The 51,889-nt window shown below is 45.3% G+C and overlaps 1 protein-coding gene across 1 annotated transcript; it reads left to right on the top strand.

The window, feature by feature from the left end:
* Positions 1–28,591: 28,591 nt before the first annotated feature.
* Positions 28,592–47,857, top strand: LOC124018151 (ATP-binding cassette subfamily G member 4-like). Its single transcript, XM_046333419.1, is given in 17 exon segments — positions 28,592–28,776; positions 28,925–29,207; positions 39,418–39,447; positions 39,450–39,534; positions 40,225–40,357; positions 40,729–40,779; positions 40,918–40,987; positions 40,990–41,062; positions 41,776–41,899; positions 42,553–42,667; positions 42,884–43,029; positions 43,161–43,259; positions 43,524–43,692; positions 44,162–44,262; positions 44,436–44,594; positions 44,837–44,955; positions 46,878–47,857. Coding segments are annotated over 17 exon segments (1,995 nt in total). The 5' UTR covers positions 28,592–28,764; the 3' UTR covers positions 47,104–47,857.
* The last annotated feature ends 4,032 nt before the right edge of the window (positions 47,858–51,889 follow it).

Genomic DNA, 51,889 nt, shown 5'->3' with positions numbered 1-51,889 from the left:
TGAAGCTCCCGACAAAATAGCTATTCTACTGATGTTGCTTCCAGATGCCGTTTTGGAACTCTGTAGTGAGTGTTGCAAACGACGATAGACAATATCTACGCGCAACAGGTACATTTTTCATGTTGTTGGACCCAGCATGAATCGAGCCCATGATCCATGGCGGTGCAATTAAGCGCTGTGCTCTACCGACTGATCCACACAGGGCTACAAGTAGCCAACCATACCGAAGCATCGTGATGACATTCAAATGGGAATTCATGTTAAAATAGTGACTATAGTGTAGCCTTCATTCCACTGGATGTCATAAGGTGAATGCACCGATTTGTAAGTCGCTCTGGATAAGAGCGTCTGCTAAATGACTTAAATGTAAATGTAAATGTACCTACCAGGCAGCAGTACCAGCAAGAATGTGGATATGAGAGCCACCAAGGGTCAACAAAGCCCTCTCACATTTCTATAATCAGATTTTGCATCAGTGTTTGCAACTTTTGTGATTCCACCTCTGAGGCCCGCATCATCTTTTTTTCCAGCTTGATACATTCATCAATAGCCAAAAGTTGCAGCTAGCAAGCTAGTTATTTGCTTGCCAGCCATAGTTAACGTTGTCAGTTCTGGTCAGTGATATGGTATCATCACAAATAGCGAAGTAACTAGCTGACAACAAACTTATCAGTTATAGAAAGGGCAAGTGATGATAAACAAAAAGCTTGCTAGCTCGCTACCTTCCATGGTATTGCAGCTGCATGACTGCAAGACGTCCCCTGCAACATAAGAACACACTAACTCAACACCATCACCCCCATGGCAGACTGAAGACAGCTGCGCAGAACGCCTCAAGATACAAATGTAATATTCAACATCTGTAAGTTTGAGTAAATATTAGCACTTCCCTCCACATACCTTCAATCTGGATGACAACACAAAACACATTATGAGGCTAGAGAAATGTGTCGACCAATACAAACAACACCAAAACATGTCAGAGCGTAAGCATGGCGAACCAATCCCCAAAAGAAAAGGAGACTCCTTGACCGACACAGACGTCACCTTCAAATACTTTTTTTTTTTGTTGCCGAAGATCGTATCTCCGCCGAGCTGGGCAACCTTAGCTTTTGCTATCTACATTCATTAATTGTGTGTCTAATTAAATATATTTTATTTTATTCATAGTTCTTCATTCATCATTTGTTTAACAGTCTTCAAAGAGGTGTTTTCATTTTCTTCGTCCTCATCTTCAATCTTCATTCTTCTTGGTCAAACAATTAGATAATTATTTCATAACCATGTTTAAAACAAACAAAAAAAGTACATACATTGTAGCACAAACTGTGGCACGTTTTCAAATCACAATACAGCATTGATCAGAAGCTACTGTCTGTTCCAACATGATCACACAAAATAACTTTTACACGGGTTGAAAATCACTGTCACAGAAGCCAGCCAATATTTATCTGCCGATTAAGACGTGTTAAGCGAGTGAACCTCCCTGCTAAGGATTTAGGTGTTAGTAAGTGACATAAGGTTGAGTATGGGGTTAGTTAGTGACTTAGGGTTGAGTATGGGGTTAGTTAGTGACTTAGGGTTGAGTATGGGGTTAGTAAGTGACTTAGGGTTGAGTATGGGGTTAGTAAGTGACTTAGGGTTGAGTATGGGGTTAGAAAGTGACTTAAGGTTGAGTATGGGGTTAGTTAGTGACTTAGGGTTGAGTATGGGGTTAGTAAGTGACTTAGGGTTGAGTATGGGGTTAGTAAGTGACTTAGGGTTGAGTATGGGGTTAGTAAGTGACTTAGGGTTGAGTATGGGGTTAGTAAGTGACTTAGGGTTGAGTATGGGGTTAGTAAGTGACTTAGGGTTGAGTATGGGGTTAGTTAGTGGCTTAGGGTTGAGTATGGGGTTAGTTAGTGACTTAGGGTTGAGTATGGGGTTAGTAAGTGACTTAGGGTTGAGTATGGGGTTAGTAAGTGACTTAGGGTTCAGTATGGAGTTAGTAAGTGACTTAGGGTTGAGTATGGGGTTAGTTAGTGAATTAGGGTGTGGTATGGTAGTGACTAAGGTTCCGGCATGGGGTTAGTGTTTTAGGGTTATGCATGGTAGGGACTGAGGCAAGGCTTAGATTAGAAAACAAAAAAACGAACACATCAGAAACAACAACACGCCCGGATTCGTACCTCTGCCACTCGCGGATTGCAAGCTTGGGGTGTACATTGTAATTTTCTGGACAATGCAGTAATTTTGTTCTGGGATGTAACAACCAATACTTGCAGAAATAATGTCCAAATAGGTCATGGTGTGAGTAGTTATACAGCATGTACAAAATGTTTGTGACAGCTGATATATTTAATGAATGACTGAGGAATGACTGGAAAATAAGTCATCCATGCTTTTTTCCCTTACTGTATTTTCCTTACTGTATTTTCCTTACTGTATATGTATAGCTTTACAGAGAGAGAAATATGCAAACAGACAGATGGTCCAACTGATTGTATTAACCGACCGAAAAAACATTCCACCATTACTCACCCACATTAGATCTGAGTGTAGCTCCCCCAAGTCTGAACAAGGAGCTCCCAGAAAGCTTTCTCAGTTTTGTTCCCAGCCACACCATTCACACTCACCAGGAAGGGACCGTAGTTTGGTGTCCTCTGTGTAGGTGAAACTGCAAAAACAACTGTGTTCAAAAATGACATCTGACATACAATACAATCACTGACACATCAACTGCTAAGAATCTAACAATATACAGCACCTAACAATGAGACAATGTAACCTAGTAATCTACTAACTTGAATCCTGCATTGGTCTCCTGTTAGTCTTCTCATGGCACCGCTAAGGATCCCTCTGAATGCGACATCAGTACTGTAGGTCCCATTGGGTGTGTTTGAGATGCTGTTGACTACGACCAGCTCAACGGAAGACTGTTGAAATGGTCATTTACAAACTCAACTATACTGTAGTGTATAGGTTATAGAAAATGACTTTACTAAGCGGTAGTAAGTAAATATATTTGCCATTACTGTCAGTCAGGATCCCAGGAACGAGCAACAGCAGAGCTGTGGAGAGAACAGGTGCAACGGTCCTCATACTCATCATGTATTCCGGTCCGGTTGGAAGTGTACAGTACTACATTTTTCTGTTGAACCAGTAGCTACTCCGTATCTGTAGAATGGCAAGGACAGAAAATAATAAGATGTACTTCCTCTTCCCTTTGTCTGATGCTATTGTGCAATGTATGTGGAGGTTCCGGTTGGAGCGAGTGGTCGCATCTGCACTTCGCTCCCGCGGGTAGTATAACTTTTTCATTATATTTCATTATATCACAACGGTTTGATTTGTCTAATCTTAGCAATTTCTTCTCAGCTAGCTACATAGCCGTCTTTGTATCAAAGATAATTGCGTAATTATCGTATTTCGCCGTCCTAACGTAGTCTTCACTAGCCAGCTAGCTAACGTCCACTGATTAGCTGCACTGGAGAAACTATTACACTCAACTGAACGACTTGATTAGTGTAGTGTTAGCTAGCTACATAGCTGTCTTTGCTGTCTTCGTATCATCGTATCCAAGATAATTGTGTTGTTTAGGTTTAGAGTGTGTAGTCTTAGAGTGTTTATCTTAATTTACCGAGGTTAGCTAGCCAGCTATTTGTCGTCCTTAATGTAGGTGACTCTGCTAGCTAGCCAACGCTAGCCAACGTCTTCTGTATAGAACTCAACTACCCGGTCGCATTCACAGGTAGTATCACATTTTCACTTCATTTCATTACAGTACAACGGTTTGATTTGTTTGATCGTAGCTAGCTACTTAGCTAGCTACATAGCCGTCTTTGTATCAAAGATAATTGTGTAGTCTAGAGCGATTTTCTAGGTTCGCTAGCCAGCTATTGTCGTTCTTTTAACGCAACATAACGTAAACAACACTGCTAGCTAGCCAGCTAGCCCCGAATAGCAACACTGCAGAAACTATTACACTCAACGGAACGACTTGATTAGTGTAGTGTCAACAACGCACCCACTGCCAGCTGGCCTACTTCAGCAGTACTGTATCATTTTAATCATTTTAGTCAATAAGATTCTTGCTACGTAGCTTAACTTTCTGAACATTCGAGACGTGTAGTCCACTTGTCATTCCAATCTCCTTTGCATTAGCGTAGCCTCTTCTGTAGCCTGTCAACTATGTGTCTGTTTATCCCTGTTCTCTCCTCTCTGCACAGACCATACAAACGCTCCTCACCGCATGGCCGCGGCCACCCTACTCTGGTGGTCCCAGCGCGCACGACCCACGTGGAGTTCCAGGTCTCCGGTAGCCTCTGGAACTGCCAATCTGCGGTCAACAAGGCAGAGTTCATCTCAGCCTATGCCTCCCTCCAGTCCCTCGACTTCTTGGCACTGACGGAAACATGGATCACCACAGACAACACTGCTACTCCTACTGCTCTCTCTTCGTCCGCCCACGTGTTCTCGCACACCCCGAGAGCGTCTGGTCAGCGGGGTGGTGGCACCGGGATCCTCATCTCTCCCAAGTGGTCATTTCTCTTTCTCCCCTTACCCATCTGTCTATCGCCTCCTTTGAATTCCATGCTGTCACAGTTACTAGCCCTTTCAAGCTTAACATCCTTATCATTTATCGCCCTCCAGGTTCCCTCGGAGAGTTCATCAATGAGCTTGATGCCTTGATAAGCTCCTTTCCTGAGGACGGCTCACCTCTCACAGTTCTGGGCGACTTTAACCTCCCCACGTCTACCTTTGACTCTTTCCTCTCTGTGTCATGTTTGTCATTTATTATCATGTCTTGTCCCTGTGCTCCCCATGCTATTCGTTTCCCTCTGCTGGTCTTATTTGGTTCTTTCCCTCCTTCTATCCCTCTCTCTCCCCCTCCCTCTCTCACTCTCTCGCTCTCTCTTCTCTCTATCGTTCCGTTCCTGCTCCCAGCTGTTCCTATTCCCCCTAATCATCATTTAGTCTTCCCACACCTGTTCCCGATCCTTTCCCCTGATTAGAGTCCCTATTTATTCCTTTGTGATCCGTTCCTGTCCCGTCGGTTCCTTGTATTGTATTCACCATGCTGTGATTGCGTTTCGCCCTGTCCTGTCGTGTTTTTGCTGTGATTGTGTATCGCCCTGTCCTGTCGTGTTTTTTGCCTTCATCAGATGCTGCGTGTGAGCAGGTGGCTCTATCAACTACGGCCTGCGCCTACCCGAAGCGACCTGCAGTCTGTGGCCGCTTCTCTAGTTATTCCCTCTACAGACTAGAGGATTTTGTTATTCCCTGTTTGGATTTAAATAAACTCTGTTTCTGTTAAGTCGCTTTTGGGTCCTCTTTCACCTGCATGACAGAAGGAACCGACCAAGGAATGGACCCAGCGACTTCAGACGCTCGTTACACTGCCGTCGAGATCCAAGGAGCCATGCTCGGCAGACACGAGCAGGAATTGTCTGCTGCTCGCCATGCCGTGGAGAACCTGGCCGCTCAGGTTTCCGACCTCTCTGGACAGTTCCAGAGTCTACGTCTCGTGCCACCTGTTACTTCCTGGCCTGCCGAGCCTCCAGAACCTAGGGTTAATAACCCACCTTGCTACTCCGGGCAGCCCACTGAGTGCCGCTCCTTTCTCACGCAGTGTGAGATTGTGTTCTCTCTCCAACCCAACACATACTCTAGAGAGAGAGCTCGGGTTGCTTACGTCATTTCACTCCTTACTGGCCGGGCTCGAGAATGGGGCACAGCTATCTGGGAGGCAAGGGCTGATTGCTCTAACAAATTCCAGAACTTTAAAGAGGAGATGATTCGGGTTTTTGACCGTTCAGTTTTTGGTGGGGAGGCTTCTAGGGCCCTGGCTTCCTTATGCCAAGGTGAACGGTCCATAACGGATTATTCCATTGAGTTTCGCACTCTTGCTGCCTCTAGTGAGTGGAACGAGCCGGCGCTGCTCGCTCGTTTTCTGGAGGGACTCACGCAGTGGTTAAGGATGAGATTCTCTCCCGGGAGGTTCCTTCAGATGTGGACTCTTTGATTGCTCTCGCCATCCGCATAGAACGACGGGTAGATCTTCGTCACCGGGCTCGTGGAAGAGAGCTCGCATCAACGGTGTTTCCCTGCTCCGCATCGCAACCATCTCCCTCCTCTGGCTTTGAGACTGAGCCCATGCAGCTGGGAGGGATTCGCATCTCGAATAAGGAGAGGGAACGGAGGATCACCAACCGCCTGTGCCTCTATTGCGGAGTTGCTGGACATTTTGTTAATTCATGTCCAGTAAAAGCCAGAGCTCATCTGTAAGCGGAGGGCTACAGGTGAGCGCAACTACTCAAGTCTCTCCATCAAAGTCCTGTACTACTTTGTCGGTCCACCTACGCTGGACCGGTTCGGTGCTACATGTAGTGCCTTGATAGACTCTGGGGCTGAGGGTTGTTTCATGGACGAAGCATGGGTTCGGAAACATGACATTCCTTTCAGAGAGTTAGATAAGCCTACGCCCATGTTCGCCTTAGATGGTAGTCATCTTCCCAGTATCAGATTTGAGACACTACCTTTAACCCTCACAGTATCTGGTAACCACAGTGAGACTATTTCTTTTTGATTTTCCGTTCACCGTTTACACCTGTTGTTTTGGGTCATCCCTGGCTAGTATGTCATAATCCTTCTATTAATTGGTCTAGTAATTCTATCCTATCCTGGAACGTTTCTTGTCATGTGAAGTGTTTAATGTCTGCCATCCCTCCCGTTTCTTCTGTCCCTACTTCTCAGGAGGAACCTGGCGATTTGACAGGAGTGCCGGAGGAATATCATGATCTGCGCACGGTCTTCAGTCGGTCCCGAGCCAACTCCCTTCCTCCTCACCGGTCGTATGATTGTAGTATTGATCTCCTTCCGGGGACCACTCCTCCTCGAGGTAGACTATACTCTCTGTCGGCTCCCGAACGTAAGGCTCTCGAGGATTATTTGTCTGTGTCTCTTGACGCCGGTACCATAGTGCCTTCTTCTTCTCCGGCCGGGGCGGGGTTCTTTTTGTTAAGAAGAAGGACGGTACTCTGCGCCCTGCGTGGATTATCGAGGGCTGAATGACATAACGGTTAAGAATCGTTATCCGCTTCCCCTTATGTCATCAGCCTTCGAGATTCTGCAGGGAGCCAGGTGCTTTACTAAGTTGGACCTTCGTAACGCTTACCATCTCGTGCGCATCAGAGAGGGGGACGAGTGGAAAACGGCGTTTAACACTCCGTTAGGGCATTTTGAGTACCGGGTTCTGCCGTTCGGTCTCGCCAATGCGCCAGCTGTTTTTCAGGCATTAGTTAATGATGTTCTGAGAGACATGCTGAACATTTTTGTTTTTGTCTATCTTGACGATATCCTGATTTTTTTTCTCCGTCACTCGAGATTCATGTTCAGCACGTTCGACGTGTTCTACAGCGCCTTTTAGAGAATTGTCTCTACGTAAAGGCTGAGAAGTGCTCTTTTCATGTCTCCTCCGTTACTTTTCTCGGTTCCGTTATTTCCGCTGAAGGCATTCAGATGGATTCCGCTAAGGTCCAAGCTGTCAGTGATTGGCCCGTTCCAAGGTCACGTGTCGAGTTGCAGCGCTTTTTAGGTTTCGCTAATTTCTATCGGCGTTTCATTCGTAATTTCGGTCAAGTTGCTGCCCCTCTCACAGCTCTTACTTCTGTCAAGACGTGTTTTAAGTGGTCCGGTTCCGCCCAGGGAGCTTTTGATCTTCTAAAAGAACGTTTTACGTCCGCTCCTATCCTCGTTACTCCTGACGTCACTAGACAATTCATTGTCGAGGTTGACGCTTCAGAGGTAGGCGTGGGAGCCATTCTATCCCAGCGCTTCCAGTCTGACGATAAGGTTCATCCTTGCGCTTATTTTTCTCATCGCCTGTCGCCATCTGAGCGCAACTATGATGTGGGTAACCGTGAACTGCTCGCCATCCGCTTAGCCCTAGGCGAATGGCGACAGTGGTTGGAGGGGGCGACCGTTCCTTTTGTCGTTTGGACAGACCATAAGAACCTTGAGTACATCCGTTCTGCCAAACGACTTAATGCCCGTCAAGCTCGTTGGGCGTTGTTTTTCGCTCGTTTCGAGTTTGTGATTTCTTACCGTCCGGGTAGCAAGAACACCAAGCCTGATGCCTTATCCCGTCTGTTTAGTTCTTCTGTGGCTTCTACTGATCCCGAGGGGATTCTTCCTTATGGGCGTGTTGTCGGGTTAACAGTCTGGGGAATTGAAAGACAGGTTAAGCAAGCACTCACGCACACTGCGTCGCCGCGCGCTTGTCCTAGTAACCTCCTTTCGTTCCTGTTTCCACTCGTCTGGCTGTTCTTCAGTGGGCTCACTCTGCCAAGTTAGCTGGTCATCCCGGTGTTCGAGGCACTCTTGCGTCTATTCGCCAGCGCTTTTGGTGGCCGACTCAGGAGCGTGACACGCGCCGTTTCGTGGCTGCTTGTTCGGACTGCGCGCAGACTAAGTCGGGTAACTCTCCTCCTGCCGGTCGTCTCAGACCGCTCCCCATTCCTTCTCGACCATGGTCTCACATTGCCTTAGACTTCATTACCGGTCTGCCTTTGTCTGCGGGGAAGACTGTGATTCTGACGGTTGTCGATAGGTTCTCTAAGGCGGCACATTTCATTCCCCTCGCTAAACTTCCTTCCGCTAAGGAGACGGCACAAATCATTATTGAGAATGTATTCAGAATTCATGGCCTCCCGTTAGACGCCGTTTCAGACAGAGGCCCGCAATTCACGTCACAGTTTTGGAGGGAGTTCTGTCGTTTGATTGGTGCGTCCGTCAGTCTCTCTTCCGGGTTTCATCCCCAGTCTAACGGTCAAGCAGAGAGGGCCAATCAGACGATTGGTCGCATACTACGCAGCCTTTCTTTCAGAAACCCTGCGTCTTGGGCAGAACAGCTCCCCTGGGCAGAATACGCTCACAATTCGCTTCCTTCGTCTGCTACCGGGTTATCTCCGTTTCAGAGTAGTCTGGGTTACCAGCCTCCTCTGTTCTCATCCCAGCTTGCCGAGTCCAGCGTTCCCTCCGCTCAAGCGTTTGTCCAACGTTGTGAGCGCACCTGGAGGAGGGTGAGGTCTGCACTTTGCCGTTACAGGGCACAGACGGTGAGAGCCGCCAATAAACGCAGGATTAAGAGTCCAAGGTATTGTTGCGGCCAGAGAGTGTGGCTTTCCACTCGCAACCTTCCTCTTACGACAGCTTCTCGTAAGTTGACTCCGCGGTTCATTGGTCCGTTCCGTGTCTCCCAGGTCGTCAATCCTGTCGCTGTGCGACTGCTTCTTCCGCGACATCTTCGTCGCGTCCATCCTGTCTTCCATGTCTCCTGTGTTAAGCCCTTTCTTCGCACCCCGTTCGTCTTCCTCCCCCCTCCCGTCCTTGTCGAGAGCGCACCTATTTACAAGGTACATAAGATCATGGACATGCGTTCTCGGGACGGGGTCACCAATACCTAGTGGATTGGGAGGGTTACGGTCCTGAGGAGAGGAGTTGGGTTCCGTCTCGGGACGTGCTGGACCGTTCACTCATCGATGATTTCCTCCGTTGCCGCCAGGATTCCTCCTCGAGTGCGCCAGGAGGCGCTCGGTGAGTGGGGGGTACTGTCATGTTTGTCATTTATTATCATGTCTTGTCCCTGTGCTCCCCATGCTATTCGTTTCCCTCTGCTGGTCTTATTTGGTTCTTTCCCTCCTTCTATCCCTCTCTCTCCCCCTCCCTCTCTCACTCTCTCGCTCTCTCTTCTCTCTATCGTTCGCCTCCTGCTCCCAGCTGTTCCTATTCCCCTAATCATCATTTAGTCTTCCCACACCTGTTCCCGATCCTTTCCCCTGATTAGAGTCCCTATTTATTCCTTTGTGATCCGTTCCTGTCCCGTCGGTTCCTTGTATTGTATTCACCATGCTGTGATTGCGTTTCGCCCTGTCCTGTCGTGTTTTTGCTGTGATTGTGTATCGCCCTGTCCTGTCGTGTTTTTTTGCCTTCATCAGATGCTGCGTGTGAGCAGGTGGCTCTATCAACTACGGCCTGCGCCTACCCGAAGCGACCTGCAGTCTGTGGCCGCTTCTCTAGTTATTCCCCTCTACAGACTAGAGGATTTTTGTTATTCCCTGTTTGGATTTAAATAAACTCTGTTTCTGTTAAGTCGCTTTTGGGTCCTCTTTCACCTGCATGACACTCTGCCTCCTTCTTTCCACTCCTCTCCTCTTTTGACCTCACCCTCTCACCTTCCCCCCCTACTCACAAGGCAGGCAATACGCTCGACCTCATCTTTACTAGATGCTGTTCTTCCACTAACCTCATTGCAACTCCCCTCCAAGTCTCAGACCACTGCCTTGTATCCTTTTCCCTCTCGCTCTCATCCAACACCTCCCACACTGCCCCTACTCGGATGGTATCGCGCCGTCCCAACCTTCGCTCTCTCTCCCCCGCTACTCTCTCCTCTTCCATCCTATCATCTCTTCCCTCCGCTCAAACCTTCTCCCACCTATCTCCTGATTCTGCCTCCTCAACCCTCCTCTCCTCCCTCTCTGCATCCCTTGACTCTCTATGTCCCCTATCCTCCAGGCCGGCTCGGTCCTCCCCTCCCGCTCCGTGGCTCGATGACCCATTGCGAGCTCACAGAACAGGGCTCCGGGCAGCCGAGCGGAAATGGAGGAAAACTCGCCTCCCTGCGGACCTGGCATCCTTTCACTCCCTCCTCTCTACATTTTCCTCCTCTGTCTCTGCTGCTAAAGCCACTTTCTACCACGCTAAATTCCAAGCATCTGCCTCTAACCCTAGGAAGCTCTTTGCCACCTTCTCCTCCCTCCTGAATCCTCCGCCCCTCCCCCTCCTCCCTCTCTGCAGATGACTTCGTCAACCATTTTGAAAAGAAGGTCGACGACATCCGATCCTCGTTTGCTAAGTCAAACGACACCGCTGGTTCTGCTCACACTGCCCTACCCTGTGCTCTGACCTCTTTCTCCCTCTCTCTCCAGATGAAATCTCGCGTCTTGTGACGGCCGGCCGCCCAACAACCTGCCCGCTTGACCCTATCCCCTCCTCTCTTCTCCAGACCATTTCCGGAGACCTTCTCCCTTACCTCACCTCGCTCATCAACTCATCCCTGACCGCTGGCTACGTCCCTTCCGTCTTCAAGAGAGCGAGAGTTGCACCCTTCTGAAAAACCTACACTCGATCCCTCCGATGTCAACAATTACAGACCAGTATCCCTTCTTTCTTTTCTCTCCAAAACTCTTGAACGTGCCGTCCTTGGCCAGCTCTCCCGCTATCTCTCTCTGAATGACCTTCTTGATCCAAATCAGTCAGGTTTCAAGACTAGTCATTCAACTGAGACTGCTCTCCTCTGTATCACGGAGGCGCTCCGCACTGCTAAAGCTAACTCTCTCTCCTCTGCTCTCATCCTTCTAGATCTATCGGCTGCCTTCGATACTGTGAACCATCAGATCCTCCTCTCCACCCTCTCCGAGTTGGGCATCTCCGGCGCGGCCCACGCTTGGATTGCGTCCTACCTGACAGGTCGCTCCTACCAGGTGGCGTGGCGAGAATCTGTCTCCTCACCACGCGCTCTCACCACTGGTGTCCCCCAGGGCTCTGTTCTTGGCCCTCTCCTATTCTCGCTATACACCAAGTCACTTGGCTCTGTCATAACCTCACATGGTCTCTCTTATCATTGCTATGCAGACGACACACAATTAATCTTCTCCTTTCCCCTTCTGATGACCAGGTGGCGAATCGCATCTCTGCATGTCTGGCAGACATATCAGTGTGGATGACGGATCACCACCTCAAGCTGAACCTCGGCAAGACGGAGCTGCTCTTCCTCCCGGGGAAGGACTGCCCGCTCCATGATCTCGCCATCACGGTTGACAACTCCATTGTGTCCTCCTCCCAGAGCGCCAAGAACCTTGGCGTGATCCTGACAACACCCTGTCGTTCTCAACCAACATCAAGGCGGTGGCCCGTTCCTGTAGGTTCATGCTCTACAACATCCGCAGAGTACGACCCTGCCTCACACAGGAAGCGGCGCAGGTCCTAATCCAGGCACTTGTCATCTCCCGTCTGGATTACTGCAACTCGCTGTTGGCTGGGCTCCCTGCCTGTGCCATTAAACCCCTTCAACTCATCCAGAACGCCGCAGCCCGTCTGGTGTTCAACCTTCCCAAGTTCTCTCACATCACCCCGCTCCTCCGTTCTCTCCACTGGCTTCCAGTTGAAGCTCGCATCCGCTACAAGACCATGGTGCTTGCCTACGGAGCTGTGAGGGGAACGGCACCTCAGTACCTCCAGGCTCTGATCAGGCCCTACACCCAAACAAGGGCACTGCGTTCATCCACCTCTGGCCTGCTCGCCTCCCTACCACTGAGGAAGTACAGCTCCCGCTCAGCCCAGTCAAAACTGTTCGCTGCCCTGGCCCCCAATGGTGGAACAAACTCCTCACGACGCCAGGACAGCGGAGTCAATCACCACCTTCCGGAGACACCTGAAACCCCACCTCTTTAAGGAATACCTAGGATAGGATAAGTAATCCCTCTCACCCCCCTAAGTTTTAGATGCACTATTGTTAAGTGACTGTCCCACTGGATGTCATAAGGTGAATGCACCAATTTGTAAGTCGCTCTGGATAAGAGCGTCTGCTAAATGACTTAAATGTATGTATGTGTAATGTATGTTTTGAACTGGCATGTGGCGTGAGTGCCAATCTGTTTACAAGTGCTATCATGCCAACTCCTTGTCACACATTGCCATGCCTAATATTCCATTTTTAGATGCCAATAGACTAGGCGCTTTAGCTTCACTTTCTCCACTGGGGGTCACCATTCAGAAATTACTTAGAATGAGGGCCACAACAATTAAGGTGAAGCATATTGAACAAAAAAATATAAACTAAACATGCAACAATTTTAGTTCATGTAAGGAAATCAGTCAATTCAAATAAATTCATTAGGACCTAATCTATGGATTTCACATGAATGGGAATCCAACTAGGTGCATCTGTGTAATGATCATGCTGTTTAATCAGCTTCTTGATATGCCACACCTGTGGATGGATTATCTTGGCAAAGGAAAAATGCCCAGTAACAGATATAAGAGAAATAAGCTTTTTGTGCATATGGAACATTTCAGGGATCTTTTTATTTCAGCTCATGAAACATGAGACCAACACCTTACATATTGCATTTATATTTGCATTCAGTGGACATGCAATTGAGATATGCGGAATAATATATTTCCCTTTTTTGAAATTCTGCATGTTGAATAAATGAAATACTGTATATGAATAATTAATTGTATTTTTTACAATATCGCCATATGAACTTATGTTAGTCATACACGTATGACAATAACGGTAGATCGGATAATAGTTTATTGTTAGATAGTGTGTTGTTCTGTTGCGTACACTTGAGAAGGGATATAAACTCTAGTAAGTCTCACTGGAGAAGTCTCACCTGGGCAAAGTAACTAGAAGCTACAGCAACAACATCAGTGGAACGGTCTTAAAGGGGACAGTGCCTATAAAAAGTTATGTTGATGTAAACAAAAATCACAATCACTCTATATTGTGAACCCTACTAAAAAGGGTGTTTTATATAGTTGGTCGGTTGTTTAAAGAACATAATTGCATGTTAATTACCAGTTCATTGTTCTTATTGAGAATTCACACAATAGATCACAAAACTTTCGAGAAGCACTGCAGGTAAGCCTTATTAGTGAATTCATCAGGAATCAAGGTAAGACCCAAGTGCAGACAGTGTGAAGTAACAATGTTTATTGTAACCACAGGGGCAGGTAAACGACAGGTCACGGCAGGCAGAGGGTGATAATCCAGAGCAGAGGCCAAGGTACAGGACGATAGGCAGGCTTAGGGTCAGAGACAGACCAGCAGGTACAGGTTCAGGACAGGCAAAGGTCAAAAACGAGGAGGATGAGGAAAAAAAAGAGACTAGGGAAAACCAGGAGTTGAGACAAACCGCTGGTAGGCTTGAACAAACAAGACGAACTGGCAACAGACAGAAATCACAGGTACAAATACACAGGGGATAATGGGGAAGATGGGCGACACCTGGAGGGGTTGGAGACAAGCACAAGGACAGGTGAAACAGATCAGGGCGTGACAGAATTCTTGAATCTACACGCATCTTTTTTCAATAAAGATGAACCAATTTAATGAGGGATTTTTAGAATTACACAGTGGCATTTAACTTGTTTGCTTCGTTACGCCCAGAAGAGCCTTTCATCCAAAGAACACCTTCCATTCTGACATTGGAAGCCGAGGAGCACCAACCATGACCTGGTGGTAGGAGTGCTAAATCTAAGGCCGTATTAAACAAATTACCAATAAATAAACACTTTGCCTTTGCATGCCTTGTGTGTGTGTGTGTGTGTGTGTGTGTGTGTGTGTGTGTGTGTGTGTGTGTGTGTGTGTGTGTGTGTGTGTGTGTGTGTGTGTGTGTGTGTGTGTGTGTGTGTGTGTGTGTGTGTGTGTGTGTGTGTGTGTGTGTGTGTCAGTGCTCCTCCCTCCAGCCTACTCCCTTTTAATGAGGTAAGGGCTGTAATCAGTCAATTCATTTCTATCGAGCAGCATCAATACTTTGAGGTGGTTGGGCCCATTTTTATGTAAACTGAATAGTGTCTCTGGTTATGTACACAAGCTAATGTTAGTGATTACTGGCTATGGCCATAGAGGTACCTGTATTGTATTGTACTTTACTATTACTATATTCCTAGAGCTCTGGCTATGTGGAGTATAGGGATCTAAGTCTCACACATAATAGTCTGGTTAAGGAAACAGAGTTCATATACAGAAGGTGTTATGTGAAGTTATCCAGGCTGTTTATTGTTCTTGATTATTCTGCGGGTCAATCCCCCCCCCCCCTCATCCCGCAGCTCGCAAATCTTTATCCTGCTCTCTCTCTGCTCTCCCTTTGAATATATCTTATGATGCTCCAGAATGAGGTCCCCAGAGTTCTAATTCCTAATTCAATGGTTTTGGTCCTGTGCCTAATCCCCAATGTACCATTGCGTCTACAAGTATGCCCCTACATCAAATATTATTGTAAATAAATCTATAGTGGGCTCTTTAAGTTAACTTTGCTTCTCCACCAGGGGTCACCATTCCAGTATGTAACAACTTAAATGGAGGGCCTCAACAATTTTGGTAAAGAATAAAGGCATGCTTCCAAATCATTCAAAGTTAGCTCAATAAAGATTTTTTTATGAAGAAATTGAGCATGCTGATTTGTTAGATATAATAATAGTTTCCAACCATATAGCCTTTTTCAATATACAGTGCATTCTGAAAGCATAACATTATGTTATGTTACAGCCTTAATCGAAAATTCATAAAATATTTTTTCCCCCTCATCAATCTACACACAATACCGAACAATGACAAAGCAAAAACAGGTTTTTAGAAATGTTTGAAAATCTATTAAAAATAGAAAACAGAAATACCTTAACATTAACATAAGTATTCAGACCCTTTGCTATGAGACTCGAAATTGAGCTCAGGCGAATCCTGTTTCCATTGACCATCCTTGAAATGTTTCTACAACCTGCGATAAATTCAATTGATTGGACATGATTTGGAAAGGCACACGCCTGTCTTTATGAGGTCCCACAGCTGACAGTGCATGTCAGAGAAAAGGTTGAAAGAATTGTCTGTATAGCTCCGATACAGGATTGTGTTGAGGCACCAATCTGGGGAAGGGTACCAAAACATTTATGCAGCATTGAAGGTCCCCAAGAACACATTGGCCTCCATCATTGTTAAATGGAAGAAGTTTGGCACACACCCAAGACAACGCAGGCGTGGTGTCGGGACAAGTCTCTGAATGTCCTTAAGTGGCCCAGCCAGAGCCCAGACTTTAACTCGATCAAAATTCTCTGGTGAGACCTGAAAATAGCTGTGCAGCGACGCCTCCCCATCCAACCTGACTGAGCTTGAGGAGATCTGCAGAGAAGAATGGGAGAAACTCCCCAAATGCAGGTGTTCCAAGCTCGTAGCGTCATACTCAAGAAGACCCGAGGCTGTAATTGCTGCCAAAGGTGCATCAACAAAGTACGGAGTAAAGGTTCTTAATACTTACATTTACATTTACATTTAAGTCATTTAGCAGACGCTCTTATCCAGAGCGACTTACAAATTGGTGCATTCACCTTATGACATCCAGTGGAACAGTCACTTTACGATAGTGCATCTAAATCTTAAAGTGGGGGGGGGAGGGAATACTTATCCTATCCTAGGTATTCCTTAAAGAGGTGGGGTTTCAGGTGTCTCCGGAAGGTGGTGATTGACTCCGCTGTCCTGGCGTCGTGAGGGAGTTTGTTCCACCATTGGGGGGCCAGAGCAGCGAACAGTTTTGACTGGGCTGAGCGGGAGCTGTACTTCCTCAGTGGTAGGGAGGCGAGCAGGCCAGAGGTGGATGAACGCAGTGCCCTTGTTTGGGTGTAGGGCCTGATCAGAGCCTGGAGGTACTGAGGTGCCGTTCCCCTCACAGCTCCGTAGGCAAGCACCATGGTCTTGTAGCGGATGCGAGCTTCAACTGGAAGCCATTGGAGAGAACGGAGGAGCGGGGACAAGACTACTTGTGTAAATAAGACTGGACAAGACTACTTGTGTAAATATATTTCAGTCATTTTATTAGTTTTTTTATTTTTAAATGTTAAACCTATTTTTGCTTTGTCATCATGGGGTACTGTGGATTGATGAGTAAAACAAGAATTTAATCAATTTTAGAATAAGGCTGTAACGTAACAAAATGTAGAAAAAGTCAAGGGGTCTGAATACTTTCCTAATACACTTATCTCAATATGACCCTACAGTACATTATGTACACACGTATGAAGCTATAGTAGATCTGATCATGCTTTATTGTTAGATAGTGTGTTGGTGTATACACTTGAGAAGTCATCTGAACTCTAGTAACCTCAGGCCTCACCCAAAGTAACCTAGACTCTGCAGCATCAGCATCAATGGAACAGGTGCCGGCTTAAAGGGGCATTGGATGTGGACATAAACCAACAAGTCCTCAGAATAAGCATGTACGTTCTGAGGGAACCCGGAGTGTGGTTTTCCTTCATCTGCAATGGATTGAATTGTAGCGTACATCTTCCCCACACGCCAGGAGTCAATGCAGACAAATTCCTGCCCTGTAGCTGTGGAGGGACACGAAATGACAACGAAACAATGCAACAGTGGACGTTTGTGCATTTTCAGGTGTTCAAGCCTCAACTTGCCATGCAGCGTTCAGAGGGCTGAGACTGTCTCTTAGAAATGCCGCCCCCAGTCAACGAGCTGTGGCACATTTCCATTATCATCACATCCCTGCATTTATCCGTGGAATTCGATGTTGTCTCCAACAACCTAAAGGAACAACAATATTATGAACACCCTAAACACCCTAACCCTAAAACACATACACACACACACTTATCAGCCCTCATAGTTTGCAATAGTTTTGAGATGTAGTGTTATGCAGGTGAATGAGGACCCAAAAGCGACTTGGCGAAAACAGAGTTTTTAATCCAGTAAAGATACTTTACAAAACAAAAGGCATAATACTACTCGTAAAGACGAGAACAGACTGGAGACTTGATCAAGAACTGCAGGTTGCCTCGGGAAGGCACTTGAACCTAGCAGACTCAGACACCTGCTCACCACGCAGCATCTGAGGGAAACACGACACGACAGGGCAATACATAGACACAGCACGGTGAATTATAGACAAGGATCCGACAGGGCAGGAAAGGAAAACAAGGAGAGAAATAGGGACTCTAATCAGGGAAAAGGATCGGGAACAGGTGTGGGAAGACTAAATGATTGATTAGGGGAATAGGAACAGCTGGGAGCAGGAACGGAACGATAGAGAGAAGAGAGAGCGAGAGAGTGAGAGAGGGAGGGGGAGAGAGAGGGATAGAAAGAGGGAAAGAACCTAATAAGACCAGCAGAGGGAAACGAATAGAAGGGGAAGCACAGGGACAAGACATGATAATCAATGACAAAACATGACAGTACCCCCCACTCACCGAGCGCCTCCTGGCGCACTCGAGGAGGAACCCTGGCGGCAACGGAGGAAATCATCAATAAGCGAACGGTCCAGCACGTCCCAAGACGGAACCCAACTCCTCTCCTCAGGACCGTAACCCTCCCAATCCACTAAGTATTGGTGACCACGTCCCCGAGAACGCATGTCCATGATCTTACGTACCTTGTAAATAGGTGCGCTCGACAAGGACGGGAGGGGGAGGGAAGACGAACGGGGTGCGAAGAAAGGGCTTGACACAGGAGACATGGAAGACAGGATGGACGCGACGAAGATGTCGCGGAAGAAGCAGTCGCACAGCGACAGGATTGACGACCTGGGAGACACGGAACGGACCAATGAACCGCGGAGTCAACTTACGAGAAGCTGTCGTAAGAGGAAGGTTGCGAGTGGAAAGCCACACTCTCTGGCCGCAACAATACCTTGGACTCTTAATCCTGCGTTTATTGGCGGCTCTCACAGTCTGTGCCCTGTAACGGCAAAGTGCAGACCTCACCCTCCTCCAGGTGCGCTCACAACGTTGGACAAACGCTGAGCGGAGGGAACGCTGGACTCGGCAAGCTGGGATGAGAACAGAGGAGGCTGGTAACCCAGACTACTCTGAAACGGAGATAACCCGGTAGCAGACGAAGGAAGCGAGTTGTGAGCGTATTCTGCCCAGGGGAGCTGTTCTGCCCAAGACGCAGGGTTTCTGAAAGAAAGGCTGCGTAGTATGCGACCAATCGTCTGATTGGCCCTCTCTGCTTGACCGTTAGACTGGGGATGAAACCCGGAAGAGAGACTGACGGACGCACCAATCAAACGACAGAACTCCCTCCAAAACTGTGACGTGAATTGCGGGCCTCTGTCTGAAACGGCGTCTAACGGGAGGCCATGAATTCTGAACACATTCTCGATGATGATTTGTGCCGTCTCCTTAGCGGAAGGAAGTTTAGCGAGGGAATGAAATGTGCCGCCTTAGAGAACCTATCGACAACCGTAAGAATCACAGTCTTCCCGCAGACAAAGGCAGACCGGTAATGAAGTCTAGGGCGATGTGAGACCATGGTCGAGAAGGAATGGGGAGCGGTCTGAGACGACCGGCAGGAGGAGAGTTACCCGACTTAGTCTGTGCGCAGTCCGAACAAGCAGCCACGAAACGGCGCGTGTCACGCTCCTGAGTCGGCCACCAAAAGCGCTGGCGAATAGACGCAAGAGTGCCTCGAACACCGGGATGACCAGCTAACTTGGCAGAGTGAGCCCACTGAAGAACAGCCAGACGAGTGGAAACAGGAACGAAAAGGAGGTTACTAGGACAAGCGCGGCGACGCAGTGTGCGTGAGTGCTTGCTTAACCTGTCTTTCAATTCCCCAGACTGTTAACCCGACAACACGCCCATAAGGAAGAATCTCCTCGGGATCAGTAGAAGCCACAGAAGAACTAAACAGACGGGATAAGGCATCAGGCTTGGTGTTTTTGCTACCCGGACGGTAAGAAATCACAAACTCGAAACGAGCGAAAAACAACGCCCAACGAGCTTGACGGGCATTAAGTCGTTTGGCAGAACGGATGTACTCAAGGTTCTTATGGTCTGTCCAAACGACAAAAGGAACGGTCGCCCCCTCCAACCACTGTCGCCATTCGCCTAGGGCTAAGCGGATGGCGAGCAGTTCACGGTTACCCACATCATAGTTGCGCTCAGATGGCGACAGGCGATGAGAAAATAAGCGCAAGGATGAACCTTATCGTCAGACTGGAAGCGCTGGGATAGAATGGCTCCCACGCCTACCTCTGAAGCGTCAACCTCGACAATGAATTGTCTAGTGACGTCAGGAGTAACGAGGATAGGAGCGGACGTAAAACGTTCTTTTAGAAGATCAAAAGCTCCCTGGGCGGAACCGGACCACTTAAAACACGTCTTGACAGAAGTAAGAGCTGTGAGAGGGGCAGCAACTTGACCAAAATTACGAATGAAACGCCGATAGAAATTAGCGAAACCTAAAAAAGCGCTGCAACTCGACACGTGACCTTGGAACGGGCCAATCACTGACAGCTTGGACCTTAGCGGAATCCATCTGAATGCCTTCAGCGGAAATAACGGAACCGAGAAAAGTAACGGAGGAGACATGAAAAGAGCACTTCTCAGCCTTTACGTAGAGACAATTCTCTAAAAGGCGCTGTAGAACACGTCGAACGTGCTGAACATGAATCTCGAGTGACGGTGAAAAAATCAGGATATCGTCAAGATAGACAAAAACAAAGATGTTCAGCATGTCTCTCAGAACATCATTAACTAATGCCTGAAAACAGCTGGCGCATTGGCGAGACCAAACGGCAGAACCCGGTACTCAAAATGCCCTAACGGAGTGTTAAACGCCGTTTTCCACTCGTCCCCCTCTCTGATGCGCACGAGATGGTAAGCGTTACGAAGGTCCAACTTAGTAAAGCACCTGGCTCCCTGCAGAATCTCGAAGGCTGATGACATAAGGGGAAGCGGATAACGATTCTTAACCGTTATGTCATTCAGCCTCGATAATCCACGCAGGGGCGCAGAGTACCGTCCTTCTTCTTAACAAAAAGAACCCCGCCCCGGCCGGAGAGGAAGAAGGCACTATGGTACCGGCGTCAAGAGACACAGATAAATAATCCTCGAGAGCCTTACGTTCGGGAGCCGACAGAGAGTATAGTCTACCCCGAGGAGGAGTGGTCCCCGGAAGGAGATCAATACTACAATCATACGACCGGTGAGGAGGAAGGGAGTTGGCTCGGGACCGACTGAAGACCGTGCGCAGATCATGATATTCCTCCGGCACTCCTGTCAAATCGCCAGGTTCCTCCTGAGAAGTGGGGACAGAAGAAATGGGAGGGATGGCAGACATTAAACACTTCACATGACAAGAAACGTTCCAGGATAGGATAGAATTACTAGACCAATTAATAGAAGGATTATGACATACTAGCCAGGGATGACCCAAAACAACAGGTGTAAAAGGTGAATGAAAAATCAAAAAAGAAATAGTCTCACTGTGGTTACCAGATACTGTGAGAGTTAAAGGTAGTGTCTCAAATCTGATACTGGGAAGATGACTACCATCTAAGGCAAACATGGGCGTAGGCTTGTCTAACTGTCTGAAAGGAATGTCATGTTTCCGAGCCCATGCTTCGTCCATGAAACAACCCTCAGCCCCAGAGTCAATCAAGGCACTGCATGTAGCACCGAACCGGTCCAGCGTAGATGGACCGACATAGTAGTACAGGATCTAGATGAAGAGACCTGAGTAGTAGCGCTCACCAGTAGCCCTCCGCTTACTGATGAGCTCTGGCCTTTACTGGACATGAATTGACAAAATGTCCATCAAATCCGCAATAGAGGCACAGGCGGTTGGTGATCCTCCGTTCCCTCTCCTTGGTCGAGATGCGAATACCTCCCAGCTGCATGGGCTCAGTCTCTGAGCCAGAGGAGGGAGATGGTTGCGATGCGGAGCAGGGAAACACCGTTGACGCGAGCTCTCTTCCACGAGCTTGGTGACGAAGATCTACCCGTCGTTCTATGCGGATGGCGAGAGCAATCAAAGAGTCCACACTGGAAGGAACCTCCCGAGAGAGAATCTCATCTTTGACCACTGCGTGGAGTCCCTCCAGAAAACGAGCGAGCAGCGCCGGCTCGTTCCAGTCACTAGAGGCAGCAAGAGTGCGAAACTCTATAGAGTAATCCGTTATGGATCGATCACCTTGGCATAGGGAAGCCAGGGCCCTAGAAGCCTCCCCACCAAAAACTGAACGGTCAAAAACCCGAATCATCTCCTCTTTAAAGTTCTGGTAATTGTTAGAACAATCAGCCCTTGCCTCCCAGATAGCTGAGCCCCACTCTCGAGCCCGGCCAGTAAGGAGTGAAATGACGTAAGCAACCCGAGCTCTCTCGCTAGAGAATGTGTTGGGTTGGAGAGAGAACACAATATCACACTGGGTGAGAAAGGAGCGGCACTCCGTGGGCTGCCCGGAGTAGCAAGGTGGGTTATTAACCCTAGGTTCCGGAGGCTCGGCAGGCCAGGAAGTAACAGGTGGCACGAGACGAAGACTCTGGAACTGTCCAGAGAGGTCGGAAACCTGAGCGGCCAGGTTCTCCACGGCATGGCGAGCAGCAGACAATTCCTGCTCGTGTCTGCCGAGCATGGCTCCTTGGATCTCGACGGCAGTGTTACGAGCATCTGTAGTCGCTGGGTCCATTCCTTGGTCGGATCCTTCTGTTATGCAGGTGAATGAGGACCCAAAAGCGACTTGGCGAAAACAGAGTTTTTAATCCAGTAAAGATACTTTACAAAACAAAAGGCATAATACTACTCGTAAAGACGAGAACAGACTGGAGACTTGATCAAGAACTGCAGGTTGCCTCGGGAAGGCACTTGAACCTAGCAGACTCAGACACCTGCTCACCACGCAGCATCTGAGGGAAACACGACACGACAGGGCAATACATAGACACAGCACGGTGAATTATAGACAAGGATCCGACAGGGCAGGAACGGAAAACAAGGAGAGAAATAGGGACTCTAATCAGGGAAAAGGATCGGGAACAGGTGTGGGAAGACTAAATGATTGATTAGGGGAATAGGAACAGCTGGGAGCAGGAACGGAACGATAGAGAGAAGAGAGAGCGAGAGAGTGAGAGAGGGAGGGGGAGAGAGAGGGATAGAAAGAGGGAAAGAACCTAATAAGACCAGCAGAGGGAAACGAATAGAAGGGGAAGCACAGGGACAAGACATGATAATCAATGACAAAACATGACATGTAGACTAACAGACAGTGGGCCTACGTTTCAGAGAAAGGGGGCAAGCTGGGGGGGACAAGACTGGTCTGAAACAACTGATTTAGGCTATACATAGGCCTACATAACATAGATTATAAAATGGCAAAAAAAATAGATATAAATAGGCCCTGCATAGCTACATTAAATATCAATTTCTAAGATATTAGAAACTATTACTATAAGACTATTCTGTAGATTATCCATTGATGTAGCATACAGTTTACATCACTTCCCCTGTCATCCTGAATTAAAGATGAAGGGATCTGTATTTCCAAGAACAATGTAGCAGGCAGCATGGCCTCGATTCTTTTTTCCCATGCGAAAAAAAGTCCTAGCATCCATATCTCTGTCTATGAATTTGAGAGTGGTTACATTTCTCCAGTCCCATCCCTCAACTTTTTAGCTAAATAGTGGCGGGCGGGAGTGGGGGTGCTTTGATATTGTTACAACTACTGATTGACGCTTTAACATCTCGCCTCAAAGCGGACCACTGGTCCACACCCAGAACGCCCGCTAGGAACGCCTTAGCGACACAGGCAGAGAGCGCTGAATGCTACAAGCTGGCAATACCGCCGACCGTGTAGCCTGGCAGCCTATGTTGCGGTACGCAGTGTGAAGATAAGGCTGAATACCGCCAGAAAAAAAGCAAACTTATTGGGAAGCCGCGAATGTAAGGTCTGTCATTGTATCAGTTGTCTTTTTTTTATTTAGTTGAACGTTGCATTTTGTCACAGAACCCCAGGTTGGGCTATCCATTCATTCTCTTTCCGAAATGGGACTCTGAATGACGGATAGTCGTCACATCTCGGGAAATGAGAGCGGATCTTTCTATTTCAGGACAGATCTGCCAGTTCTAGTGCACCTAAGGATTTAGAAGAAGAGAGCGAACTGCCACCTTCACATCATAATCGTAAGGACGCATCAACATGGACCAGACGTTATTGTGATCCGCATGTGCTACTTGACATCGAACGTCACCTGTCATTTCTGTTATTTTGTATGATTCAATCTTCTTCTTTTTTATACAAGAGCTGTTAAATTAATCCTGTCTTGTCTTAATTCACATGACAGAGGAACAGAATACATTCCTCTTATCCTGAGTTAACTTCAGGTGAGTTTTTTTATAACGATTTAAAAAAATTATTATTATGAAGTATTATGACATTTGTCATTGTATCAAAGTTAATCAGATGCATTTATTACATATACACTAACAGAAAACGGTAATTGAAATGGTAATTTGAGGTATTATCAACAGTAAATACATTTTTTAAAACTCTGAAACGTTATGGTGCCTTGTGGGAAAAGGTATGGTATATTATGGTGCATTGTGAGAAAATTGCTCTTTTTAAAATGGTACTGTAATTCCACTCCACAGAATACAGTACTGTACCATATCTTTGGAGCACCAAAAACCCTTTGACCTCTAGTGGTTGCATGGTATTGTTGTTTCTGGCTCATTAATTTATTTTGAGGTGTGCCTTGTATAAGGCAATATTTGTTGCATCCATGAGGGGAGGAATGCTGTACCAATTTAACCCCCTATCTGATTATAGTGCCCGATCAATTTAACATGTAAAGATTTAGAGAGTTTATTAATCACAATCCCAAGGTTGCAGATGTAAATGCAGGGTACAGAGAAAATCTTAAACTCTGATCTGCAACAGTGCAGATCAAAGGGAAGTGAATGAACAATAAAAAATAATAATATATACATATATACAACTGTAACATGGTAAATTATCATTGGGGTTAGGGCAGGGTAAATGTCTGTTGGGGGGGGTTCTCCATAGGGGAGCAACAGGGGAGGAGCCCAGGGGTGCAGTAGGGGGACAGGCAGAGCAGGTATCTGATTAGTGGTGGCTATTAGGCAGCCTGATGGTCTGGGTGTAGAAGCTATTGGCCATTCTTTCAGGTTTTTTTCCATGATGATCCTATACTGCCTGCGTCTGAGTGATGGAAGCAGAGAGAACAGTCCGTGGCTCGGATGGCTGGGGTCCCTGATGATCTTCCTGGCCTTCCTGCGACACCTGGTGTTGTAGGTGTCCTGGAGGGCAGGCAGTGTGCACCCAATGGTGCATTCGACTGAGCGTACCACCCTCTGTAGCGCCTTGTGGTCGGCAGTGATACCAAGTTGCTGTACCAAGCTGTGATTCAGCCCAATAGTATGCTCTCTATGGTGCCCCTATAGAACACTGCGAGGTCCCACAGGGACAGGTCAAAAATGTTCAGCTTCCTGAGGTTGAAAAGTCACTGTTGTGCCTTTTTCACCACCGTGTCTGTGAAGTTTGACCATTTCAGCTCCTCCGGAGATGTGTACACCGAGGAACTTAAAGTTTTTGACCGTCTCCACGGCGGCCCCATTGATGAGGATGGCCAGCCTGGTTCCTCCTGGAGTCCACAATCAGTTCCTTTGTTTTGCTGATGTGGAGGGAGAGGTTGTTTACCTTGCTCCACTCCGTCAGAGTGCCCACCTCCTCCCTGTAGGCCGTCGCGTCGTTGTTGGTTATCAGGCCTACTACTGTCGTGTCATCAGCGAACTTTATGATGGAGTTAGATGCAGTCGTGGGTATACAGAGAGTACAGAAGGGGACTGAGGACGCACCCTTGCGGGGCCCCCCGTGTTGAGGATCAGTGTGGAAGAGGTAGTTGCCTACTTTCCCCACCTGGGGGCAGTCCATCACAAAGTCTCGGACCCAGTTGCATAGGGAGCAGCTCAGTCCCAGGGCCTTGTGCTTTTGTGGTGAGCTTAGAAAGCACTATGGTATTTAAGGCCGAGCTGTAGTCGACGAACAGCATCCTCACATATGCATTGGTTTTGTCCAGGTGGGTGAGGGCAGTGTGCAGTGCAATGGCGATTACGCAGTTCGTGGATCTGTCGGGATGGTAGGCGATTTGGAGACGGTCGAGTGTGTCACGGAGGGAGGAGGTTATGTGGTCTTTGACTAGCCTCTCGAAGCACTTCTGGATGATGGATGTGAATGCTGCTGGTCGGTAGTCATTCAGTTCAGTTACTGTCCCTTTCTTGGGCACGGGATGATAGTTAGAAAATTCCTACAAACAGAGCTATATCTATCTATAGGGGACAGGTTGGAGTGGCAGCTAGTCTTAAACCTTAAATGGTTGAGCATTTTGGTCCTTTTGGCCTGTTTTGCCCTGTAGTCGCTGCCAATTCGGAAGCCTTTGTTAAGACGTCTAGAAGTCATTAATATGCTGTAATGTGTAAACACTTTATCTAGCAGCCAACCTGTTTGCATCAATCCCTTGTAATTACAGTAAAATACTGTGAAATACAAACCTCTCCCCTCACTGAATTTAGTTAATTTATCCATTCATTCATCCATTAATTAATTCCAATTACAGTAGCATTTACTTGTTACAGTAAAATACAGTACATTCTACGGTATTGTACTATGTGTCATGACACAGTACTTGCTTTGATACTGTTTTTATATCACAGTAGGTGTACTGTAATATTAAATACAGGTTTTTACTTGCGCCGAGCTGCCTGTCAGATTCATGGTAACCCCTTTACGATGTAGATATAGCTATTTTGACTGGTTAATTCACATAGATAGGGTCTAATTGTGAGAAATGGAGCCAATCAGGGACCTGTTTTATAAGATATCCTAACATCAGTGGGATGCATTGATTAGCCTGGTGTGTCATGCCATTATTTGTTTTACTTCCATGGATTTGGACATGATTACATGGGTTAACCGACTCCTTTCAACTCCACTGTTTTAACGTGGCACATCAGCGTGTTCTATATGTGATTGGGGGAGACTGTGCTGTACAGACAGTTAGAATGTGAGCCTTCTCCAAAGACTCTTCTACGAATTTAGGTCTTACTAGAAGACTACATAGTAAGTCATAAGAGACCAAGCCCACTTCCCTGTTGATCTCATTATTCTTCAGGCAGAGGTTCTACATTACGTATCAAAAAGCTTGCCTTCCTCAGCTCTTAGTTGAAATATGGTCATCTTTTGCTCTCCTTCCTGTGATAACATAGTGATCAAACAAATTCATAAATGTAGTCAGATTGATGTGATGTGATAGGATATGGTTCATATGACAACAGTAGAGGTTAGACCCGTAGATCCATTTCTCCACCCCATTGTGTTCGCCAGCTCTGTCTTTAGGGTATGTTGTAACAGTAGTAACTTAATTGAACCCTTCTTGATTTCCTGAACTAACCAACGTTTACACACAGTCTGGCACTATTAGAAAAAAAAGGGTCCAACACTTCCTCTCTACACAGGGAATAGGGTTCTACATGAAACCTTTGTAACCCGAGAAGGTTCTAGGGGCTCTACCTGGGACCATTACAATGTTCTTCTACAGAGACAAGCCGAAGAACCATTTAGAACCTTAAAAAAAAAAAGTGTAGATGGAAATGCACATCGGACCTAAAAAAAAACGGTCCTGATTTAAATACTTGTGAAATGATCACAATTATCCTGGCATTCAAATATAACAGGTAAGATGTTAATATCTTCCCTGAACAAAAATGTATGACGGTTAATAGATATAGGTGTTATATAATCCATATGACGGTACCATAAGGTCCTAACTAGATATGTACTGTAGGCCTGCTATGGGATGTTTTGGGTTGAATGATCTAAGGCCTGGTAAGTGAGGTCAGTTCAGAAGAGGACAGGCATGGATTAGCCTAGAGTGCCGTAGTTTCTAGTTTGGCTGTCATGACTCGTGACATATTAGGCCCACGTAACATGGCTGTATCTTTTGTCAAATCTGGGTGCCTTGAGGCCAATAAGGGTTTCCTCTCTCCCCTCCGTCAGTAGAATGTGTGCGCCGAGATTTGTAATAAGGGCAAGTCGAGGATCACGCCATTCCCATACATTATTGGAATGCCCGTGCTTGGCAGTGTACCTGTAATGGCTGCAACTTTCCCAAGACTCAGCTCCAGGCCTTAGCTCCCAGCATCAGCTCCCAGCCCTCCCAGATCAAGGGTAAAAGAAAGTTAATGTTAATCCTCGACGGATTAGGAACCCATGAGTGATTAAATGTGACTTCTGTCTTCAGAAAAAAAGGACAAATTACCATACCACCTTCGTCTGGGAACTTTACAGCGGACTCTTCTCGGAACAAAATCCAGATTACACATCTCTATTTCCATCGTCTTTATAATAACCGATTCATCACGTTATGATCACAGAAAATATTGCATTTCTCAGGCGCTCATCATCTCCCGAGACGGTGGAAGACCTAGGAATACAGTTACCCCTACATGTATTTCCCGAAGTTCCCAGGGAACGTTATACAATCCTACAATTCTTATCAAAGTGAAACTACAGCTAGTTCTTATCACAAGCACATATCCCCCTGACAGCTTGAGCAGAACCGAATCCATGGTGTTTGACTCTGAGGATTGGGTAGACAGACAGACAGACAGACAGACAGACAGACAGACAGACAGACAGACAGACAGACAGACAGACAGACAGACAGACAGACAGACAGACAGACAGACAGACAGACAGACAGACAGACAGACAGACAGACAGACAGACAGACAGACAGACAGACAGACAGACAGACAGACAGACAGACAGACAGACAGACAGACAGACAGACAGACAGACAGACAGACAGACAGACAGACAGACAGACATGTTTGTTCATTGCCTCTGCAGTTAGCCAGTGGTGTTTCCTCTCCTCAAAACAACCTCCTGGGACTTGCTGCTACTCAGTGATGTCTATGCATCAGCACAGCCCTTTTAGACTGCAACCAGATACAGTATGTGCGTCTTGCCAGCGCACCAACATCTAGACCAGCTCCACCTTACAGACCTTTACTTTATGGATAGGAAGGAAGGAAGAATACATTTTGTCGGATGATGTTCTTACCAGCTGCACAATTGCCGGCGTGTGTGTGAGTGGCACATTTGGATCACCATATCCTATCGGAATTGCACCGCCATGTGGTTAAAGGTAATCTTTATTATTCCATATGGAGATTTGGTTTGCAGGCAGGATGAATACACGACACACAATACAAAACAGAGGCAATGTAAATAAAAATAAATATAAAGATATATGGGAAAAAAATGGCAAATATTTTTCTTCCTCCCTCCTGTAGGGCCTCAAACACACCCCTACACCCCCGTTGCAGAACGGTGGTATGGCTGATAGTGGAACGGCCGTCAAGCCTCCTGAACCTGAATCAGTCAGCATCCCGATGGAGGAAACCATCTGTAATGGGGGAACGCAGGAGCCTTCTCTGTTGACAAATCTGAAGAAGGTGGAGAACCACATCACAGAGGCCCAGCGTTTCTCCCATCTCCCCAAGCGTTCGGCAGTGGACCTGGAATTCACAGAGCTCTCCTACACCATCCGGGAAGGGCCGTGCTGGAGAAAGAGAGGTACAGTAACATACACCACATTGTCTGTCGGCGATCCTCAAACGAACAGGTGTATGGGGCAGGAGATCTTCCAGGACATGGCACTCTGGACTTTGGTTATGGCCTGGAACTAGGGCCCTGAGTCTTTTCCTAGTCAGTTCTTGTTGTCAGTAAAAGCTCCTTGCCCCAGTTGAGGCTTCCTGAATCGTTTAGGACCAATTTGTAGTAGGCTGCTGGATTGACTATTTGTTTCTTGGTGATAGCTGTCAGAATAGGTGCGAATTAGACATACCTCAGTGTCTAGATTTGCATTGCATGATTAAATATATGTCTGTTGACAAAAGCAATGACTGTGAGCAGATGAGCTCTCCACTTACCAGTGTGCTGTACTAGTGGGAGTGGTCCCTCTGAGGAAACTAATGAGAGGATAACTCATGCGCTAGGACTGGGACCTTAAAAGGGCAACTCCGCCACTTTTCAACCTCATTTTCAATATCTCCACAATACCACCTACATAGGTGAAAACTGCACATTTCTATGTTTTGTAGAAAAGTAGAAAAGAACAAACGTTCTACCCAAAAACAGTGATTTTCAAACACTTTGAGATATGTGGTGACATGGGAGAAACCAATTACACTCCCTCTGGCTAGAAACGTGTTGCATTTTTCCCCCTTCTGTTAATCCTACCCTGTGATGTCACAGAGAATCACTTCCTTTTAGGAACTTTCTTCTTATCTTTAAAATACATGTAGACACTGGTGTGGTGCTGGAGATGATGAATAGGAAGTTGAAAAGTGGCAGAATTTTCCTGTTCTGTCTGTGCTCTTCTGTCGAAGCAATTGCTGTAAATAATTCACCACCATTACACTAAGCTGTGGGCCCTCAGAATGCTCTGCAGGAAATGGGCTGTGTTTGAGCGGTTTATGCTTTAGGGTCAAGAAAATGATATTCCATCACAAGTGTCATGCCAAAATGAACCATTGACTATTGACTCAGGATTTCGGATTTAGGAAAGTCACGTGACATTTTCTCTATAAATCTCTCACATGGCAAGAAATCCACATCGAAAGCGGGTAACATCTTAATTCTCTCAGGTGTGCAAGATGAGCTAAAAATGAACTGTCTGCACACTCTCTCTTTACCTCTTCCTCTTTACTCTTTTTATTCTATATCTTTCTTGCACACTCTCTCTCCCTTTCTTTCTCTCTCTCCCCCCTGCCACTGGGCACACACTGGTTGAATCAACGTTATTTCCACGTTTTTTCAATTAAGTAACGTTGAACCAACATGGAATAGACATTCAATTGAAGTCTGTACCAAGTGGGCTCTCTCTCTCTTTCATTATCTCTCTCTCTCTCTCTCTCTATCTCTCTCTCCCTCTACCTTCTCACTGTTCCTCACATTCACAAGCCATGCAGTATAGTGGTAGAGAAACTATCCCCTTCAGCCAGCCCCCGTGCTAATACACACAGCTGTCTCATTCAGAGTTTGATGTCTTTGAAATCCAGGAACATCAATCACAGCTCCTATATGTTTAATTTTGGGGGACCTTATCATTACTGGGGGAAGGGACTTGTGGCTTTACATCCGTATACACAGGTCTGCGTCCCAAATGGCACCCTAATCCCTATATAGTGCACTACTTTTGACCAGAGGGCACTACTTTTGACCAGGGCTCTGGTCAAAAGTAGTGCACTATATAGGGAATAGGATGCCATTTGGGAATCAGACATAGTGATTAAGAGTACCATGGTGCCCCACACTGAGTGTGTAAGTGTCCCCTGGCCTAGCCTAGGAGTTTGACAGGTTTGCAAACAGTTGTCAGTTGCTTTGAATGGCTATGTCCCCCCTAATCCACATCTCACTCTGGGGCTGCATGTACATTGCTGGCAGACAGGGATAGATCAATATAGTAACTGTTTTATGTCCCCATCATCAAGGAAAAAGCAACAAATCAGTTGATTCTTGCCCAACAAGTCACATGAATTTGGCTGTGTGGCAGCCACGGAATTTAAGTACAGCTAATCGTTTGATAATAGATACCTGGGTCAGAGAATTACACTAATTGACTGAGTGTAGATGTTGTACTGTGTTTATGTACTGCATGCACCGCTGGACATGGTGAAGGTTTAGTGGAGCATTAAGTTCAAGGTAAATACAGATGACTGACACAGAGGTATGCCAGCTAGCACACAGACATACTAGTCATCTGTTATGAAACCCATGGATTGACCATCATCACCCAGTCACAATTAGGCCCAGGAGTTTTTCCAGGAGTTTTTCCTAACCAGATGTCCTGGCCCTAGTTGCACAACAACTAGGGCCAGACCTGAAGATCTGAATTTTCAAAGCCATGATCAAATCTCACGCTAGCTCTCCGGGACTAGTAGACCTGTAGCTCAGAGCTGGCAAAGCCCTGATCTTTGACAAAAAAAAATACTCTTCCACTCCCCTTACTAACTGGGCACCTTCCCAAAAGCCACGAGCAAACCTTTCCATTGTCAGTGTTTTGTCATTTACCCTCGGTCCAGCAGCATCACTGCCTAGATAAATGCAGTGCCGGACCAGTCTGTCTCATATAGGCTGGTTCTCTCATTCTACACAGGCTGTCTGATATCACATAATGGAATGTCAGCTGCATTGAAGGTTGTTTGAAATGTCATTGCCTTATTTAGCATTGCAGTCTGAATCAGACTTTGGAGAGAGCACTCGAGAGTAAGTGGCAGATTCCAATTCAATCAAATCCACGGAGCACATAATGCATATTTCAGTCTGGTTCACATGCACACAGACACATGCACACACACCCACCCACGCATGCATGCGTGCACGCACACACTTGCACGCACTCCATCCATCCACTGCACTCTCAGTGAGACACTGATTGATGTGGTGCAGCTAGCTGCTGATAAGCCCTTTTCTAAACAAAGACATGTGAATAAGTAGCATACTGAAACCTAGCTGAAATCCTGCCTCAAAGGTCTTCCCTAAAATAGACAGCTAAGCTGCGGTGCTGTGTGAGGATATAACGTGGAGGGTGAATAGAACAGTGTGCTTCCTGGAATTTAAAGAGGTCTTAAGCCATGGGGAGCTAACTGAGACAGGAAAAGTACCTGTTTTCCTGCATAATAGCAACATATTTTGGCATGCGTGTGTGTGTGTGTGTGTGTGTGTGTGTGTGTGTGTGTGTGTGTGTGTGTGTGTGTGTGTGTGTGTGTGTGTGTGTGTGTGTGTGTGTGTGTGTGTGTGTGTGTGTGTGTGTGTGTGTGTGTGTGTGTGTGTGTGTGTGTGTGTGTGTGTGTGTGTGTGGACTTGTTGTCCTTTCTTGTCAGGACCAGAATGTCCTGACATGATAGGAACACAAGAACATTTATGAAATATTTGGACATTTTGCATGTCCTGAAAAGTGAAAATGCTACTTTAGGTTTAAGGTTTGGGGTTAGGGTTAGGGGTTAGTTTTAGGCTTAGGGTTAGGGGTTAAGGTTAGGGTTATGTTTAGGGATTTGGGAAATAGGATTTTGAATGGGAATACATTTTTACTCACCAAAAAGTCTTGACAAGTAACGTGAACAAAGCTGTGTGTGTGCATGCATGTGCATGTGTTTCATTCATTTTGACCCTGCCCTAGTATTGTGATCACTTCACATGACATCACATGCTGTCATCACCTCACATGACAGAGATGAAGGACAAGGTGGAACTAGCTAATTGAAAATACACTATAAATATACATACACTCAAATTAGTGGATTCAGCTATTTCAGCCACACCCGTTGCTGACGGGTGTATAAAATCGAGTACACAGCCATGCAATCGCCATAGACAAACATTGGCAGTAGAATGGCCTTACCGAAGAACTCAGTGACTTTCAATGTGGCACTGTCATAGGATGCCACCTTTCCAACAAGTCAGTAAGGCAAATTTCTGCCCTGCTAGAGCTGTCCTGTCAACTGTAAGTGCTGTTATTGTGAAGTGGAAACGTCTAGGAGCAACAACAGCTGGGCCGCAAAGTGGTAGGCAACACAAGCTTACAGAACGGAACCGAAGAGTGCTGACGCAAGTACATTGTAGAGCGTAAAAATCGTCTGTCTTAGGTTGCAACACTCACTACCGAGTTCCAAAGTCTGGAAGCAATGTCAGCACAAAAACTGTTCATCGGGAGCTTTAAGAAATGGGTTTCCACGGCCGAGCAGCAGCGCACAAGCCTAAGATCTCCATGTGCAATTCCAAGCGTCGGCTGGAGTGGTGTAAAGCTCGCCGCCATTGGACTCTGGAGCAGTGGAAACCAGTTCTATGGAGTGATGAATAACGCTTCATTACCTGGCAGTCCTACGGACAAATCTAGGTTTGGTGTGTGCCAGGTAAACGCTACCTGTTTTTCATGGTTCGGGCTAGGCCCCTTAGTTCCAGTGAAGGGAGTATTAACCTGATGAGGTGATGAGGTCACTAGTTGGGCTGCTGCACAGGAGGAGAATAAATATTCCTGCCATAGTTGCCTGCTGAGATCACAACCGTTTTCGTTGCCTCCTGGGGGCTGTAGTTTGTTTTACAAGTGTTGTTTTTTTCATTAAGTAGGAGGATTTATTAGCCTCCTGGGTGGCGCAGTGGTCTAGGGCACTGCATCGCAATGCTAGCTGTGCCGCCAGAGACTCTGGGTTCGAGCCCAGGCTCTGTCACAGCCGGCCTCGACCGGGAGGTCCATTGGGACGATGCACAATTGGCCTAGCGTCGTCCGGGTTAGGGAGAGTTTGGCCAGTAGGGATATCCTTGTCTCATCGCGCACTAGCGACTCCTGTGGTGGTCCGGGCGCAGTGCACGCTAACCAGGTCGCCAGGTACACGGTATTTCCTCCAACACACATTGGTGCGGCTGGCTTCCGGGCTTGATGCGCGCTGTGTTAAGAAGCAGTGCTGCTTGGTTGGGTTGTGTATCGGAGGACGCATGACTTTCGACCTTCGTCTCTACCGAGCCCGTACGGGAGTTGTAGTGATGAGACAAGACAGTAACTACTAACAATTGGATACCATGAAAAGGGGGTAAAATTTTAAAAATATGTATTTTTTTAAAGGAGGATTTATTGACTGGATGCAACAACAACGACAAACGTTCAGCTTGAAAGCTGAATGTAGAAAGTAAATACTTTGGTCGCTGCAGGATGAGCTCAACTCAACACTCACATTTTACCCTCACATTTCATCAACAATAACTTTATCCTTTGAATTTCCCCTTATCCTTTGGGATAGCATTAGGATGCTATGTCAGCCGTGTTTAAAGACCATTATTGACCACGCATCAACTTCCAAACAATGTGCCTATAGCCCTTCATACCATTTTTCCTGGTCAATAATAAAATGCAATACTTCTCTAGGCTAGGGAATCCTTCTCTGTGTTCTGGATCAGCTTTCCAAGCTGAGAAAAACCACATCTAGGTGATTCTGATGGTGATGATGATGTGGACTGTAATCACTTGCTGTGACCAGAACGAAAAGGAAACCTCGCCCCGTGATTGGTGGTTGCTGCTCCGAGTCCTTTGAGATTTTGTCCGAGCTCTTGGAGAGATCACTAAGAGTTTGCAGTGCTGCTCTGTAATTGAGCCCCTAGTACCGTAGGACTTTTAGCTGAACCCATAGCCCAGGTCGTGCTCTTTCGCCTGGATTTGAAAGTCTGAACACATAAGAAGGTGTGTACTACATGTCTGAGAAAGTGTTTAGAGTCTCAGAAACCACATTAATACGATACAGAAATCGTGCAATATGAAGAGACACTTGCATGTCTAAATGCTTGCCAAAATTTTTTTTTGAATTTTTTTTTATTTCACCTTTATAAAACCAGGTAGGCTAGTTGAGAACAAGTTCTCATTTACAACTGCGATAAAGCAAAGCAGTGCGACACAAACAACACAGAGTTACACATGGAATAAACAAACATACAGTCAATAACACAATAGAGAAAAAAAAGTCTACATACAGTGTGTGCAAATGAAGTAAGATAAGGGAGGTAAGGCAATAAATAAGCCATAGTGGTTAAATAATAACAATTTAGCAATTAAACACTGGAGTGATAGATGGGCAGAAGAGATACTGGGGTGCAATGGAGCAAAAAAATAAATAACAGTATGGGGATGAGGTAGTTTGATGGGCTATTTACAGATGTCCTATGTACAGGTGCAGTGATCTGTGAGCTGCTCTGACAACTGGTGCTTAAAGGTAGTGAGATATGGGTCTCCAGCTTCAGTGATTTTTGCAATTCGTTCCAGTCATTGGCAGCAGAGAACTGGAAGGAGGAGGAATTGGCTTTGGTGGTGACCAGTGAAATATACCTGCCGGAGTGAGTGCTACGGGTGGGTGCTGCTATGGTGACCAGTGAGCTGAGATAAGGCGGGGCTTTACCTTGCAAAGACTTGTAGATGACCTGGAGCCAGTGGGTTTGGCGACGAGTATGAAGCGAGGGCCAGCCAACGAGAGCATACAGGTCCCAGTGGTGGGTAGTATATGGGGCTTTGGTGACAAAACAGATGGCATTGTGATAGACTGCATCCAATTTGCTGAGTAGAGTGTTGGAGGCTATTTTGTAAATTACATCGCCGAAGTCAAGAATTGGCAGGATAGTCAGTTTTACAAGGGCATGTTTGGCATCATGAGTGAAGGATGCTCTGTTGCGAAATAGGAAGCCAATTCTAGATTTCATTTTGGATCGGAGATGAACCGTTCAGAGTAGTGATGCTGGATGGGCGGGCAGGTGCGAGCAGCGATCGGTTGAATAGCATGCATTTAGTTTTACTTGCATTTAAGAGCAGTTGGAGGACAGGGAAGGAGAGTTGTATGGCATTGAAGCTCGTCTGGAGGTTAGTTAACACAGTGTCCACAGAAGGGCCAGAAGTGCACAGAATGGTGTCGTCTGCGTGGAGGTGGATCAGAGATTCACCAGCAGCAAGAGCGACATCATGTATGTATGTATGTATGTATGTATGTATGTATGTATGTATGTATGTATGTATGTATGTATGTATGTATGTATGTATGTATGTATGTATGTATGTATGTATGTATGTATGTATGTATGTATGTATGTATGTATGTATGTATGTATGTATGTATGTATGTATGTATGTATGTATGTATGTATGTATGTATGTATGTATGTATGTATGTATGTATGTATGTCCTAGACGTTCAATTCTCATGGCTTTTAGCCATACCCTTATCCTACTCCTCCTCTGTTCCTCTGGCGATGTAGAGGTGAATCCAGGCCCTGCAGTGCCTAGCTTTTATTCACTGCTATAGCACACTCTGCCAACCCGAATGTCTTAGCCTTGTCTGAATCCTGGCTTAGGAAGACCACCAATAACTCTGAAATCTCAATCCCTAACTCCAACATTTTCAGACAAGATAGAACGGCCAAAGGGGGTGGTGTTAGCCTGCAGAGTTCTGTCCTACTATCCAGGTCTGTACCCAAACAATTTGAACTTCTACTTTTAAAAATCCACCTCTCTAAAAACAAGTCTCTCACCGTTGCCGCCTGCTATAAACCACCCTAAAACGGCTCTCTAAGGTCAGGGCGTGACATTCCTCACCATCTTAAATAAGCATGCCCCATTCAAGAAATGCAGAACCAGGAACAGATATATCCCTTGGTTCTCTCCAGACCTGACTGCCCTTAACCAACACAAAAACATCCTGTGGCATTCTGCATTAGCATTGAACAGCCCCCGTGAAATGCAATTTTTTTAGGGAAGATAGAAACCAATATACACAGGCAGTTAGAAAAGCCAAGGCTAGCTTTTTCAAGCAGAAATTTGCTTCCTGCAACACAAACTCAAAAAGTTTTTGGACATTGTAAAGTCCATGGAGAATAAGAGCACCTCCTCTCAGCTGCCCACTGCACTGAGGATAGGAAACTCTGTCACCACAGATAAATCCACTATAATTGAGAATTTCAATAAGCGTTTTCCTACGACTGGCCATGCTTTCCACCTGGCCACACCTACACCGGCAAACAGCACTGCACCCCCCACAGCAACTCGCCCAAGCCTTCCCCATTTCTCCTTCTCCCAAATCCAGTCAGCTGATGTTCTGAAAGTGCTGCAAAATCTGGACCGCCACAAATCACCTGGGCTAGACAATCTGGACCCTTTCTTGTTGCAACCCCTATTACTAGCCTGTTCAAGCTGAAGAACACCATCCCAACCGTGAAGCACGGGGGTGGCAGCATCATGTTTTGGGTATACTTTGCTGCAGGAGGAACTGTGGCACTTTACAAAACAGATGTCATCATGAGGGAGGAAAATTATGTGGATATATTGAGGCAACATCTCAAGACATCAGTCAGGAAGTTAAAGCTTGGTCACAAATGAATGGCCTTCCCAAAGTGGAGTGGCCTTCCCAAAGCCCTGACCTCACTCCTATAGAAAATTTGTGGGCAGAACTGAAAAGGCGTGTGCGAGCAAGGAGGCCTACAAACCTGACTCAGTTACACCAGCTCTGCCAGTAGGAATGGGCCAAAATTCACCCAACTTATTGTGGGAAGCTTGTGGACGGCTACCCAAAAATATTGAGCTAAGTTAAACAATTTAAAGGCAATGCTACCAAATACTAATTGAGTGTATGTAAACTTCTGACCCACTGGGAATGTGATGAAATAAATAAAATATTAAATAAATAATTATCTTTACTATTATTCTGACATTTCACATTATTAAAATAAAGTGGTGATCCTAACTGACCTAAGACAGGGAATTGTTATGAGGATTAAATGTCAGGAATTGTGAAAAACTGAGTTCAAATGTATTTGGCTAAGATGTAAACTTCCGACTTCAACTGTAGGTCCTCAGATCCTCAAAAGGTTCTACAGCTGCACCATCAAGAGCATCCTGATGGGTTGCATCACTGCCTGGTATGGCAACTGCTCGGCCTCCGACCGCAAGGCACGACAGAGAGTACTGCGAATGGCCCAGTACATCACTGGGGCCAAGCTTTCTGCCATCCAGGACCTCTATACCAGGCGGTGTCAGAGGAAGGTCATAAAAATTGTCAAAGACTCCAGCCACCCTATTCATAGACTGTTCTCTCTCCTACCGCACGGCAAGCGGTTCTGGAGCGCCAAGTCTAGGTCCAAGAGGCTTCTAAACATCTTCTATCCCCAAGCCATAAGACTCCTGATATTCTAATCAAATGACTACCTAGACTATTTGCATTACCCTCTCCCCCTATTTTACACCGCTGCTATACTCTGTTGTTATCATCTATGCATAGTCACTTTAATAACTCTACCTACATATTACCTCAACTAACCGGTGCCCCTGCACATTGACTATGTACCGGTACGCCCCTGTATATAGTCTCACTATTGTTATTTCACTACTGCTCTTTAATTACTGTTACTTTACATGTTATTCTTATCCATATTTTTTTTAGCTGCATTGTTGGTTAGGGGATCGTAAGCAAGCATTTCCCTGTAAGTTTTACTTACACCTGTTGTATTCGGCGCATGTGACTAATACAATTTGATTTGATCAGCTTGTCAGTGCATTAACTCATACCAGTTGTGACATATATACAGTGGCGGAAAAAGTACCCAATTGTCATACATGAGTAAAAGTAAAGATACATTTAATAGAAAATAACTCAAGTAAAAGTGAGTCACCCAGTAAAATACTACTTGAGTAAAATTCTAAAAGTATTTGGTTTGAAATATACTTAAGTATCAAAAGTAAATGTAATTGCTAAAATATTCTTAAGTATCAAAAGTAAAAAATAAAATGATAAATCGTTTCAAATTCTTAATATTAAGCAAATATTTTTTATTTACATATAGCCAGGGGCACACTCCAACACTCAGATATAATTTACAAATTAAGCATTTGTGTTTTGTGAGTCCGTGAGTCTACCAGATCAGAGGCAGTAGGAATGGCCAGGGATGTTCTCTTGATTAGTGTGTGAATTTGACCATTTTCATGTCCTGCTAAGCATTCAAAATGTGATGAGTTACTTTTGGGTGTTAGGGAAAATGTATGGAGTAAAAAGTACATAACTTTCTTTAGGAATGTAATAAAGTAAAAGTTGTCAAAAATAAAAATAGTAAAGTACAGATACCACAAAAAACTACTTAAGTAGTACTTTAAAGTATTTTTACTTAAGTACTTTACACCACTGCATAGATGGACCTATTCCTTACACAATACAATCTCACTGATCTCTCTGAGGGATTTTCTAAGTGTCTGGTCTTTTTCCAGGTTTTAAAGCCTTACTTAAGTGCCTGTCGGGAGGTTCTGCAGCCGAGAGCTGATCGGAATCATGGGGCCCTCTGGGGCCGGCAAGTCCACTCTGATGAACATCCTGGCTGGCTACAGGTGAGAGGGCTGTTATCATTCTTTTGCATAGTTTTTTTTGTTTTAAAGGAGAATGGAACACCAGTCTACCATACATATATTTTTTATGTTTTATTCAGATACATCAGAACATGAGAGGGAGATTGGTGTAACAGGGTAAAGGGTTGAGGCAGGAATTGAATCCTGTTCTCTAGGGGTCCTACATGTGCATATGAGCGGGTAACGTTACCGCTCAGCAGCGGCTCTGCACTGCTTTTGCATAGCTTACACTTACCTGCAAGCACTTATTTTTGCTTATTCAAGTATTCATCCCCATGTTCAACGAACACCTCTTGTCTGACATCAATTTCCCCAAAAGTCCTCCCGCTCTGTTTCATTCCACTGTGATTGGAATGTTAACCCATTGTCTTTGTTTACAAACGTCTGCCTGCACACATAACATTATTATTGTAAAAACTGGAAGCATCTAAAGTAACTGTGAGGAAGGTCTAGTACCTAGTATTAGGTTTTCACAGTACCCAAAACCATTTCGGGGGTGTTTTAAACAATTGTGGGATGTGTTTGACCATGGGAAAAGAGCTGCAGATAATGTGGGTTTGATGGAAATAAACCCATGTGTGTTTATTATCAATCATCATGTCACTGCACCAGGAGTAGTCAAATTAATACATTTGTATTCGTCCATTTTCCACTCCTGTGTCTCCTCCTTAGGGAAACAGGCATGAAAGGGAAGATCTTGGTGAATGGGAAACCCAGAGATCTCCGCACGTTTCGTAAGATGTCCTGTTATATCATGCAGGATGACATGCTGCTGCTGCACCTCACTGTCCGGGAAGCCATGATGGTGAGAGCACAGGGTCGTGTTCATTAGGGCACACAGTTGAAAAATTTTAAACGTTTTGCATTAATTATTTTGGACAAATCTCCCTGTTTCAGTCCGTTTTCTTCCTTTTGGTGCCTAATGACCATGACCCAGACACATGTTCTTATTGGGAGAATAGGTTGTATGTTTGTGGTTTGTTATTATGCAGCAATGATGGACTAATGTGAGGTGTAGAAGAAAGTGATGACTGTTGCCATCCACTTGATGTACTGCAGGGTGAATAGTGGAAATCGTACATTTTCGGTGGATATCGTACATTTTCGGTGGATATTGTACATTTTCATGGCTAAAACTTAGCTAAATTACTGTATTCTATGGATTTGATGTTTCAGGTTTCGGCCAACTTGAAGCTCAGTGAAACTATGGAAGTGAAAAAGGAACTGGTGAGTTGGACAGAAATGAACAACTTGCAGATGTGTGAAATTATACATACGACTGTGATTTGTGTTTACCTCCTAATGGCAGACAATGTGTGTGGGTGCGTGTGCTTGCGTGTGTGTGGCTTGCGTGTGTGTGTGTAGGTGAATGAGATCCTGACTGCTCTAGGGCTCCAGGAGTGTGCTCACACTCGCACCAGCTCCCTATCTGGGGGCAGTGTAAACGGCTGGCAATCGCCCTTGAGCTAGTCAACAATCCCCCAGTCATGTTCTTTGATGAGCCAACCAGGTAAGAGGCTCACTATGTCACCATGTCCACCTGATCCATCAATTATGGGACAAGATAAGCCCTTGTACATTCTTGTTGTTGGTGTAGTATGGCAGTGTTACTTGATCTAAGGCCTGGAGGAAAAACTCCTGGTTCTACTTGTAACGTATGCGCTTGGAGTCAGGAAGCAGGTGCAGAAGGTACGTCTAATGATAAGAGAAAGGAGATAAACAAAACAGGAGAAGGGTACTGAACGTGAACGAAACCAGCACTGCCTAATGACTGAGGCTACTGAGGGCTAAATAAAGGGAGAATAATCAAGACGATGAATAGGTCCAGATGTGCGTAATGATGGCGCCAGGCCCGCTGGTTAGTAGAGCAATGGAGAGGGGCAGCGGGAGTAGTTATGACACTACTGATGTAACATGACCTCCACCTCCACCACGGATTAAATCTCCCCTCCCCCTTAGAATATGTGAAATGTAGCCATGCACTGAAAGTGCCTTTCTATCTGCCCCCTCAGGGATGAATAAAGTTTTCTGGAATTGAATTGAATTGAATTATTTAGCCATCAGTAGCCTGAGTTTTGGGGCCGGAGTAAATTGGACATATAACCCCGTAGTGTTATACTGTACATTCCATATTCATTTGAAATAGAGGTTGTTTGTCAACTACCGAAATCCTGCTGGTCCTGCTTCCCTAACTCTCTCCCTGTCTATGTCTGTTGTTTCCAGTGGACTGGACAGTGCCTCCTGTTACCAAGTGGTTTCTCTTATGAAATCTCTAGCCCTGGGGGGACGCACCATCATCTGCACCATCCACCAGCCCAGCGCCAAACTCTTTGAGATGTTTGATAAGGTACAAACAGGCCTCTCTCTGTCCACTTCCATCAAATGATTAGACAACACATGAACACTGAGAGACCATACAGAGCTGTGGCAGTTGTCCCCTGGTTGTAGGGAGGAGTTTTTCCTAACCCTGTAACCTGACCAGACCACAACATTTCCAGGCCCCCCTAGTTGTATAAAAGCCCTGCATTTTTTTCTGGTAGGGTCACGTGTCACAACTTCCGCCGAAGTCGGTTCCTCTCCTTGTTCGGGCGGCGCTCGGCAGTCGGCGTCGCCGGTCTTCTAGCCATCATCGATCCACTTCATTTTCCTTTTGTTTTGTCTTGTCTTCCCACACACCTGGTCTCAATTCCCTCATTACATGTTGTGTATTTAACCCTCTGTTCCCCCCCATGTCTTTGTGCGGAATTGTTTATTGCAAGTGCATATGCACGGTTTCTCTGGTGCGCGATGGGTTTTGTACCCATTTGTTTGTTCTGGTTTCCGGTGGTTTTATGAATAAAACTGCTCCGTTGATTACCCAGTTTTGCTCTTCTGCGCCTGACTTCCCTGCTGCCAGTTTTGCACTCCCTTACATCACGTGATCAGGAAAAACCCAGGTCCCCACCCACGCACCAGCTGTGTCTTTCTCTCCACCTGATGTGTTGTCTCGTCCGTCCACAGCTGTACATCCTGAGTCAGGGCCAGTGCATATACAAAGGCACCGTCCCATACCTCATCCCCTATCTGAAGAACCTGGGGCTCCACTGCCCCACCTACCACAACCCGGCAGATTTCAGTGAGTTCAATGGGACCTCAGAACAGAGCACACACACTTAATATCCGTTAAATATCTTTCTCTTTTGCTCCACATTGCAGACCTCTGCCGGGTTGCGTTAAATACCCTCTTCATAATGCCTTAAAAATACAATTCTATTGCCCTACTAGCTATGCATAATGTGTTTTAGTAACAGGGTATTCATAGAAAGTGTTAACAAGATTTTCTCTGTCCCAGTCATCGAAGTGGCATCGGGGGAGTATGGAGACTGGAATCCTGTTCTGTTTGAGGCGGCCCAGGGTGGAATGTGTGCCATAGAGGAGAAGGAGAAGTCATGTGACAAAAATGACACATCCACTGTTTGTCCAACAACGTGCCTCAAGGTGAGTACTAATGCCACATACAACTGAGAATCGCTAAGGAATAAAGCCCCGTTCACTGACGCGCACGCGCACGCCCACTCGCGCGCACACTGTTTTGTCTTGACATGCCCCCTGTCTGCCTCTTTTCACAGGACTCAGGAGCCATTGAGAGCCATTCATTTGCCACAAGCACTTGGACACAGTTTTGCATTCTCTTCAATAGAACGTTGATGACAATATGTCGAGACCAGGTATGTGAGTAGAGTTACAAATTGGTTCCTCTGGTAGCTGGGTCGCTAACAGGTAGCAATAGCACGCATGTATACATCAACTTTTTTTGGGATAGTCTTAAGCCAAGCCATGGATTAGTGGACAAGTCACTTTTTAAGTCAGATCCTCCATTGAGCATGCTTATAAACCCGCCCCATACATACATCAGTGACATGAGGATGAGTGAATTGTACAAGAGAGGGGGGCATGCATGCCGTGAGTCATTGTGAGCGTTTCTGTTTCAGGTGTTGACACACCTCAGGCTGGTGTCACACATCTCTATAGGAGTACTGATCGGCTTGCTCTACTTGAACATTGGCAACGACGCCAGCAAGGTCTTCAACAACACCGGCTTCCTCTTCTTCTCCATGCTCTTCCTCATGTTCGGAGCTCTGATGCCCACCGTGCTCACATGTGAGTTGACCGAATTGTGAGGGGGACTTGTTCGTTCACCAGGAGGAACTTTGCAGTCAATGGTTTCGTCCTCAAATGGCACCCTATTCCCTTGTCAAAAGTAGTGCACTAAATAGAGAATAGAATATAATAAAGCCATTTGAGATGTAACCAAAGTGTTCTGTCTCTGTAAGTCTTTTCACAATGCGTGTTCTTAGCCTAGGCCCGAGGGATATCATTAACCCTGGGTTTAAACAAGCTAGCTTACTCTGAAGGGTCACATAAGCATTTGTTAACTCTGCTAGGCTAACTAAAACCAATGTCAATTCACCTTGATTTATTTAGTCAGCGTAGTCCATTGGATAGTCCATTCAGCAACGAACGTCATTGTTCCCCAGGGACCCCCTAGGATCCATGACATCGGTAAGTATGTTAAAGAAGGCAGGCTGTTTTAATTCTTGTTTGCCATTTCGTAATGTCTGACCTGCAGTTCCTCTGGAGATGTCGATTTTTCTGAGGGAACATCTAAACTACTGGTACAGCCTGAAGGCTTACTATCTGGCTAAGACTATGGCTGACATTCCATTCCAGGTGAGTTGGTCATCCAAACAAAGCAGGCACACAGCAAAGTGTGTGTGTGTGTGTGTAAGTGGGAAAGAGAAAGTGTGTGTGTTTGTGTCTCAGAGAACCCCAACAGCATAATACAACATAGATACAGCAGTGCCACCCAGTGTTAATGTACAGTACGGCCCGCTCTTCCCCAGGTCCTCTGCCCCGTCATGTACTGCAGTATAGTGTACTGGATGACAGATCAGCCTCCGGAGGCCACCCGCTTCCTGCTCTTCCTGGCCCTGTCCATCTGCACAGCCCTGGTAGCCCAGTCACTAGGGCTCCTGGTTGGTGCTGCCTCCACCAACCTCCAGGTACCTGCTGGAACTAACTAAATGCTAACTAATGCTAATGTTTCACCATCTGGCTAATTTTCTTAACACTTTGCACTGGCACATGTAGCCTTCATGGGTATGTGTCTCCTAGTCTGTACTAACCTAGCGCAACCTTTGCATGAACAACCAGATCTACTTTTGTCCAGGAGCACCATTTAAATGTCTTGTCACTTGCAACGTGTGCAGACCATTAGCCCCTCTACCTGTCTGTCTTTCCACAGGTGGCCACTTTTGTCGGCCCCGTCACTGCCATTCCTGTTCTTCTCTTCTCGGGCTTCTTTGTCAACTTTGACACCATTCCCAAGTACCTGCAATGGAGCTCCTATGTGTCCTATGTCAGGTATGTCCCACTCGTGTGTGTAGGTGGGTCTAGTGGTAACGCTGCTGACCTTGAACTACACATGACATGACCACTAGCGGTGGAGGTTTGACCCCCAGAGTCCAACGCTTTACGTCTTCTACAGTGGGAAGGAAAAGTATGTGAACCCTTTTGGAATTACCTGGATTTCTGCATAAATTGGTCATCAAATTTGATCTGATCATCATCTAAGTCACATCAATAGACAAACACAGTTTCTTTAAACTAATGACACGCAAAGAATTCGAATTTTTCGTGTCTTTATTGAACACACCGTGTAAAAATCCACAGTGCAGGTTGGGAAAAGTATGTGAACCCTTGGATTTAATAACAGGTTGATCCTCCTTTGTCAGCAACAACCTTAAACAAACGTTTTCTATAGTTGCAGATCAGACCTGCACAACGGTCAGGAGGAATTTTGGACTATTCCTCTTTACAAAACTGTTTCAGTTCCACAATATTCTTGGGATGTCTGGTGTGAACCGCTCTCTTGAGGTCGTGCCACAGCATCTCAATCGGGTTGAGGTCAGGATTCTGACTGGGCCACTTCAGAAGGAGTATTTTCTTCTGTTCGAGCCATTCTGTTGTTGATTTACTTCTGTCTAATGGGTTGGTGTCCTGTTGCATTATCTACTTTCTGTTTAGCTTTAATTGGCAGACAGATAGCCTTACATTCTCTTGCCTTACATTCTCTATCTTGATAAACTTGGGAATTAATTTTTCCGTCAATGATAGCAAGCTGAGGCAGCAAAGCAGTCCCAATCTATGATGCTCCCTCCACCATAGTTTACAGTTGGGTTGAGGTTTAGATGTTGGTGTGTTGTGCCTTTTTTTCTCCACACATAGTGTTGTGTTTTCCTTCCAAACAACACAACTTTAGTTTCATCTGTCGACAGAATATTTTGAGCGCTGTGGAACATCCAGGTGCTCTTTTGCGAACTTCAGACGTGCAGAAATGTTTTTTTTTTGGACAGCAGTGGCTTCTTCCATGGTGTCCTCCCATGAATACCATTCTTGTTTAGTGTTTTACATATTGTAGACTCATCAACAGAGATGTTAGCATCTTCTAGAGATTTCTGTAAGTGTTTAGCTGACACTCTACGATTCATCTTAACCTTTGAGAATTCTGCGCTGTGCTCTTGCAGTCATCTTTGCAGGACAGCCACTCCTAGGGAGAGTAGCAACAGTGCTGAACTTTCTCCATTTATAGACAATTTGTCTTACTGTGAACTGATGAACATCAAGGCCTTTAGAGATACTTTTATAAGCCTTTCCAGCTTTATATACTGTAAGTCAAAACATCTTAATCTTAGGTCTTCTGAGATCTATTTTGTTCAAGGCATGGTTCACATCAGGCAATGCCTCTTGTGAATAGCAAACTCAAATTGTGTGAGTGTTTTTTTTATAGGGCAAGGCAGCTCTAACCAACATCTCCAATCTCATCTCATTGATTGGACTCCTGGTTAGCTGACTTATTAGCCTTGGGGTTCACATGCTTTCCCAACCTAAACTGTGAATGTTTAAATGATGTATTCAATATAGAAAATAAAAATACAATCATTTGTGTGTTATTAGTTTAATCACACTATGTTTGTCTATTGTTGTGATTTTAGATGAAGATCAGATAAAATGTTATGTCAAATGTATGCAGATACCCATGTAATTCCTCAGGGTTCACATACTTTTTCTTGCCACTGTACCTATACGTGTCTCCACTACTCACTTCATGCCTGCTTATCTCAATAAAATATGAAAAGAGAGAGGGGGTAATATGTCGCAATGCACAGGAACACTGTGGTTGGTTCCATCTTTGCATTGAATTGACCTGTAAATAATAACAACACAGGTCCCTGTCATCTGGTTGAATCTAGATTTTTGACCAATCAGTCTGTGTTGCCTCCCAGGTACGGCTTTGAGGGTGTGATCCTGTCCATATACGGGATGAACCGCACCTATCTGTATTGTCCGGGAAAAGTGTGTAAATTCCAGAAGCCTGAGGAGGTCCTCCAACTGTTGGACGTGGAGGACGCCAAGCTCTACATGGACTTCATCGTTCTGGGGATCTTCTTCGTGATTCTCCGATTCGCCACCTACCTAGTGCTGCGCTACAAGGTCAAGTCAGAGCGATAGGTCTCACCCTCAAGGCCCCCACACCCTGTTCTGTGCAAAGCTATTGTACTGTACCACGTGGGCCCAACATCCTGTTTTATATATCAATACCATTAATCGCTGCTTGGAAAAACTGGAATGTATCACTTTTCTCTGTTGAAGTCATGATGGGACCAGAGAAGAGACATCTAACAAACATAAATGTTTTACCTCAGCAAGTAGGACTCCAAACATCTACAAGCATCTCTATGTACAGTAGGGTAGTACTGATGAGGGCACACAGACTATTCAAAGGACTGACCTGCAGGAACAACCAAAAACAGAGAATGTTTACATATCATATAGCCAGAGGACATTCTACTGTTGCACTGGAGTGTGTCTGGTTTTAAAGACAGAATGAATCAGTATTGTAATCAAGTGTTGATTAAATTTCCTCAACTGAACGGAACTATTCACTTTTCTTCCTACTATCTTTCACTCTCATCTACGGTTTAGTTACAGTTTTGAGAACTAGAAAATAAATATTACTTATTTTACCTGATAACAATGTATGAAAAACAAATCTGTACATTATTAGGCTATTCACTTGTTTTTATACTGTCTGTAAAATGTACCTTTCTCTAAAATGGATGATTCTCCTAATTATATATTTTTTGGTTTCTCTAATCAACTCTAATCAATTAACTGTTCACATCCTACATGATGTACTGTATGTATGCAACATTGTTGAGTTTAGTTTGGGTAATATTATCCTCAAACATAGTCCTAAACCTGTCTCCACTGCCACAGTAATGTATATATTTATAGCATAACCAGAGATGCATTTACATTTACATTTAAGTCATTTAGCAGACGCTCTTATCCAGAGCGACTTACATTCAAACTTTACTTCTACCTAACAATGGATGACTTTAAAGGCCCCGTGCAGTCAAAACCGTTACTTCCTGTGTTTTATATATAATTCCACACTATGAGGTTGGAATAATACTGTGAAATTGTGAAAATGATGATAGTCTTCTTAGTGTAAGAGCTGTTTGGGGGGAAAAAATACCTGAAATTTCAGCCAGTTTTGGTGGGATGGAGTTTTGGCCTGCCTGGTGAATTTCACCAGGCGGTAAATTAGTTAATGGACCAATAAGAAAGAGAGTTCCAAACCTTCCTGCCAATAACAGCTAGTTTCCTGTTTTCCCCTCCCCACTCAGATCACTCCAAGACATTTCCTAGCAAAATTCTTACTTGAGAAATTGCTCTTTGGTCAAAATAATCCCAGTAAAAGGTACTTAATTGTTACCCAGAAATGATTTGATATTGAGATAAAAATGACAGTATTTGACCTTTAATAATATAATGCCTGTTTTATATAAACCTTAATTACAGTCTAGTCATCCATGGCTAACTGCCACCTTGCGCACAAGCATTCACTGTCTCAGTTCGTAGGACTTGATATTCTTATGAGTGTGTGTGAGTTGCATATTTGACCGTTGTTGGAATTGGGATACCCGGCTTTCAGGAAAACAAGCCAAGAGAATGAGTTACAGTAGGCTATGTTGCAAAATTTTTGCACAATAAACTGTGACATTCCTCAAATATTTTAATTATCTCACATATTTTGACCTCTTACTCCCCACCAGCCGTCCCTATGTTGAAAACCTATGCTATATGACAAACTTGATAATTTCTCTCAATTCCACTGTACACCATCGCAAATGGCTGGTATTTCAATAAAGACTTTAGATTTTACTCACTTATAATGATTGTGTTGCAATGTGTTTGTCATGGATCATGGGGAATATATAGCCAAGATCTCAACTCCAAGAATTTCAGCTCCGACTCTTTCAAGTCGCTAGCAGTCGATACATCAAAAATGTAAATTCTTAAACCCTCACCGTGTGCCTATGTTTCTTTTCTGTTGTTGAATGCCTTTCTTTGTTTGTGAAGACCCGTGCTTTCTAATGAAACGTTAGTCAAAATACAATCATTGATAGTTTCCTTGATGAGATTCAATTGGCACATGAGCATTCGCACTGAGCTGCCATCTTAGAGCAACAGCAAATGAGGCACTCTCTGCGGAGACGGAAGAAAGCAGATGTTTCCGGTTTTCAACCTAACTTCCGTTTCCCCTGAAAAACATATGTTGGGACTCTGCTCAGGTGGCTTTAATTTTTTTAAATGTTATTTTATTTTTGCATTTTCCAGTTAAGAACATTCAAAATAAAAATGAGAAGAAATTAGACAACAATATAACAAAGTGAAAATAACCTTACAACACAAGAGACAACAATGTAAATGCAATAAAAAAAAACAACAGTATATAGTATATAAAAAAACTACAATAATAAAAAATGAATGAGACATTGGATCACATGCTCACCTGCCTGCCTTAGGCTACATATTATACATTAAGTGTGAAACATTACGTGAGGATTATATAGAGATGCAATCAATGTGATGTGAGGGAGATTCTCCATATAATCAATAAAAGGTTGCCAAATTCTGTAAAATGTCTTAAACTTACTCCTCAAGCAGTAAGTGATTTTCTCCAAATGGATACAACTATTAACTTCCGACAGCCACACTGCAACTGGCAGGGAGGAATCCGATTTCCATTTCAAGGCAATACATTTCTTAGCAATCGCTTGCAATATTTCTGTTAGCTTTATAGTATGGCTTTGCCCAAGATTGGAATTAGTAAAGTTACCCAGTAGACAGACCTACGGGTTTAAAGGGAATGCAGCCCCATGAACTGAGCATATGGTATCGCTTACCCCCTGCCAGAAACTTTGTCGTTTTGAACACTGCCAAGTGGAATGTTCCTTCATCTGAGCCACATCTAAAACATAGGGAGGAGATATCAGGGTTGAACTTGTGCAATCTAGATGGGGTGATATAATGCTGATGGAAGAAATTAAACTGGATCATAGTCCCTCATCAATATTAATACCCAGGTCTTTTCCCCATCTAATTCAGGGTTTATCTAGCTCAGGCAGTGGTAGTCCTGACATAAGAGCATCGTAAACACAGGAAATGGTCTTGAACAGTGGTTGGTCTGCATGGAGTTGTTCAATAGGTGGCATCTTAGGTAGGTTCCTTTGTCCCTTGAGATTCATTCTAATAAAACTTTGTAGTTGTTTGACAAATGGTACTTCTGTTTCAGCTGTTGAAGGACATGAGAATCCCTTCCTCATAACAATGTTCCAGAAGAGTGATACACTTATCAAACCATGTTCTAAAGTGACTATTTTGGAAAAACATAGGAATCAATCTATTGTTCCATAGAGGGGTTTTAGAAATCCCTCTTGTCTGAACAGCTCGTGCAGTCTGCACCATGCCAGGTCAGAATGTATAATTAAAGGGCTGTCTGTAGTAGTTTTATAAAGATTTCGGGTCCCATTTGTAAAACAATTCTACCCCAACCATGTTCAACCATAAGGGAGAAGGACCATTATCAAACCTCTGAGCCAGAAATCTAGACTGTGCAGCCCAGTAATACATTCTGAAATTGGGGAGGTTTAAGCCCCCTTTATTTTTTAAATTTGATTTCACCTTTATTTAACCAGGTATTCTAGCTGAGAACAAGTTCTCATTTACAACTGCGACCTGGCCAAGATAAGGCAAAGCAGTTCAACACATGCAACAACACAGAGTTACACATGGAATAAACAAACATACAGTCAATAATACAGTATAAAAAGTCAATAAATAGGCCATGGTGGTGAAGTAATTACAATATAGCAATTAAACACTGGAATGGTAGATGTGCAGAAGATGAACGTGCAAGTAGAGATACTGGGATGCAAAGGAACAAGATAAATAAATAAATACAGTATGGGGATGAGGTAGTTTGATGGGCTATTTACAGAGGGGCTATGTACAGGTGCAGTGATCTGTGAGCTGCTCTGACAGCTTGTGCTTAAAGCTAGTGAGGGAGATATGAGTCTCCAGCTTTAGTGATTTTTACAGTTTGTTCCAGTCATTGGCAGCAAAGAACTGGAAGGAAAGGCGGTCAAAGGAAGAATTGGCTTTGGGGGTGACCAGTGAGATATACCTGCTGGAGCGCGTGCTATGGGTGGATGCTGCTATGGTGACCAGTGAGCTGAGATAAGGCGGGGCTTTACCTAGCAAAGACTTGTAGATGATCTGGAGCCAGTGGGTTTGGTGGCGAGTATGAAGCGAGGGCCAGCCAATGAGAGCGTACAGGTCCCAGTGGTGGGTAGTATATGGGGTTTTGGTGACAAAACGGATGACACTGTGTTAGACTGCATCCAATTTCTTGAGTAGAGTGTTGGAGGCTATTTTGTAAATTACATCGCCGAAGTCGAGGATCGGTAGGATGGTCAGTTTTACGAGGGTATGTTTGGCAGCATGAGTGAAGGATGCTTTATTGCGAAATAGGAAGCCAATTTTATATCCTTAATGTGAGTCTGGAAGGAGAGTTTACAGTCTAACCAGACACCTAGGTATTTGTAGTTGTCCACATATTCTAAGTCAGAACCGTCCAGAGTAGTGATGCTGGATGGGCGGGCAGGTGCAGGCAGCGATGAGTTGAATAGCATGCATTTAGTTTTACTTGCATTTAAGAGTAATTGGAGGCCACCGAAGGAGAGTTGTATGGCATTGAAGCTTGCCTGTAGGGTTGTTAACACTCTGCCGACTCAACAGTGGTGATTGACAGAGTCAAAAGCCTTGTCCAGGTCAATGAATACAGCTGAACAGTAATGTCTCTTATCGATGGAGGTTATGATATCTTTTAGGACCTTGAGCGTGGCTGAGGTGCACCCATGACCAGCTCTGAAACCAGATTGCATAG

The sequence above is a fragment of the Oncorhynchus gorbuscha genome, unplaced genomic scaffold (assembly GCF_021184085.1).
Source record: "Oncorhynchus gorbuscha isolate QuinsamMale2020 ecotype Even-year unplaced genomic scaffold, OgorEven_v1.0 Un_scaffold_4:::fragment_6:::debris, whole genome shotgun sequence".
NCBI classification, from domain to species: domain Eukaryota; kingdom Metazoa; phylum Chordata; class Actinopteri; order Salmoniformes; family Salmonidae; genus Oncorhynchus; species Oncorhynchus gorbuscha.
The sequence above is the reverse complement of the archived record's forward strand: the minus strand, read 5'-3'. Positions and strand labels throughout refer to the sequence as shown.